Source organism: Muntiacus reevesi, chromosome 21, assembly GCF_963930625.1.
Source record: "Muntiacus reevesi chromosome 21, mMunRee1.1, whole genome shotgun sequence".
Taxonomy (NCBI): Eukaryota; Metazoa; Chordata; class Mammalia; order Artiodactyla; family Cervidae; genus Muntiacus; species Muntiacus reevesi.
The window spans coordinates 21,422,624-21,494,712 of NC_089269.1; positions in this window are offsets into that span (position 1 = coordinate 21,422,624).

Sequence of the window (72,089 nt, forward strand, 5' to 3'; positions counted from 1 at the left end):
CCCCCAACAAAATGTTTAGCCCTTAAGCATATCTTTCACCTAAATATTTTTCTTTTATTTATCTATGCAATTAATCTGATACTACTCCACAGATCACTAAAGTTCCATGTTTTCCACTGAGATTAAAACAATCTATAGTCGATGAATTAGGATGACTGGGAGGGAGGAGAGAGGGCAGTCTAGACTTGATGACTGCTAAATGAGAATATGGACAAAAATGGTAATTACATTTTTCTACTAGAAAAAAGTCAATGCTTTTCTTAATACCTGTCTTATAATTCCATTTCTGCTAAAAAAATAGTTTCACATGGATACATTTCCCAAAAATTCATGCTCTACTTATTTAATGTTGAAATAATTTGGAAAAACTCCTCCTGAAATTAACCTTTGATCAAATTATAACCCTCAAATGACAAAAAACGTATAAAATTGGGGAAGATAAATTTAGTCTGAAATTACTGAAAGCCTTCATTAAGCCTTAATATATGCTGTCAGCTTTAAACTAAATAATAGATGAGATTTTAACATAATCAGAAGAAAACTGCTGCTACCTGCTTCTGTTACTGTCACAATGAAATTGACAAGATAATTTTGAAAATAAGGCCTTCTCCAAGTCACTTCATGGATCTGACAAGCACACAGTATTTAAAATTATATCTATTCATACAGAAAAAGTATATGCAGGGATATAAGATCAGTGAATTGAAGATCAAATATACTCTTCTGTAGAAAATGTGGTGTCACTTGCTTTGACAAACACAAGTATTTCATATGTTAGCAATCCCCTGCTTTCAGAATAGATTTCATTTTCTGGACCTTCTGTAATGGTCTTTAAGTAACTTTTTGCAGTTAGATAGCCTTCACATAATCAACGAAGGCTTGGCCTATATATATTATGCTGAGTTACTGTATTCACTTGATCTCTTAGGCTTTTCTATAAATTATTCATGTGAATGTAAAAGTGAAAGTGAAGTCGCTCAGTCATGTCCCACTCTTTGCGACCCCATGGACTGTAACCTACCAGGCTCCTCCACCCATGGGATTTTCCAGGCAAGAATACAGAAATGGGTTGCCATTTCCGTCTCCAGGAGATCTTCCCAACCCAGGGATTGAACCTGTGTCTCCCGCATTGTAGGCAGACATTTTATGTCTGAGCCACCAGGAAGTCTATATGTATAGTCTGGTAATTGTGACTACTAATAGGAAGCTGTTGACTAGTTCTCTCATTATAGGGAAAGGGTATAAAATAACAAAGAAAAGTCATATATGTCTTTAATTTTCAAAGGTATGTATTAGTACAAAGCTACAATTTAAGCGTAAAAATATTCTTGTTTTTCTTTTCAACTCTGTAAGAGATAAAATTTCCAAATGATTTATCTTTTAATACAGGTGAATATAATTCAATGAAAGTAGTGACATGTTTTTAAACTTGGTATACATAAAGTTGGATTTGGTGAAGAGGTGTTATGAACTAAAGTCACTTAGTTTTATATATATATATATGTATATGTATATGTATGTATATATATGCACACTTATAAAATATATATATGACGTGTTATTTGGCATTTTCATTGCTCATAAGTTATATTTTGATCATAAACATTTACGTCTCAATTTCACTATATGCCCAGATGCTGAATGGTGGTGCATCTGTTAAGGACTATAGTATTTGAAACCAGATATCCCTAGCTCTTTGAAACAATATTTAAGTAAAAAGTGTGTTCTATCTTTTATATGACTGTGCAGTTATGCTTGCTAATATTGCCTTATGAATACACACAAAAACATATTATATCTTAAAACCAGTGGATCATTCATTGGTGATGGAGCACAGGTGAATAAAAGAAACAGAATTTTGCTGTAAGACATTTAATCAAACAAACTAAAGTTTTCCACTTTAGAACTGAAAAACCTTTTCCACATTAAAACTCTAATATAACTTTATATTTCCTTTAGTTATAGAGCTGTAAACTTGTATTATTCAGATATTGTACTTTGTTTTTCAAATGGTAAAACTAACAGCATTCTCAAATAACTATGCTTTTTTAAAACACAGAGAAAAATCACTCTATTATTCTCCTGTCTGCCTGATATGGGACAGGAAAGGGACACAGCAGGAAGAAACTCATGAACTCACCTGAAAGTTAAATACAATAGACAGGTCACATTTTTGAATTGCCAACTTTGATGTGCCTTTACTTCTACATTACAAATCATGTCATATTCAGAAAGTTTAAACGTTGAGGGATCTATTGAGTTCTGTCCCTGATCTTCAAGAAACCTGAATTTCCAAAGAGACATACAGATGGGATTTTTTTTGTGTGTGTGTCCTTTTCATTAAATGTCTCCAAGCAAAAAGTTCAAGATGCAGAGGGAAAAAAGAAAGTTCTAGGAGCTTGATCTAAAGTGACCATTTTTGTATCAGAATAGCAAAGGGAAAAAAAAAATCAGCTTGAAAAAGAGGACATATAATCACACTTCAAATCTGTCTAAATGTTATACACATGTGGAAAGATATAGATTTTTAGCATGTCACAGTCATTCATAAATACCTAAAAAGCTTTAGTAACTAGGTTTCATTACTCACCAAGATTCTTTTCAGAACTTCATATCCAGATATGCTCATTATGAGGGGAAAGGAAAATCATATGCTTCAATGCTCATACCTCATCTTGGAGAATTACATATTGATCACCAAAGTAGAAAAAGGAATAGGTGGTGTATCAAAGTTAGAGTAAAATTTACATTTGTATCAGATATTGTACTTCAATGACATTAAGCCTATGGAAATAATTTATTTAAAAGTTAGAGGTAAGAGTAGATGTGAAAGCTATTGCAATTTTTGAGCCTTCACTTTTCCTTGGCAGGAATATAAAGAATATAGTAGCATAAAGGTTTTGAACAACTAAAGAAAAACTGAAAATGATAATACAATATTGAACTTTAAAAAAAAATCTACTTCTGAAATCTCCTGTAAAATCATTCCCTAACAATTTTTAAAGCAAATTTCAGGCAAATGACACATCTACACATTCAAGAGGCAGGAGTGGAGGTTGAAATGTAGAGCAGATATTTTTATCTCACTCATCTGTAGGTATTTATTGATTACATTTTGAAAATCTGTAAACCACTATAATCTTTTCCTAATAAAAAGACAATAGGACATTATAACAGCAGGAATCTACTGGTGCTGAAAAGAGTGAATCTCCAAGTTTGCTCTGACTCTGAATCAATCAAGAATTCTTGACTTAGAGTCTGTGAAATATTGGAAAGTCATTCACTGAGAAAGAGATTGATCAGAGAATGATCTCTGTTCGTTTCCAAGGCAAACCATTCAATATTACAGTAATCCAGGTATATGCCCTGACCAGTAATGCTGAAGTTGAACAATTCTATGAAGACCTACAAGACCTTCTAGAACATGCAAAAAAGATGTCCTCTTCATTATAGGGGACTGGAATGAAAAAGTAGGAAGTCAAGAAATACCTGTAGTAACAAAGAAATTTGGCCTTGGAGTACAGAATGAGGCAGGGAAAAGGCTAACAGAGTTTTGCCAAGAGAATGTACAGGTCATAACAAACACCCTCTTCCAGCAACACAAGAGAAGACACTACACATGGACATCACCAGATGGTCAATACCGAAATCAGGTTGATTATATTCTTTGCAGCCAAAGATGGAGAAGCTCTAGGCAGTCAGCAAAGTGGAGCTGGTTGTGCAGGAGCTGACTGTGGCTCAGATCATGAACTCCTTTATTGCCAATTTCAGACTTAAGTTGAAGAAAATAGTGAAAACCACTAGACCATTCAGGTATGATCTAAATCAAATCCCTTACAATTATACAGTGGAAGTTAGAAATAGTTCCAAGGGATTAGATCTGATTGAGTGCCTGAAGAACTATGAGTGGAGGTTCATGACATTGTACAGGGGGCAGGGATCAAGAACATCCCCGAGAAAGATAAATGAAAAAAGGCAAAATGGTTGTTAGAGGAGGCCTTGCAAATAGCTGTGAAAAGAAGAGATGTGAAAGGCAAAGGAGAAAAGGAAAGATATACCCATTTGAATGCAGAGTTCCAAAGAATAACAAGGAGAGATAAGAAAGGCTTCCTCAGCAATCAATGCAAAGAAATAGAGGAAAACAATAGAGTGGGAAAGACTAGAGACCTCTTCAAGAAAATTAGAGATAGCAAGGGAACTTTTCATGCAAAGATGAGCACAATAAAGGCCAGAAATGATATGGACCTAACAGAAGCAGAAGATATTAAGAAGAGGTGCCACGAATACACAGAACTATATTTAAAAAAAAAAAAAAAAACTTCCCAACCCAGATAAACATGATGGTATGATCCCTCACCTAGAACCAGACTTCCTGGAATGGGAAGTCAAGTGGGCCTTAGGAAGCATCACTATGAACAAAGTTAGTTTAGGTAATGGAATTCCAGTTGAGCTATTTTAAATCCTAAAAGATGATGCTATGAAAGTGCTACACTCAATATGCCAGCAAATTTGGAAAACTCAGCAGTGGCACAGGACTGGAAAAGTTCAGTTTTTACTCCAATCCCAAAGAAAAGCAATGCAAAGAATGTTCAAACTACCGCACAATTGCACACATCTCACATTACTCTAAGCTATCAAATTAATGCTCAAAACTCTCCAACCCAGGCTTCAACAGTATGTGAACTGTGAACTTCCAGATGTCCAAGCTGGATTTAGAAAAGGCAGAGGAACCAGAGATCAACTTGCCAACATCTGTTTGGATCACTGAAAAAGCAAGAGAGTTCCAGAAAAACATCTACTTCTGTTTTATTGACAGTGCCAAAGCCTTTGACTGTGTGGATCACAACAAAACACGGAAAATTCTTAAAGAAATGGGAATACCAGACAACCTGACTTGCCTCCTGAGAAGTCTGTAACAGGACAGGAAGCAACATTTAGAACTGGACACAGAACAACAGACTGGCTCCAAATAGGAAAAGGAGTATGTCAAGGCTGTATATTGTCACCCTGCTTATTTAACTTATATGTAGAGTACATTAAGAGACATGCTGGTCTGGATGAAGCACAGGCTAGAATCAAGATTGCTGGGAGAAATATCAAAACCCTCAGATATGCAGATGACACCACTCTTATGGCAGAAAGTGAAGAAGAACTAAAGAGCCTCTTGATGAAAGTGAAAGAGGAGAGTGAAAAAGTTGGCTTAAAGCTCAACATTAAGAAAACTAAGATCATGGCATCCAGTCCCAATACTTCATGGCAAATAGATGGGGAAACAGTGGAAACAGTGGCAGACTTTCTATTTTGGGGCTCCAAAATCACTGCAGATGGTGACTGCAGCCATGAAATTAAAAGATGCTTACTCCTTGAAAGAAAAGTCATGACCCACCTAGACAGCATATTAAAAAGCTTTGCAATCCAAGTTCTGTCTAGTCAAAGCTATGTTTTTTCCAGTAGACATGTATGGATGTGAGAGTTGGATTAAAGAACTCTGAGCACCGAAGAATTGATGCTTTTGAAATGTGGTGTTGGAGAAGATTCTTGAGAGTCCCTTGGACTGCAAGGAGATCCAACCAGTCCATCCTAAAGGAAATAAATCTTGAATATTCATTGGAAGGACTGATGCTGAAGCTGAAACTCCAATACTTTGGCCACTTGATGGGAAGAGCTGACTCATTGGAACAGATCCTGATGCTGGGAAAGATTGAAGGTAGGAGAAGGGGACAACAGAGGATGAGATGGTTGGATGGTGTCATCAACACAATGGACATGAGTTTGAGCATACTCTGGTTATGGTGATGGACACAGAATCCTGGCCTGCTGTATTCCGTGGGGTCACAGATAGTCAGACACGACTGAGTGACTGAACTGGCTGGGTGACTGACTGAGGAAAGATTTGTTCAGACCAACCAAATCAAACCAGATAAAGTTATACTCCCTCTTACCTTACAATGACAACATGTAAGCAGATCCATTTTGAGAGAATCTGTTTTTTAAAATCTGTTAGAGTAATGGGGAAATATTCTAGCATGCTTTAACCTCAGGAAATTTTTTTTACATTCAGAAGACCCCTGAAATGGGCAAAACTCTAGAGGTTTCGGCAAAGTTATAAAGAAGTGAAGGAAAAATCTCTGACTTCCAGATCTTCTGCAATAGCCAGCATTTGAGAATACATTAAAAAAAAAAAAAAAAAAACTAAATTTGCTCTGTGTAATGTTATAAGCACTCTATATGTGTTGAATAACTTAATCCTCCCAACAGTGTATTATACTCTCCCAACAGATGGGGAAACTGAGGAATCCCATGGCAGGATAATTATCCTTTGTCAGAAATGAAACTCTGACCAAGTTCTCTAACACAAATATCTCTTAAACTACATCTGCTAAGTTAACACTGAGAGTTTTATAGAAATGAGGTCATATTACTGTCACAATACAAAAGGTTTACATGATATGAATCTAGCTAATGGGAGTATGCATAGCACACCAAAGACCTTAGAGTTCAGTGTTAATGCATTGGAAGTTTTTATTTTCTATAATTGCACATATAATTTTAGACTAAGAGTAACAGAGAACTTTATTCTTACATAGGGATTTACTGATGGGATATTTCTGGAGTATTATTCCCAAAGGTATTGACGTATACTATTAGTATTTTTGTATCTTTAGTGTCCAGATGTTGGGATGATTAAAACTAACCTAGACAAATTTTTGCAGCAGGATAAATAATTTTGCTGAAGTCAGCATGAAATAATGCCTAACATAGATTCCAAAAAACACCATCACAGAATTAATTAAGCAGAAGCTTAAGAAAAAAGTGTGTCAAACTGACTTAATTTCTTAATAACTTAATTTTTTAATCTGTGGGTTACTTAGGCTACTTTTTTTCAGGATGTGCCTCAAGAAATATAGTTTAATGGAATTGCCATGTCTTGGTGTAGAATTAGAAATGTGGATTTGTCAAATTGCTACAGGTGTTCTGGTCTTAGGAGAGCAAGTCACTAGAGATAAAGTCACATGAGGCCAATTCATAAATTGGATACCAATGTTTTAAATTATGTTGGAGAGAGATTCTGGCGCTTGACAACTGGGACAAGTCATCTGCAAGGGCATACCCTCTTGGGTAGGTAAATTCTCTGAGGAGATGAAATTATAGATTTGATGCTTCTCTTGAGAGCACAGAATTAGAACAAAGGGAATTGAGAGAAGTTAAGGGATCATTTTATCAGGAAGTAGTAACCTGATTAATTGCCCTTCCTGCCTGTTCTACTGATGTTTCTATCTAAATAACTGGGCCAAGGTACTGTGGAATCAGAGCACCTTTCTGCAGCTTATTTCTACAGAACCAGTAGAGACTCCAGACCCCTCAATAGTCATTATTTTCTTCTACACCATGCTGTTAGATATGCTATATATTTATTAAATGAATTTTATCTGACATAGGCCTATCTTCCTGTCCTCTATTTCTGTCTAATCAATATCAAATTTTATGTCCAGAAATAGAGGACAGGAAGATAGGCAAGAAAAGTTTTATTCTTTTTGTCTTTCTTTCAAAGTAGATAATTGGCTGTGTAAAATTCATGATTTGGGAATATTCATTGATGGTATTAAATAGAATGGATCAAAACAGGTCAAGATTGAAAAATAAAAGATTGTTGTAAAACCCAGCCCAAAGGCATGGAGAACTTGACATGGGATTTTGTGGTAATTAGAGATGGAAGTAAAAGAACAGGAGCAAGACACATTTTGAGAATAGAAAGTTACACTTATTTTCTGTTGAGCTATAATATGGCTGAGTGCTCAGAGCCATAGACTCATTGCAGCTAAACTTCTTTTTTTTCCTAAGCAAAGTAAAATATCAGTAAAAAATTCAGTTCAAGCCTCTATAAAAGTGTATGCTCTAAGAAGTTGTAGGAAAGAAAGTAACAGTGTAAAGGGTAATAAATTCAAATTATTTTAAGATATTCTTTTCTACCTTTCCTCTTCATATGATCTCTGCTTGTCTTTGCTAAACTTGCTGACTTGTGTCTGAAATCTCACAGAGATTATCTGAGAAAGTGTAATATTACCATTTGTTGGGTTGACTGGGTGAGAGAGCAAGCCTTTCTATGTGTAAAACTGCTGTGCTTAATCTCTTCTTTAAAGTGTGGACTTCTCATATCAAAATAAGAGCAAGTGCTTCTTTGATAAAAACTGAAAATAAATGAGGCTAGGGAGTATACAGGAATCCTATACCTAAAACTGCTTTAAAAATAAAGTTTACCAATTAACAAATAAAACAAGATAAATTGAGAATGAAATCACAAGAAAAAATAATACAACCTTTCTCCTCTCTATTCCCAGATCTTTGTTTTTCTCAGTCGAGGACAGAGCTCATATTCATTGCAACAAGGAACAATCTATTTCTTTTTCTGCTTTAGTACTTTTCTCTAGAGGGGTGCTTCAGTGCTTTACCGCTCCAAAAACTACTTCACAGTTTTGTCCTTACTTCCCACACATCTGAGCTCCCCTCTGTCCTCTATCAACTTTCCAGTGTTGTGAAGAAAATTCCTTATAGGATGGTCACATTTTTCTTGAAGATAACATATAACACAGATGCGAATAAAGTACACCAAAAACATTATAACTATTTTATAGCATACGTTTTCCTTATCTCCCTTTCAAGGGAATGGGGATGGTAGTGGGATGGTGATTTTATATATTCATATACTACATTACAGCAATTCAAAATGCAGTAGTTAAATTTGATGTTTAATTTCACCAGACTTCCCATGTACTATTACTAAGAAGATTTTCATGTGAAAAATATCATAATGATAAAGCAAAATACCAAATCTCACAAAAGAAATTTAAAGATATCTATATAAAAACATGAATTAGAGTATATGTTTGCATCTTTTCAAGTCTCCTTCAAAAACTAAAGATTTCCCTGCATTCTAAAACTTCAGCTACATTTTGAAATGCAAGACAGCTTAAAAATAGCTTTTGGAGGTCTTTTAATTATAGATCAATAAGTGTGTCTGAGTGCAAAATCAATTATTAATTTATGTAAGCTGAAAAATTGGCATATTTTATAAAGTTGAGTTTTATCTTCAGAGTGGTCCTTGCATTTTGGAAACAAATTAAATGGATAATGCAGTCTTTCTGAACCTCTAATGTTTAGCTATTTTAAGAAGTATTTACCACTGAGTTCATTAGAAATTCTGAACTTTGACACGTGTAAAATATAGTATGAACACTAAATGGAAACATATAAATGCTAAGTTCTCAGACTGTAATTCTACAAGCTGGTTTACTATAGTTTAAAATGTTACTATATGGTAGAAAGAGATGAAAATATTTTCCATAGCATCTAATGCTTCCTCACATAAAGTCTAAAAATGATTTATCTTTTGGTTAAGTAAATCTCTTTAAACTATGTAAATCTTTTTTTCCTCTGGTAGATATAAAATAGAAATGAAGAGATGAAATAATGCAATAACAAAGGACCATGCTTGGTGGACATAAAAACAAGCATCAAAGAAGGGAAAAATACAAGCACATCTTGATTCATACTATAGATAAATGGCACCAATGATCAAAAATGCATGCAGAGTTCAAACAGACTTATTTTTAATCTTTCTTCAAAAGGCAAAGTAGTAAATGAATATGAATAAACTGAAAATGAATCAGCAATAAAACAAGTGAAATACCATTAACCACTTGCAATATTAATATTGCAAGAAAAGGAAATCATAAATTAAAATGCAGTTTTATTCAAAGTAACTTCTTTAAATATAGTTTATTTTAGCATCTAGCTAGGGCACATTAATTTAATCTAGATAGGAATCTGGCTTTTTTTGTTTTCTTTTTAAACATTCCTCCTCGGTGTTATTTCTCCATTACTATTTAGTGCAAAGCAGTCATTTCTCTGTCTTCTCTTTCCTAACAGGATTCACCACATTTGATAGAAGCTGAAAAGCTAACATGCTCACTACAATTTCAAGTCTCTCTTGTTAATAAAAGTGTGGCCATCAACCCGTATCTGAGGAAGGTGGGCTGACAGCTTCTGGGATATTTTTGTTCCCTGTCGAAAGGAAACAGATATGAAGAAAATATATTTTCCCTCTTGGATTTTTGACAAAATCTTGAGTGGTCAAGATGCTTGGGGCCAACTTGCTCCCAAAAGAGGAAGATGCAGAGAATCTCAGAAAAGATGGGCTATTGAACCAACCAGGATATTCTTGTGCCAGAGAACAACTGAGTGTTGGTTTATCTTTTTATTACTAAAGAAATTCAACCGTGCATATATCCTAAATTATTTGGCCTCCAGGAACACTATACATCATATAGTATGTATGTTAGTCATTCAGTCATGCCCGACTCTTTGCAACCCCACAGACTGCAGCCCACCAGTCTCCTCTGTCCCTGGGATTTTCCAGGCAAGAATACTAGAATGGGTTGCCATTTCCTTCTCCAGGGGATCTTCCTGACCCAGAAATCGAACTGGGGTCTCCTGCCCTGCAGGTAGATTCTTTACTGACTGAGCTATACCTTATATAATTGTGCCCGATTTTCAATAACTTAAAAGATACAATTTTCTTTAAATTGTAACATTGCAAAAAAGTTCCATTTTGAATACTGGCAGTGATTAATCACAAAATCAATGCAATAAAATAAAGCAGTATAATTCACATATCTGAGATTGCCTTCTTTCTTAGTACTGTTTCTTTCCACTTTGGTTTTCAGCTGCATTTTTTTTTTTCCTTTTTTCTTTCCCCCCAGAATGCTAATAGTAAAACAAGAAAGAATGTCCTGGTTAAGGAGGAAGAAGGTAGAGTCACAGAGCTTACTCCTCCGTTTGGCTCTCAATTCTTTTTCCTTTCAATAACTCTTAAGTGGAATTGCGGAACACACATTTAAAATCACTTTTTTAGTCTCAGAGTGGAAGCAAAAAGGCATTGAGAGGAGAAATCAAATTGATCTTTTACCTATGGGGTTTGCCACAAAGTTCAATCAGGTTTTTCTGTATGATGTCATGAAAAACCTGAACAAATATTTTAACCAGCCCCATACATTCTGGAGAAGAACGGCAAAATGCAGGTCAATATGACCTTTTCTAATTCTCTACCTTCCAACTCGGGTAGTATACAGATAACCACAGGGGATCAATACATATTTGTTGAATGAATGAATAAAGCTTTTAGACCACTGAGTTGCAGATTGAGCCCAGACTTGTTGTTTTTGAAGCAGGGCTTGTGCCTGTTATGTGCAGGGCATCAAGCTAGGCATTTCCAGGGCAAAATGAGTAGCTAAGATTCGGTCCATCAAGAAAGAATGTTTTTTAGTAGGAGAGACAGGATACAAAGTGAGCAACCACAAGATACATGCAGAAAATAAACGACACCAGATAAGTTGAAAGCATTTTTTAAGAACAAGTGTTTGTATCATGTAAGGAGGATCATACATGAAGAGACCATAGAGATTGACCTTGAAGGAGGGATTGAATTTCAGAAGGAGAAATGTGAAAGAAAGACTTTTTGATGGAAGAGATGATAAAGTTATTCTGAGTAAAATAGTAGCCCACTTTCCCTTAAACTTCAAAAACATAAAGAGAACCAAAGGAAATGAAAGTGCAAAAGTACTTGAAGGTTGTATTTTGGGAATCTTTGAATGCCACAAAGAATTCTGATCTGGAGATCCCCTCAAAACATATCCAAAATCAATTCAAATTATTTAGCCTAAATGAAAAATTTGAAATACTTTCCATAAAATAGAAATACATTTAAAACAAATCTTTTGATATTATTATGCGTGTAGCCCGACAGGCTCCTCTGTTCATGGGATTTCCCAGGAATACTGGAGTGGGTTGTCATGCTCTCCTCTAGGGGATCTCTTCCCCACCCAGGGACTGCAGCCACCCAGGGATCAAATCCACTGAACCACGTCCGCTGCAGCTCCCACATTGTAGGCGGATTCTCTCCGCTGAACCCCTGGGGAATCCCCTGCAATACAATGGTGTTTTAGTCACTAAGTGGGTGTCTGACTCTTGCGACCCCATGGACTGCAGCCTGCCAGGCTCCTCTTTTCAAGAGATTCTCCAGGCAAGAACACTGGAGTGGGCTGCCGTTTCCTTCTCCAGAGGATCCTCCAACCCAGGAATCAAACCCAGGTCTCCTGCATTGCGGGCTGATTGTTTACCTACTGAGCTACGCAGGAAGCCCCAGTAGTGTTCGCTAGTAAATAGAAAAGCTGTTTGCATTAGACTTCACTCTGTAATATTGGTAACTGAGTCCTCGGCTACCTTTTTTAAGAGTTTAAGAAATAAGATAATGGTTGATATGTTTATATATACTGTAAATTGTCTGTAAAAATCATGATCATTTGATGCTCATTTTTTTATTAATTTATTTTTATTGAAGGATAATTGCTTTACAAAATTTTGCTGTTTTTTTGTCAAACCTCAAACATGAATCAGTGATAGGTATACATATGTCTCCTCCCTTTTGAAACACCCTCCCATCTCCCTTCCCATCCCACCCCTCAATGTTGATACAGGGCCCTTGTGTGAGTTTCATGAGCCATACAGCAAATTCCCTTTGGCTGTCTCTTTTACATATGGTAATGAAATTTCCTTGTTACTCATTCCACACATCTCACCCTCTCCTTTCCTCTCCCCATGCCCATAAGTCTATTCTCTATGTCTGCTGAGACCTAATGTTAAACTAAAGAAAGTGAAACATAGAAACTAAGGCATACTAACTAATGTTTTAATTCTTCCTTTCACACTAATATTCAAATGCTAAAATATGAGATTTATGATAAATCTTTTCTTTTAAAGAATCTGATAACAGATTTGAGGAGGGCTATGAATAAGGTCCAAAAAAAAAAATTGATTTTCAGCAGTACATCTTAGTTGGCATATGTCTGAAAATAAAAAATTGCTCAAAGTTGTATAGAAATAAATTGCCCTAATTTGCCTCTACACTACAGTATCAGCTGTTTTAAAAGTGGAAAATCTATGTTTGTCATTAAACAGTTTGACAGTTTGAATCCTGCATTATAGAAAGGAAGCTCTGAAACCAATGCGATCTTGTGAGGAAAACTTGTAATTTTTCAGTAAATGATCTGGAAGTTTTGAATTTAAATTTGTATACTGTTTTGTGTATATCAACTTTGTGCTGGGTCTGAATAAGGCTAGCCTTTCAATTTGACTATTTCTTAGGTTTCATAGACAGTATCATGATGAAACTGATTTTGAAAATCAAACTAAATTTTATATTTGAGTGATGAGTTAAAATATTCTCATTAATAAAAATTCGAAAGAATTAGATAATAATTTTACCCTTTGAAAATGTACCTTGTATTAAAATAGCAAAGTAAAATAACAACACTGTAAAAACATTTATGTTGTTGCTAACTTTTGGAAAAAACATAATAAGATATATTCATTATTATTGATATTAGCCATGTGAATATATTTAAGTTTTTTATCAGTTTACTCATTTTTCATATATACCCTGTCAACTTTCAAAATGGATTTTCAGCTGTTCCTAATCAAGTCATTCAAACAATGAAAATATTAAAGTACAAGAAGCAGAGAGAAAATCTAGAAGGTTGAGCACAAAATTATATTGGTGCATCCTGGAAGTTCAGGAAAAAGGGAACACATAATTAGAAATGATTATCTTATAATTATTGTACAGTTATAATTAAATGGATACTCAGATAAGGAAAACAGATTGATATTTAGTGCTACATCTTAAATAGATGTACAAAAGACTCATGAATAATTTTTATACAGTTATCTCTACTCACATATGAAACCTAATAGCTAACTGTTACATAATACTGTCTATATGGCATTGTGTGGTCTAGAAATCTAATTTTATAGTGACTCAAGTAGGTATATGGTCAGAGCTCAGACAATGTCTAAGAATGGCTGCCAAATAGACTATCAATCTCAAGTATCATTTGTCTCAACCAGGTTTAGGCTGACTGTATAATGAATGGTTCAAGATGGTGTCTGCTGATGCTAAGCATTGCTGACCTTTTGTTATAAAATGCTTATAATCAGAAAATCAGCCAATATCAGCGGAGGTGTGTTTTGGATGCACTGACAGGCAGATCCAAAACACTCCTTTGAAAACAGCTTCTGATGTCTTTATGGAACAAAAATAGTTAGGTAAAGATGCAAATTTCTGCACCATGGGGCATGGAAAGAAGGTCATTTAATGTTGTTTTTAAATTTTTGTCTGTGGTAGTCATTACTTTTCATTTCACATACTTTTAAATGATATTGGTCTTGGCTGGGTTAGTTTGGATACTTTATCTACTCTGTCTTTGATATCATGAGACAAAATTTCCCTAGAGATTGACCAGTATCTTTTATTTTATTTCCATGTGGAAGCCAGTCATATAATTGTTTGAGGTCATGGGCTTTGTGTTTCTACTGGCTGCTGTCCATCACCGAAATAACTCAGTCATTAATAGAATACCCCTTCTACTGAGAAGACCTTTGTGAAGCTTCCAGTTGTCTCTACAAGATCCTATGATATTAAGTAAGAGTTCTAATGGACATACTAAAAATGAGCATTCATATGTCACTGACAGTAAGAATTGTGTTAAATTGGTTTCTGTTGCAAGGCTTTCTTTGAATAACTTTACCCAAGCTATCAAGTCCATCCAGGCCTCAGGCTTATGTTCTTTAAACTGAGAGATTTTTTTCTACTTAACAACTTACAAGTTCTTTACTGGTAAAACTGTGACAGCACTTTCTTTGAAGACATCAGTAGGGTGGATGTAACAGAATAGTGTTTGATCACAATATAAAACCTGTTTTTGTCACTTAATTACTCATGCTATGAAAGATGAAGGTAATAAATGTGACAAAATAATAATTAGTGTAATTAGCAACAGGTACTGAGTTACTTAAAATATTTCCCCAAATACCCCTTACTTTTGAATTCAAAGAGAATTTCAAATCTTATACATTTATGCTTTATTGTAGTTTAAATTTTTAAACTTTTAAACTAAATTAATGAGGTAGATTATCTTCATGGAAACTATATTGGGAAAAGCGTTTATTAAAATTCATTAACTTATTCAGAATACAATATAGACTACAGCCGTGCTGACAGCAGCAGGGAAGTGGTTTTGATTATGAATATGGACAAAGCAATCAGCAACGGCTTACCCCAACCAAGTCACCATCAAAAGCTATGGCAACTTTGAGACAATAAAACATCTTAGGAAGAAATAACCTATATTGCACCATTGTTTTTTTGCAGCATATATCATGATCTATGCTTATGTTTATATATGCTAATACTTGTTTAATAACTAATACTCCCTATTCAGCTGTAAGTCCCCTAAATGCAAGAACAATGATTATTGTACCCAATGTTTAAACACTTCAGATTGGTTCATAGCAGGTGTTTGACAAATGTTTGCTGAATTAGTGGGTAATCATTATTGGGTGAATTTTGGATAAGTAAATTGAATGTGAATCTTTATTTTGTGTAAAGTATTTTGACACTATCATTTTGATGTAGTGAATAATTTAACTCCAGTCTTTTGACACCAGTGGATACTTTGATTCATATCTGGTTTCCATTACAAACATTACTTTTTTTTTTCCCTTCAGACCTAAGAGCAGTAATGATTTTGCATTTTTTTCAGTCTTTTGATCATTAACTCCTTCATTCCCTCAGTAGCACTCTTTTAGTTTGATATCTATTTTCTTAGTGGGACTCTGACTACTAAAAGTGTTAATTATTTTTCCTGTATTTTGAAAAATTGCAACTGCAAGCTTGGTTTAGTTTGGATACTCATTTACATTTAATAAACTTTCCTTTTATTAAGGAATAATATTACCAACTACTTGGAACAGTTTTTACTATATGAAATATTGTCATTTTCAGTTTTAATGTTTATGGCTCTTTCTACCTGTAATACTATAGTGAAATGGATGAAAGATTAATAACCAAACTTTCAGAGTATTCAGTCTGTGGGGAAACTGTGACTATTTCCTTTCATATATTACAGTATTGTTCTATCATTTGAGATCAGTATATTTTAAATAAAATTCTTTCATACACCTCCTATAACTTTTAAAGTTGTACATGAAAGAAAATTTTAGGTAAGCAAAGACAAAAAAAATGAATATGTTTTACATTATTTTGATTCATATATAATCATTTTTCATACTATATATTTATAATCATTTAAAGTAGAATATAACAGCTAAAATCATACTAATTTAAGTACTTTTAATATACTAAAGGAAAGCAGACACAAAAATAATATTAATATATGAAATTAATGTTAAAGGATTTAAAAAGACTGTGGAATTATTTTTTTTTAATATTATTTTCATCACATGCATTTATTTCATCACTGCATATCAGGAGAAAAGTATACAAGAAAAAATTAAATGAAATAATTTATGTCTTTAATTACCTACTTATATATACTAATGAAGTCATTTTATAATAAATAAGTAAAGGTTAACTTTGTGTGCGTTTTTTCTTTTTTTTTTAATACTGACAGTTTTGCAACCTGTGAAACATATGGATTGGGTAGCCTTTTACTTCTCTCGGGGAGTTTTCCAACCCAGGGATCAAACCCAGCTCTCTCACATTGCAGGCAGTTTCTCTACCAGCTGAGCCACAAGGGAAGCCAAGAATAATGGAGTGGGTAGCCTGTCCCTTCTTCAGCAGATCTTCCTGACTCAGGAATTGAGCAGGAGTCTCATGAATTGCCAGCGTGTTCTTTACCAACTGAACTATCAGGGAAACCCAAAGAAATAAAGGTTAGCTGGGTGTTTTTGTTTGTTTGTTTGTAAATACTGACAGTTTTACAACCTGTGAAACACCAGACACTTTAAATTGTAAAATGCTATTTTGGTAAGGAAATTTATTTATTTACAAATGACTCTTCCAACCAAAATGTGTGTGTGTGTGTGTGTGTGTGTATTTAAGTCTGCATGTTTGTATGTGTATATAAGTGTGATTCTTCCTTTTCATAAAATTATACTCTCATAACTTTTAGGCAAATTTTTGATAAAAAATGTTATTACTTTCCCAAAATGGTCACTGTTTAAAAAATAGAAGAATGGGAAGCACATCACATCTTCTGCAACAAGACAATTTCTGAAACTGGAACTGCCCCTGACATTTCGTCTGTGGATTATTTCTTGGGATGAATCAGGGGAGAATTTCTACAGAGGCCTAAAGAAAGATAATTTTTTAAAAGATCTTTCAAAGAACAGACTGATAGCTTGGTACAACTATTTGTCTCCACTTTTTTTTTTTTTTAATTGCCTTAAACAACACTGGTACATGTTGAATACATTGGAAAATATGCAACAAATTAACAGCGAGATGAAAAGAAAAGCAAATGAACAAAAAAAGAGTAAAAAAGCAAGTGATGTTATAGATTTTGTGGATATCAGTAAGTTTTCTTTAACCCAAATTGTTCTCTTTCTACCTTATCTTTAAATATCCATTATTGCTGCTGTTGTTCTAGTAATGACATTTTTATATCATCTTCAAGGAAACACCATAGCAGGACAAAAAGCATTTGACAAGATATTAAGTCTTGCCTGTCAATTCTCACTCTGCCACTCACCTAGCAGATGAAAACTTGGGCAAAGAAGCTGAAATTCTTCGATATTTAATCTGCAAAATGGACCTAAAAAATCCTGTTAAACGATACTGGTGCTGTTCTAAGAATCAAACAAAATAATACTCTGAGAGCTTTTGAAACAACTACATGCTAGGAAAAGTGTTATTTGAGCCACAAAATCACATAAGAAAGTGTTGTGTAATGTAGATGATATTTCAAGTTAGAATGTAAGGAAGCATTGCTCTCTAATTTAAAGCCAAAGTCATCTAGATTTGCCGCAGAGTGAACTAGTGAAGCATTTAGCTTAGAAATTGAGTGCTTTGGACTGCACATAAGTACTTTAAAACTCTTTTAAATAAATGCTTCCATATCATCCATTTCACAGGATGGATCCCTGGTGAAATGACACTTCACATTAATAGCTAAATTATTGACCACTGTTAATGTGTTCCTAAACACAAAATGGATTTAAAGATTTTTAGAATAACATTGTTGGGTAGTAATTTAAATAAAATGTCATTTTAAAGACACCAGCATTGTGCACAGAATAGCAAACAGAAAACTGACAATTCATTCATTCGCTATCCAAAAAAATTATCAAGAGCAAGTGCTGTGAAAGTTGTTGTGCTAGGCACTCAGATTTTTCAAAAGGTAAAAGACAATGAGTTTTTGGACTGGAAGGGACTATATGATGGGTCTGGTATCCCTGTTTTACAAGGGAGTAGTTGAGGTATGCAGAAAATGTACAGAAAATGTGATGGGTCTTCAGAGATAGAACTCTGACCTCTGGATAGAATAAACAGGAATGTTTTCAATGGAGTTATAAAAATGCAAATTACAGAGGAGCCAAGATGCTGGAGGAGTAGGACGGGGAGACCACTTTCTCCCCTAGAAATTCATCAAAAGAATAACTGAACACAGAGCAAACTTCACAAAACTTCTGATCGCTAGCTGAGGTCACCAGGCGCCCAGAAAAGCAGCCCATTGTCTTCGAAAGGAGGTATGACAAAATATGAAAGATAAAAAGTGAGACAAAAAATTGCTAAGGACAGAGATCTGTCCCGGGAAGGGTCTTAATAGAGGACGTTCCCAGACACGGGGAAACCCTCGCACTAGCGGGCCTGGGGGAAGTGTTTGAATCTCAGAGGGCACCCTGACTGGGAGAGAAACAATAAATAAAACCCACAGATTAGGAGCCTAAAAGCAACTCCCAGCAGAAAAGTACCCCAGACGCCCGCATCTGCCACCAGCAAGTGGGGGCGGAACGGAGAGGAGCGGGCGGCATTACTTGGGGCAAGGTCCAGGCCTGAGTGCCCTGAGGACAATCGGAGGGAGCTTTTGTGAGTTCCCAGCTTGAACTGTGGGAGAGCAAGAGAGAGAAAATTAACCGGCCGGAACACACTGCCGGCCGTTCGCAGAACAAAGGGACCGAGATTCTGGATGGTCGACATCCGCCGGGAGGGTCGCGGCGAGACACGGGGCGCAGGCACCCGACCGGCGCGGGCGGGGACTGGGGCTGGGGACGCGGAGGGCAGAAGGCGCACGCACCGGACCGACGCCTGCGGAATCTGAGACTGGGACCGCGGAAGGGAGTGGGCGCGCGCACCCGGGGAGAGTGCGCCCGTCAAGCGTCAAGCCCCTGACTGCCTGGACCGCTCTGACAGGGAGGGCACAGGGAGCAGGCGCAGCTTTCCGTTCCGACCTTTGGTCGAACACCCGAGGGCTGGAACTGCGCGCAGCGCGGGCGCACTCCATATAGAGCAGCCGGAGCCTGAGCAGCGCAGGCCCCGCCCCGCAGCGCCAGCCCCACCCCGCAGCGCGACGGAACTAGCTACCTGAATAAGAGTCCACCTCTGCCCGCCTATGTCAGGGCGGAAATGAGGCCCTGAAGAGACCGGCAAACAGAAGCCAAATAAACAAAGGGAACCGCTTCAGAAGGAACTGGTGCAACAGATTCAAATCCCTGTAGGAAACACTGACCACACCGCAAGGGGCCTGTAGATATCGAGAAGTGCAAGCTGGAACGAGGAGCTATCTGAAACCGAGCCGAAACCACACTGACCGCAACAGCTCCAGAGAAATTCCTAGATATATTTTTACTTTTTTTTTTTTTTTAAAGTAAGAAAAAAAAAATTTTTATTTTTCTATTTTTTTTCTCTTTTATTTTCCTTTAAAATTCCCTATTACTCCCCATTACTCCTTAACTTTCATTTTCATAAATTCTTACGATTTTTTTAGTTAGGGAAAATTTTTTTTTCCTCCTCTTTTTTTTCTCTTCTTTTTTTTTTTTTTTTCTTTTTTTCCCCCTTCTCTTCTATTTTCTATTTTTCTTTTTCTCCTATTTCTTTTAAAGTTTTATAGTACTCCTCTACTACTCCTTAATTATTCATTTTCAATACACTATAACCTTACAAAGAGGAAAGGAAAAAAAAGAAGAGAAGCCGTATTTTTAAACTGAACCTCATATATATTTCTAAAATTTTTTGGGGGGTGTTTTTGTTTTTGTTTTTAATATAGTATTTTTAAGAGTCTAACCTCTACTCTAGATTTTTAATTTTTGTTCTTCAGTATATGATATAAACTGTGAACATTTAAGAATCCAATATCCCATTTCCATTTTTATTCAGGAGTGTGTTGATTATTCTCCCCCAATCTTGACTCTCTGTTTTCTACCTCAGAACACCTCTATTTCCTCCTTTCCCCTTCTCTTCCCAATCCAATTCTGTGAATCTTTGTAGGTGGCTGGGCTACGGAGAACACTCTAGGAACAGACGACTGCATAGATCTGTCTCTCTCCTCTTGAGTCCCCCTTTTTCTCCTCCTGCTCATCTCTATTTCTCTCCTCCCTGTCCTCTTCTTCATATAACTCTGTGAACATCTCTGGGAGTCCCTAATGGGGGAGAATCTTTTCGCCATTAACCTAGAAGTTTTATTATCAGTGCTGTATAGTTGGAGAAGTCCTGAGACTACAGGAAGAATAAAACTGAAATCCAGAGGCAGGAGATTTAAGCCCCAAACCTGAGAACACCAGAAAACTCCTGACTACATGGAACTTTAAGTAATAAGAGACCGTCCAAAAGCCTCCATACCTACACTGAAACCAACCACCACCCAAGAGCCAACAAGTTTTAGAGCAAGACGTACCACGCAAATTCCCCAGCAACGCAAGAACATGGCCCTGAAAGTCAACATACAGACTGCCCAAAGTCACACCTAACACATAGACTCATCTCAAGACTCATTACTGGGCACTTCATTGCTCTTCAAAGAGAAGAAATCAAGTTCCACGCTCCAGAACACTGACACAAGCTTCCCTAACCAGGAAACCTTGACAAGCCAACCGTCCAACCCCACCCACCGGGTAAAAACTGCACAATAAAAAGGAACCACAGACCTCCAGAATACAGAAAGCCCATTCCAGACACAGCAATCTAAACAAGATGAAAAGGCAGAGAAATACCCAACAGGTAAAGGAACATGACAAGTGCCCACCAAGTCAAACAAAAGAGGAGGAGATAGGGAATCTATCTGAAAAAGAATTTAGAATAATGATAATAAAAATGATCCAAAATCTTGAAAACAAAATGGAGTTACAGATAAATAGCCTGGAGACAAAGATTGAAAAGATGCAAGAAATGTTTAATAAAGACCTAGAAGAAATAAAAGAGAGTCAATTAAAAATGAATAATGCAATGAATGAGATCAAAAACACTTTGGAGGGAACCAAGAGTAGAATAACGGAGACAGAAGATAGGATAAGTGAGGTAGAAGATAGAATGGTGGAAACAAATGAAGCAGAGAGGAAAAAAGAAAAAAGGATCAAAAGAAATGAGGACAACCTCAGGGACCTCTGGGACAATGTGAAACGCCCCAATATTCGAATCATAGGAGTCCCAGAAGAAGAAGACAAAAAGAAAGGCCATGAGAAAATACTCGAGGAGATAATAGCTGAAAACTTCCCTAAAATGGGGAAGGAAATAGCCACCCAAGTTCAAGAAACCCAGAGTCCCAAATAGGATAAACCCAAGGCGAAACACTCCAAGACACATATTAATCAAATTAACAAAGATCAAACACAAAGAACAAATCCTAAAAGCAGCAAGGGAGAAACAACAAATAACACACACAGGGACTCCCATAAGGATAACAGCTGATCTATCAATAGAAACCCTCCAGGCCAGAAGGGAATGGCAGGACATACTGAAAGTAATGAAAGAATAATCTACAACCTAGATTACTGTACCCAGTAAGCATCTCATTCAGATATGAAGGAGAATTCAAAAGCTTTACAGACAAGCAAAAGCTGAGAGAATTCAGCACCACCAAACCAGCTCTTCAACAAATGCTAAAGGATCTTCTCTAGACAGGAAATGCAGAAAGGTTGTATAAACGTGAAACCAAAACAACAAAGTAAATGGCAACAGGACCACACCTATCAATAATTACCTTAAATGTAAATGGGTTGAATGCCCCAACCAAAAGACAAAGATTGGCTGAATGGATACAAAAACAAGACCCCTATATATGCTGTCTACAAGAGACCCACCTCAAAACCAGAGACACATACAGACTAAAAGTGAAGGGCTGGAAAAAAATATTTCATGCAAATAGAGACCAAAAGAAAGCAGGAGTCGCAATACTCATATCAGATAAAATAGACTTTCAAATAAAGGATGTGAAAAGAGACAAAGAAGGACACTACATAATGATCAAAGGATCAATCCAAGAAGAAGATATAACAATTATAAATATATATGCACCCAACATAGGAGCACCGCAATATGTACGGCAAATGCTAATGAGTATGAAAGAGGAAATCAATAGTAACACAATAATAGTGGGAGACTTTAATACCCCACTCACAACTATGGATAGATCAACTAAACAGAAAATCAACAAGGAAACACAAACCTTAAATGATACAATGGAACAGCTAGACCTAATTGATATCTATAGGACATTTCACCCCAAAACAATCAACTTCACCTTTTTCTCAAGTGCACATGGAACCTTCTCCAGAGTAGATCACATCCTGGGCCATAAATCTGGTCTGGGAAAATTCAGAAAAATTGAAATCATTCCAGTCATCTTTTCTGACCACAGTGCAGTAAGATTAGATCTCAATTACAGGAAAAAAATTGTTAAAAATTCAAACATATGGAGGCTAAATAACACGCTTCTGAATAACCAACAAATCATAGAAGAAATCAAAATATGTATAGAAATGAATGAAAATGAAAACACAACAACCCAAAACCTATGGGACACTGTAAAAGCAGTGCTAAGGGGAAGGTTCATAGCATTACAGGCACACATCAAGAAACAAGAAAAAAGCCAAATAAATAACCTAACTCTACACCTAAAGCAATTAGAGAAGGAAGAAATGAAGAACCCCAAGGTTAGCAGAAGAAAAGAAATCTTAAAAATTAGGGCAGAAATAAATGCAAAAGAAACTAAAGAGACCATAGCAAAAATCAACAAAGCTAAAAGCTGGTTTTTTGAAAAAATAAACAAAATTGACAAACCACTAGCAAGACTCATTAAGAAACAAAGAGAGAAGAACCAAATTAACAAAATAAGAAATGAAAAGGGTGAGATCACAACAGACAACACTGAAATCCAAAGGATCATAAGAGACTACTACCAGCAGCTCTATGCCAATAAAATGGACAATTTGGATGAAATGGACAAATTCTTAGAAAAGTATAACTTTCCAAAACTGAACCAGGAAGAAATAGAAGATCTTAACAGAACCATCACAAGCAAGGAAATCGAAACTGTAATCAAAAATCTTCCAGCAAACAAAAGCCCAGGACCAGATGGCTTCACAGCTGAATTCTACCAAAAATTTAGAGAAGAGCTAACACCTATCTTACTCAAACTCTTCCAGAAAATTGCAGAAGAAGGTAAACTTCCAAACTCATTCTATGAGGCCACCATCACCCTAATTCCAAAACCAGACAAAGATGCCACCAGAAAAGAAAACTATAGGCCAATATCACTGATGAACATAGATGCAAAAATCCTTAACAAAATTCTAGCAAACAGAATCCAACAACATATTAAAAAAATCATACACCATGACCAAGTGGGCTTTATCCCAGGAATGCAAGAATTCTTTAATATCCGCAAGTCAATCAATGTAATACACCACATTAACAAATTGAAAGATAAAAACCATATGATTATCTCAATAGATGCAGAGAAAGCCTTTGACAAAATTCAGCACTCATTAATGATTAAAACTCTCCAGAAAGCAGGAATAGAGGGAACATACCTCAACATAATAAAAGCTATATATGACAAACCCACAGCAAGCATCACCCTCAATGGTGAAAAATTGAAAGCATTTCCCCTGAAATCAGGAACAAGACAAGGGTGCCCACTCTCACCACTACTATTCAACATAGTCTTGGAAGTTTTGGCCACAGCAATCAGAGCAGAAAAAGACATAAAAGGAATCCAGATAGGAAAAGAAGAAGTGAAACTCTCGCTGTTTGCAGATGACATGATCCTCTACATAGAAAACCCTAAAGACTTTTCCAGAAAATTACTAGAGCTAATCAACGAATATAGTAAAGTTGCAGGATATAAAATTAACACACAGAAATCCCTTGCATTCCTATATACTAACAATGAAAAAACAGAAAGAGAAATTAAGGAAACAATACCATTCACCATTGCAACAAAAAGAATAAAATACTTAGGAGTATATCTACCTAAAGAAACAAAAGACCTGTACATAGAAAACTATAAAACACTGATGAAAGAAATCAAAGAGGACACAAACAGATGGAGAAACATACCGTGTTCATGGATTGGAAGAATCAATATTGTCAAAATGGCTATTCTACCCAAAGCAATCTATAGATTCAATGCAATCCCTATCAAGTTACCAACGATATTTTTCACAGAACTAGAACAAATAATTTCACAATTTGTATGGAAAAACAAAAAACCTCAAATAGCCAAAGTAATCTTGAGAAAGAAGAATGGAACTGGAGGAATCAACCTGCCTGACTTCAGACTCTACTACAAAGCCACAGTCATCAAGACAGTATGGTACTGGCACAAAGACAGAAATGTAGATCAATGGAACAGAATAGAAAGCCCAGAGATAAATCCACAAACCTATGGACACCTTATCTTTGACAAAGGAGGCAAGGATATACAATGGAAAAAAGACAACCTCTTTAACAAGTGGTGCTGGGAAAACTGGTCAACCACTTGTAAAAGAATGAAACTAGATCACTTTCTAACACCATACACAAAAATAAACTCAAAATGGATTAAAGATCTAAATGTAAGACCAGAAACTATAAAACTCCTAGAGGAGAACATAGGCAAAACACTCTCCGACATAAATCTCAGCAGGGTCCTCTATGACCCACCTCCCAGAATATTGGAAATAAAAGCAAAACTAAACAAATGGGACCTAATGAAACTTAAAAGCTTCTGCACTACAAAGGAAACTATAAGTAAGGTGAAAAGACAGCCCTCAGATTGGGAGAAAATAATAGCAAATGAAGCAACAGACAAAGGATTAATCTCAAAAATATACAAGCAACTCCTGAAGCTCAATTCCAGAAAAATAAATGACCCAATCAAAAAATGGGCCAAAGAACTAAACAGACATTTTTCCAAAGAAGACATACAGATGGCTAACAAACACATGAAAAGATGCTCAACATCACTCATTATTAGAGAAATGCAAATCAAAACCACAATGAGGTACCATTACACGCCAGTCAGGATGGCTGCTATCCAAAAGTCTACAAGCAATAAATGCTGGAGAGGGTGTGGAGAAAAGGGAACCCTCTTACACTGTTGGTGGGAATGCAAACTAGTACAGCCACTATGGAAAACAGTGTGGAGATTTCTTAAAAAACTGGAAATAGAACTGCCATATGACCCAGCAATCCCACTTCTGGGCATACACACCGAGGAAACCAGATCTGAAAGAGACATGTGCACCCCAATGTTCATCGCAGCACTGTTTATAATAGCCAGGACATGGAAGCAGTCTAGATGCCCATCAGCAGATGAATGGATAAGGAAGCTGTGGTACATATACACCATGGAATATTACTCAGCCATTAAAAAGAATTCATTTGAATCAGTTCTAATGAGATGGACGAAACTGGAGCCCATTATACAGAGTGAAGTAAGCCAGAAAGATAAAGAACATTACAGCATACTAACACATATATATGGAATTTAGAAAGATGGTAATGATAACCCTATATGCAAAACAGAAAAAGAGACACAGAAGTACAGAACAGACTTTTGAACTCTGTGGGAGAAGGTGAGGGTGGGATGTTTCAAAAGAACAGCATGTATATTATCTATGGTGAAACAGATCACTAGCCCATGTGAGATGCATGAGACGAGTGCTCGGGCCTGGTGCACTGGGAGGACCCAGAGGAGTCGGGTGGAGAGGGAGGTGGGAGGGGGGATCGGGATGGGGAATACGTGTAACTCTATGGCTGATTCGTGTCAATGTATGACAAAACCCATTGAAATGTTGTGAAGTAATTGGCCTCCAACTAATAAAATAAAATTTTTAAAAAATGCAAATTACAGATGATTATTAAACATTTTTTAAATATGTTCCTTTTCCTGAGATAAGTATTGGTGCAATCATAAGTAATTTGAGTATTGTGTTATTTCATTTTGCCCATTGGATCTCCATAAATCGTGCTATTTTTAAAATTTCTTAAAATATAGAAGCAGTCACAATTCTCCCCAACTGAAACAGCATAAACTTTTTAATGGTCTCATTTTTAAGTGTTCATTTTATGTTGAATACATTATACAAGGAAAATGTAAATTAAAGGACCACAATCTGTTTTCTTTAGCTGTATAGTTAGTGAAATCACTCGGTTATGTCCTACTATTTGTGACTTCATGAACAGCAGCCCTCCAGGCTCCTCTGTCCATGGAAATCTCCAAGTAAGAATACTGGAGTGGATTGCCATTCCCTTCTCCAGGGGATTTTCCTGACCCAGGGATTGAACCCAGGTCTCTTGCATTGCAGGCAGATTCTTTACCACCTGAGACACCAGGGAAGCCCCACATTAAATGTACAAAAATGTGCAAATATTTACTATTAAGAACTTTTTATAGAATGCTAGATGTCAATATTCAATTGAATATTTAATTATCTACTTGTCTTTATAAGGTAAGATTCATAGCCAAAGTGTTGAAAGAATCTAGAGTTTATTTAAAAAAAACTAAATTAGCCTATCTGTTTATCTGTCATCTAATTTTCAAAACTATTCCGGTTAATGATATTTAAGCAGAAATTAAGAAGATTAGGAAATTTGTTTAACAAATATATCTGAATTCTAATCCAGCTGTATATGAATTTGGAATTCATGTTCTTTCCACTTTTTTCCAGACATGGTGTTTCAATTAATTATTTACTATTGCACAGCACTCTAAAAAAACCCCTAAACTGCAATTAACAAATTGAACACATTTAGATACAATTATGATTTGCTTACATAAAGTTACCAATGTAACTATAGTCTGAGGTTTTATGCTTTTGTGAAATCATAAAATTTCAGAGCACCTAAATATCAAGTGTACTTTCAAATGATATAATAAAGTTAGTCATTCATCCTATATTTTATTTATTATAGCATTATTCTATATTCTTTTATTATTTATTTTGCATTTTCAGTTTATGTTCTAAATTGTTAGCCTGAGCAGCAGTCCTAAATCTATTTCTCAACATAAATTTCTATAATTTAATTTGAGATTAAAACTCATGTGTGTGTACTTGTGTGTATTTATATGCAAGGTTATAACAGATAAAATCAAATAAAATAATTGTTCCTGAGTTCCAGCAAGTAGGCATGGTGATGTATTTACTTCATTTATTGAATTGTATTTCTGAGACAAGTAAATTATGTTGTGACTATACATGATATTAAAAAATTTTACTCTAGATGCTTTTAACAGTCCCCTACATGATGCAGTCCAAATACACCAAGAGATAACATTTCTTTGGTTGATAGGTTTTTCTTTATTTGACGTTTTTGGTTTCATTGGAATAGAAAGGTTAATCCTTTAGATCTCACAGGAACCAGGCGTGCAGCTCATTTATTCTGATGGGAAAAAACTTTTCAGTCTTGTTCTGTTTACCTATTTCCTAACCTTATTCTGACATCCCAAGCCTTTTACTTGCCATCCGTAAGGCAAGTACTCATTTAAAATTAAACCACTGGAACCAATTTGCATTGAAAGTGAAGCACTGTGGTATGCTAGAAAGATCATTGAACTGGGACAAAAACGTCTAGTATCAACTGCACTACCATCTCGCTGAGAGACCATGGAAATCTACTTCTCTCCATTTCCCTTCATCTTCTCACTATCTGGAAAATGAAATATCTGTATTAATGTCTAAATTTTCTTAGGCCCATAATATTCTCATGGACATATTAAAATTTAAGAACTGAGAGTCTGTTTTACACATTCACTTTAACATAAATTAATAGAATTAGTTTCAGGATAAAACAACCATATTTGTAAAATTGCATTGTATCTGATAAAGACTTTTTACAATCAAGTTTTAGGGTCATGTTTCCAAATATTCTCCAGCTTTATTCTGTAACTTAAAGCTATTTAACACATAAGGAAACCTCAATCAAAGTAATTATTCCCAAACTTGTGTGAATAGCCATGATGCCTCTCTTGACATTGATAATTCATGCAAGTGCACTTTGGCATAATAAAAGAAGCACTTTATAAACCTCTATGAACTATTTAACTGTGATGAGCTAGTTTTTCAGTAAAGAAATATTCATCTAGACACTTATAAGCCAATTTTATCTTTCATGGAACATTTTGAATACTTAAAAGGTCTTCATTTAATAGCCTTTGTGAAACACTATAAAATGAAATGCTGAAGACTAGTTTATCCCTAAAAACAAACAAACAAAAAAAGAACCCATAAGAATCAACATAAACTGGTAGAATAAGGCAATTATAGAATTTATGATTTATTAAAAAGTTATAGTCAGTTTCTAACCCTTCTGCTTGATGAATAAGACAACTAATGCCTATGTAGATTAAATGGCTAAGTGACTTGGACGATGTCATGAATCTGTTTAAAGGAAAAATCAACATGTAGCACTATATGTGTACACACACATAAACACACAAATGCCAAGCACAACAACTACTTTAAAGGGAAAATCACTAGCTTTGACTGTGTTATACACAAACTGGCACTCTGTCATGTAAGACTGAATTTTTCAATTATTTGTTTAGAATCATGAAGATATATACTCAAGAGAAATAATAGACAATAAAAATTTAAATAGTTTTATAAAAAGCAGAACACCAGTTGTAAGTCAAAATACAGTTAGCTACATTTGCTAAGATTATGTACAATTAAATAGTCATCTTTCATTTTGTTTTATATTCTTTCATATAATGCCTGGCACAGAGGCACCTAGGATAACAAATGAAGTTTTTGACTTGCCTTAATTAAAAACAAATAAGAACTTCTGCCTTATAATATATGTTGTCCAATATAAAATTACTAACTAGACTTTAATGTTGAACAGAATCTCATAGACATGATGAAAAGGATACATTCAACCCACACCTTTAAATACAAACAAATATATAAAAGCCTTGGAACCCCTGAATCAGCAATGTTTTTGATTCAGCACAACAGACTATGATGTATTACTGAATGTCATTTGCTTAGTCACAGCACTGGGGCATGTAGGTAAGAAAAATTCTGTGAGAAGCTTTGCAAAATATAAATGTTTGAGCAATTCTTTTTAGCCACCACTTGTGGTGTAGCTTGACTGCAATCTTGAATAAACAAGATGAATGAAGTGAAGGGTAACCACTGCTTTATCATTCTTTATGTAGGGTTCAGAAGCACAGAATCCATTGCATATGTCTAGGGGGCAAAACTATATGATTCTGAACAATGGGACCATATTTTAAAGTCACATTAAAAGCAAATTAATTCTTAAGCTTAGTAGAATGGAAATATTGAATGGAATCTAAAAATCAAGTAATTTACCATAGAACTAACATTATAATGAGGTTGCCGCTGTATGCGTGCTCACTCATGTGAGACTGCGGCCTGTGAACTACAGCCCACCACTCTCCTCTGTCCATGGGATTTCCTAGGCAAGAATACTGAGTGCGTTGCATCTCCTCCCCCAGGATATCTTCCCAACCTAGGGATCAAACACGTCTCCTCTGTCTCTTGCATTAACATGCAGATTCTTTACCACTGGGAAACCTGGGAAGCCCGTATGGTACCGTTATCTCAAACTATAATATTGAAAATGCAAGTTGCTAACATGGATTATCTAAAATGTTCTCTTACATGTCATATTCCACTTCTCCATATACAGGTTTCCCAAATAGTTTCTCCCAGGATTTAACACTTACTCCTTGAACTGTAGATCTTCTCCTCTCTGGACAATATGGCAACATAAAAATATCAATTCAACCCATGCCATACTTTCAAGTTTTATTACTGTATGTACTATAAGTACAAAATTGAAAAAATGTATTAATCCTGTTATTTAAATATTTAGCTGACAGAAGTGATATATAAACATATTACTAAAGAGGCACTGAAAATCTTTCATAAAATATTCTAATAATCTTTTTATCCTTATCTTTAAACACTAACTCTTTTTCAAATAAGGAAAGCTGAAAAGCAGAGCAAATGTTTAACTTTCTGTCAGTCCGTGGTTAAATGATGTTACAAAAAAAGATTTTCTGAAATCAGAGGAATTCATTTAGAAAGATCCAACTGACCATGGTCTTACTGTGGCATAAATAATACTTTAAAAATACAATTATGTGACATTTTTATACCTCCTTATGGGCCTTGCTGAATACATAACTCTTCTGTAAATTTTAATTAAATTAATGCCCCAAACCCTGATTATACCTTTATTTTTATCACTGAATAACAAAGTTCATTTCATTAATTTATTAGTTCACTAATTTTTTACTTCCATCTTTAAAACACTCTGATAAATATAGTGGAGATAGAGAAAAGAAAAAAAGAAACAGATATCTGTCCTCAACAAACTTATAGTCTATTGGAGAAAGTAGGAAGTATCATACAACTATATCACAGAGTAAAATGTAGTAGATGTTCATGCGAGGTAAAATAGTATGGTGACTAACTAGGATGCCTATATCCCATTTGCAATTATAAAAATCAGAGAAACATTTGCAGAAGTTCAGCTTCTGGTCTGCACTTCTGAGGATGAGCATATTTTCAACAGAGTCTCATATTTTACAAATATTATATATTTATGTGACAAATAGTTTCATATTATTTCAAAAAAGAGTTTTTCCCTTTCGTCTACTTAGTTTTTGCTTTTTTAATTTTTTTTAATGCTCAACTCATGGTCACCCTTTCTGAGAAGGCAATCTATTATCTCATTGCATTCTGTTCATATCTTAATCATAGCCTGTATCAAAATGCAATGTAATCATCTCTTCTTTTCAATCCCTTTCATTTCTGTCCCTCCCCTGAGATGGGAACTCTTCAATGTTGTCCTCCTGCTTCCAAAATTTAGAATGCAACTGATGTATTGCAGGTATTCAATAAATACTTGCAAAGGGAATAAATAGTACATAAACAATCTGAGTTCCTCAATAAACCACATTCCTATCATATTTTAATTCATATTTAATATTAATTGAATCAAATTGCCCTTGAGACTTACAAATGAGACTGACATATTTTTATCCAATTTTTATCTGTCTAAATATAATTACAGACAGCCTACTAGTATTCCATTTGACAGGGCATATTTTAAGAATTTTGCTGGATTAAATTTCACTTTCAGGGTACAACTTTTACAGTTTTACAGTAGAATATTTTTTTTCTACAGACTAATACAAATTCAGACTCTGCACTGAGTATACAAAGTATACGGTATTTTATTAGTATATTAAGCAATTTTTGAAGCAAAACAATGGAAATCAAGTATAGTTTAATGAAAAAGTGCAAGTGCTAGAGGCAGGAAGATCTAAATTTTCATATTAACTTTGCATCAGACTAGATGTTTCCTTCAGCAAATTATTAAAATTCCTAGAATGATAATACCCAAAACTGCTTTCTTTCAGGGTTACTGTGATACAGAAAATGTACTCATTTAATATGTACTCATATTTAATAATAGTTATGATAATGATTATGATGATATTACTGATAGTGAATAGTAATAATGATAACAAAAAAAAATAAAAATAAATAAATAAATAAATATTTATATCTACCATCTAAGGTTCAATGGGGACATGTCAAGAATGTCTTCCTTGTTAGACAGCAACCCCTGCTGGACATGGACAGATGGTGCTTGTATGTTCTTTAATGATTTGTATTAACTAATTCATCTAACAAATAAAATCTGTCATAGATATACTCAGGACAGGATTAGTCTGGAAAAAAAAGAGCCCAGTACTCATAGGGCTTAGTTACTATTTTGGAGATAGGCAATATGGGAACGAAATAAGGAAATTATATAGTGTTATATGATGATAGATGCAGCAAATTAAAATAGAAATTGTGGAAGTAAGAACTGAGGCTTGCGGTGTTAAATGACACAAGATTGGATGCTTTCTGAAGGGAAATGACCTACCCTTGCTTATGTGTCTGCAGGATCACCCTGGTTGCTGTGAGGCAAGTTGTTTTAGGGGAGCAAAATGAGAGTAGAAGTCAGAAGATGGCTATGTGGCTTTCGCAGTAACCCCAAGGAAGACATAGTGGTACTTTGGATCAATTCTACAGTATCAGTTCTGTAGATGTTAACATATAATTTTTAAAGCCTGAAATATTTTCATGTAAAACCAGTAAGATTTTCAACGGGTAGTGTGTGGGGTACGAAAGAGAGGATTTTGGGACACAAGCAAGTTGGAGTGGCTAATGCAGTTGCTTAGTTGCTCAGTCATGTCTGACTCTTTTGTCATCCCATGCACAGTAACCACTAGACTCCTCTGTCCATGGGATTTCCCAGGCAAGAATACTGGAGTGGGTTGTCATTTCCTTCTCCAGGGGATCTTCCCGATACAGAGATTGAACCTGGGTCTCCTGTATTTGCAGGCAGATTTTTACCCCTGAGCTACCTAGGAAGATCCCCACTAGGTGGAAATTGGTTGTGAGGATGTGAATTAGGAGAAAATTTTAGGATTGATTAAGATTGAGGTATCCGATAGATATCTACATGGACATGCTAAGTAGGCAAGAAAAGAAAGATCTGAGCCAGAGATGTAAATGAACTTAAAGCTATGAGACTTGAAGAGATAATCAAGAAATTGCAAGGATAAAGGTGTTCATGGGCAGATATTGGATGCTTCAGCGTCGTCAATCAGTAAGAAGAGAAGGAATAAAGTGCCTGTTGGGCTTTCCAGGTGGCACTAGTTATAAAGAATCCATCTGCCACTGCAGAAGACACAAAAGCTGCAGGAGCCATGGGCTTGATCCCTGGGTTGAAAAGATCACCGAGAGTAAGAAATAGCACCTCACTCTAGTATTCTTGCTGGAAAATACTGTGGACAGAAGAGTCTGGCAGGCTACAGTCCATGGGGCTGCAAAGAGTTGGACACAATTGAGTGTCCAATTTCACCTAGGCTGAAACAGAGTCAATCAAGGTTGAATTATCATGGAGGGTCAGAGTAATCAACTAGGTCCTAACTGCCAATCAGTCAAGTAATATGAAAAATAGAAAAGTGGGTTTCACAGTGTAGAAGGCATTGCTGATCTTAACAAAAACAGAATTCGTAAAGGAGTGGGAATAAAAGTCTGAAGAGAATTAGCTTGACAAAGAAAGAGAAGAAGCACTAAAATGATCTCTTTTGAGGAGCTTGACTGTAAATGTGTGCAGAGAAATGAGGTGGGGCTGGAGAATACACTGAGGTCCAGAGCAGCCCTTCAAAAGGTTAGTTAGTTTCACTGAAACAGGAGTTTTATGAATACTATTTTCCTATAATTTGTTCCATAGCACCAGTTCAGTAAAATATGTTTTCATATAACTTATGGGTAAAATTATAGTAGATTTGTGATACATGTAATTTAAATTTACTTAATAATTCATAATTCAATTAAAAGAAAAAAAACATGAAGTAATTGTATAACATGCAGCATTTACACCCTGCTTGAAGTATATAAGAAATCAAACTTGCTTTGAATTCAGCCCAATGTTATTAATTATAATATAGCTTGTTAAACAATTGAGTATATTGGTTTTCTTTACAGAATTGTATGGTGATTATTTATAGAATAGGTTTAAACAATTTATTGTTGTTTTTCAGTTTCTCAGTCATGTCCAACTCTTTGAGACCCATGGGCTGCAGCACACCAGGCTTCCCTGTCCTTCCCATCTGAAGAGTTTGCTCAAACTCATATGCACTGAGTCAGTGATGCCATCCAAACATCTCATCCTGTCTTCTCATTCTCCTCCTGCCTCAGTCTTTCCCAGAATTAGGATTTCTTTCAATGAGTCAGCTCTTCGCATCAGGTGGCCAAAGTACTGGAGTTTCAGCATCAGTCCTTCCAATGAATATTCAGGACTGATTTCCTTTAGGATGGATTGGTTTGATCTTGCAGTCCAAGGGACTCTCAAGAGTCATCTCCAACACCACAGTTTGAAAGCATCAATTCTTTGGTGCTCAGCTTTCTTTGTGATCCAACTCTCACAAGTCATCCATATATAGCTACTGAAAAAAAATAGTTTTGACTAGATAAACTTTTGTCATCAAAGTATTGTCTCTGTTTTTAATAATCTGTCTAGATTTGTCATAACTTTCCTTCCAAGAAGCAAGCATCTTTTATTTCATGGCTGCAATCACTCTCACCAGTGATTTTGGAGCCCAAGAAAATAAACTCTCTTACTGCTTCCATTGTTACCCAAACTATTCGGCACAAAATGATGGGACCAGATGCCATGATCTTAGTTTTTTGACTGTTGATTGTTAAGCCAGCTTTTTCACTCTCCTCTTTTACTCTCATCAAGAGGCTCTTTAGTTTCTCTTCACTTCCTGCCAAAAGGGTGGTTCCATCTGCATATCTGAAGTTATTGGTATTTCTCCTGGCAATCTTTACTCCAGCTTGTGCTTCATCCAGGCTGGCATTTTGCATGATGAACTCTGCATATAAGTTAAATAAGCAAGGTGACAAGATACAACCTTGATGTATTCCTTTCCAAGTTTGGAACCAGCCCATTGTTTGATGTCAGTTTCTACCTGTTGCTTCTTGCCACGCATACAGGTTTCGCAAGAGGCAGGAAAGATGATCTGATAGTCCCATCTCTTGAATAATTTTCCACAGTTTGTTGTCAAAGGTTTTAGCATAATCAATGGAGTAGAAGTATTTTTTTTTAAATTATTTTGCTTTTTCTATGATCCAATTAGTTCAGTTCAGTTGCTCAGTCATGTCCGACTCCTTGTGACCCCATGAACTGCAGCATGCCAGGCCTCCCTGTCCATCACCAACTCCTGGAGTCCACCCAAATCCATGTCCATCAAGTCAGTGGATGACATCCAACCATCTCATCGTCTGTTGTCCCCTTCTCCTCCTGCCCTCAATCTTTCCCAGCATTGGGGTCTTTTCAAATGAGTCAGCTCTTCTCATCAGGTGGCAAAGTATTGGAGTTTCAGTTTCAACATCAGTCCTTCCAATGAACACCTGGGACTGATCTTTAGGGTGGACTGGTTGGATCTCCTTGCAGTCCAAGGGACTCTCAAGAGTCTTTTCCAATACCACAATTCAAAAGCATCAATTTTTCAGTGCTCAGCCTTCTTTATAGTCCAACTCTCACATCCATACATGACTACTGGAAAAACCATAGCCTTGACTAGACGGACTTTTGTTGGTAAAATAATGTCTCTGCTTTTTAATATGCTGTCTAGGTTAGTCATAATTTTCCTCCCACGTGTAAGCATCTTTTAATTTCAGGGCTGAAATCACCATCTGCAGTGATTTTGGAGTCCAGAAAAATAAAGTCAGCCACTGTTTCCACTGTTTCCCCATCTATTTGCCATGAAATGATGGGACCGGATGCCATGATCTTAAGGATGTTGCCAATTTGTTCTCTGGTTCCTTTGCCTTTTCTAAATCTAGCTCGTATATCTGGAAGTTCTCAGTTTACATACTGTTGAAGTCTAGCTTGAGGACTTTTGAGCATTACCTTGCTAATATGTGAAATGTTAACAATGCCAATGGAGGAGATGTAAGAGACACAGTTTCCACCCCTGGGTTGGGAAGATTCCCCTGGAGCAGGAAATGGCAACCCACTTCAGTATTCTTGCCTGGAGAATCCCAAGGACAGAGGAACCTGTTGGGCTACAGTTCATGGGGTCGCAAAGAGTCTGACACAACTGAAGTGATTTAACAGCCCCCACCACCATTCAACAACTAAAATCTATTTTGCATAAATGAACATATATTTGGAAAACAATACTTTTAATAAAATTGGGGCTTTGATTTCACATTGTTAATATTCTTAACCATTCTATTTCCTCTCACTCTGCTTTGGAGCAAAAGAGAATTTTTTATTGTCTTTTCCTTCTTAATTTAGGTATATGCATTTGGGCCTCCTTGGTAGCTCAGATGGTAAAGAATCCACCTGCAATGCTGGAGACCTGAGTTTGATCCCTGGGTTGGTAAGATCCCCTAGAGAAGGGAATGGCTACCCACTCCAGTATTCTTGCCTGGAGAATTCCATGGATAGAGGAGCCTGGCAGGCTACAGTCCATGGGGTCGCAAAGAGTCTGACACGACTGAGCGACTTTCACTTTGCTTTGAGGGCTCCCCTGGTAACTTGGCTGGTAAAGAATCCACCTGCAATGCTGGAAAACCCGGTTCGATTCCTGGCTCATAAAGATCCCCTGGAGAAGGCACAGGCTTCCCACTCCAGTATTCTGGCCTGGAAAATTCCGTGGAGAGAGGGGCCTGGTAGGCTACAGTCCATGGGGTCCCAAAGAGTCGGCCGCAACTTTTGCTTTCACTATGCACTTTTTAATGTACAAATCAATGTCTTTGACATCTTGGCAGACTTAAATATTCTGTAGCCATTTGCTCTGCTATATTCAGTCAAATGGCATGTAGCATAGATTACTGTGAATTATTTGAAAGCTCACTGGAGGAAAGTTGGGGGTGGTTTTCTCAGTACAGAGGAACAAAATAAGAGGAACTAGGGGTAAGGTATTTGTGTGCTTAATTACTCAGTAGTGTCCAACTCCTTGCAGCCACCATGGGCCTCCCATCAGGCTCCTCCATCTACAGGATTCTCCAGCAAGAATACTAAAGTGGGTATTCATTCCCTTCTTTGGGGGATGTTTCCAATGCAGGGATTGAACCCAGGGCTCCTGTATGGCAAGCAGACTCTTTCCCATCTGAGTCACCAGGGAAGTCCAGGTATTTACCAGCCACCAACAAGTAGAAAACATTGTCAGACTAGGGAGAGGGCAAGGAAGATATAACTTGAGATGACCAAAATAGTTCCTTTTTAAAGAGGTACATGAAAAATTTCCCGGAGCATCTGCATCACGTTATGCGAATAAAATTAGGCTGATGGCAGATTTTGTCCATTTTCAATATGCTTTCCCTGGCTTTGTCTACATAAATTAATATTTATAGGCAGCAAACTTGAAACACAAAATATAACATTAGAATTAGAGTAGGTCTCTGCCTAAGCTTACATAGATTTTTCTCTTATTGTTCTTTTTTTTATTCTCTGTATGCTTACAATGTGGCCTCTTCTCTGTGTTCCTCACTTCCTTATCTTTTATTATTTCTTCTACACAATTCTATTAATTCTGCAATGTTTAAAGTTCTTTATGAACTCTGTGTTGCTCTTTATATAATTTTGTTATCTCCTCTGTCATAACCTCCTGCCTTATTCCAGTCAGTTAGCTCCATTTCTTTCAGCATGTAATTTTCTTCTTGCCACCATTGTGGCTAGTCTCTCTACATGAGATACTTGCTTATAAAAATATTTTTAGAAAAGTGTGTTTCCATGCTTTTTCTTGGTGCTTAGGCAATTTTGCCATATTGGGAGGAGGGCAGATTTTGTACCAATTTATAAATCCAGAATGTTAATAGAGAGGAAATTAAAATCAAATTCATTTTTATCTTTGTGAGCAGTGTTAGTTAAAACAAGGAAAATCAATCTGCATAGACTGTATTAAAATATAACTACACCTAATAGGATAGTCAATCAAAAAAATGCAAAACATTTTGTTAATGCTAATTCACTTATTTCTAGCATCAATCCAAAAACTGAATTCATAAATATTATTTTTATTTGTACTTATAATACTGGTAATAATATTAATTATAAATGAGTATAAAACTTTGAATAGTATTGTGAAAAAAATATCAATTTATGAATCTTAATGATCATGTTAAGTGGCATTGTTAAAGACAAGGAAGTTTATCTATACACACACACACACACACACACACACACACATTTATATATATATAAGTTCAGTTCAGAAGCTCAGTCATGTCTGACTCTTTGTGACCCCATGGGCTGTAGCATGCCAGGCTTCCTTTTCCATCACCAACTCCCAGAGCTTGCTCAAACTCATGTCCATCAAGTCGGTGATGCCATCCAATGATCTCATCCTCTGTCATCCCCTTCTCCTGTCTTAAATCTTTCCCAGCATCAGGGTCTTTTTCAATGACTCAGTTATTTGCATCAGGTGGCCAAAGTATTAGAGCTTTAGCTTCAGTATCAGTCCTTCCAATGAATATTCAGGACTGATTTTCAGTCCTGATTGGATTTCCATGCAGTCAAGGAACTCTCCAGAGTCTTCTCCAACATCACAGTTCAAAAGCATCAATTCTTTGGAGCTCAGCTTTCTTTATGGTCCAACTCTCACATCCATACATGACTACTGGAAAAACCATAGCTTTGACTACACAGACGTTTGTCAGCAATGTCTCTGCTTTTTAATATGCTGTCTAGGTTGGTCATAGCTTTTCTTCCAAGGAGCAAGCATCTTTTAATTTCACGGCTGCAGTCACCATCTGCAGTGGTTATGGAGCACAAGAAATTTAAGTCTGTCACTATTTCCACTGTTTCCCCATCTATTTGCCATTAAGTGATGGGATCAGATGTCATGATCTTAGTTTTTTGAATGTTGAGTTTTAAGCCAATTTTTTCATTCTCATGTTTCACTCTCATCAAGAGGCTCTTAAGTTTCTCTTTGCTTTCTGCCATAAGGGTTGTTCCATCTGCATATCTGAGGTTATTAGGTAATTGATATTTCTCCTGGCAATCTTGATTTGAGCTTGTGCTTCATCCAGCCTGGCACGGTGTACTCTACATATAAGTTCAATAAACAGGGTGACAATATAAATTCTTGACATACTCATTTTCCGATTTGGAACCAGCCCATTGTTCCATGTCTGGTTCTAACTGTTGCTTCACGACCTGGATACAGATTTCTCAGGAGGCATGCAAAGTGGTCTGGTATTCCCATCTCTTGAAGAATTTCCTACAATTTCTTGTGATCTACACAGTCACAAGCTATGGCGTAGTCAATAAAGCAGAAGTAGATGTTTCTGGAACTCTCTTGCTTTTTTGATGATCCAACAGATGTTGGCAACAGATGTTTGATCTCTGGTTCCTCTGCCTTTTCTAAATTCAGCTTGAACATCTAGAAGTTCTCAGTTCATGTAGTGTTGAACCCTTGTTTGGAGAATTTTGAGCACTACTTTGCTAGCATGGGAGAGGAGTGCAATTTTGTGGTAGTTTGTACATTCTTTGGCATTGCCTTTCTTGGGGATTGGAATGAAAACTGACCTTTTCCAGTCCTGTGGCCACTGCTGAGTTTCCAAATTTGCTAGCATATTGAGTGCAGCACTTTCACAGCATCATCTTTTAGCACTTGAAATAGCTCAGCTGGAATTCCATCACCTCCACTAGCTTTGTTTGTAGTGGTGCTTCCTAAGGTCCACTTGACTTCAGACTGCAGAATGTCTGGCTCTAGGTGAATGATCATACCATTGTGGTTGTGTATGTGTGTGTATGTGTGTGTGCGTTCGTGCGTGCATGCACACAGTGTCAGTTGTGTCTGACTCTTTGCAACCTCATGGTGTATGTATATGAGTTTACATATATATGGTTGAATCACTTTGCTATACACTAGAAACTAACACAACTTTGTAAATCAACTATACTTCAATAAAAACAAAATCCAAAGAGGAAAACATTGAAGGTAAACAAAATATACACAATATTTTAACTTCCTGTTGCATTAATTTTGCATGTCATAAACATGAAAATATAATAATATCTAATATTTAAAAACACTATCAAAAAACAAATTAATAAAATGTGATGGAACAGAATTCACATAGCTCCATTTTTCAGCTAAGAAAATCAAAGTACCTATGCTATCATCATCAATGTGAGGCAGACAATAAATCTCAGAGATCATGAGACTGAAATTTAAAGGTGACCACACTGAGACATGAGCTTCCCTGGTGGCTCAGCTGGTAAAGAATCCACCTGCAATTCAGGAGACCCTGGTTCAATTCCTAGATTGGGAAGATCCCCTGGAGAAGGGAAAGACTACCTACTCCAGTGTTCTGGCCTGGAGAATTCCTTGGATTGTACAGTCCATGGGGTCAAAGGAGTCTGGCATGGCTGAACGACTTTCACTTTCACACCAAAACCTAAGGTCACATGATTTTTCAGCAGCAGAGCAAGACAAAGACTAAGTTGGTGGTGGTACATGTTGCCCCAGCTGCCTCTTCATTTAAGTTTTTACACTCAGTGTTTTTGTAAAGTAGATTAATAGATTTTTAGACTTAGAAGAATTCCTATAAAAGGCTATTAATTTTACAGACAGAAGCCTAAGACCAGGAGGAGCTAAGGCTCAAACGCTCTGGAGGAGGATGAGAAGCTGAATAATGAAGTGGGGCACATTTCATCTCTAGGTTTTTCCAACCTTAAGTATCAACCAAGTTTCCTAATTATGAGTAGAATGAAAATGACAACGTTTTTGGACCTGGAGACAGGTCAAGTTTTATAACTTCTCCAATATCAGACGCAAGTTCATGCATCTGTGCCATCTTTCCTACCCTGGTAACACATGAATTTAGAAGTGTATCTCCGAAAGTCACAGAATACTTTAAGGTACCCTGACTTATAATTGCAATGCATTAGTCTCACCTTTTAATCTTAAAATATATTGCATGTAAGTAGTTCTCCTAATGGAATTACATTAGATTGAATTCCTCCAAAAGTAATGTCATAAAATGAAATAATTACTCTGATTTATAAGAATGTTTTACATGAAATAAAACCACCTTGATTTTATATCTTAACAGGTAAGAAGACTGAATTTGAATTTAAATTGCTTTAACCTTTTACTTTATGTTCCTGATAACGGAATATTTTGATTAGAAAATTCCTAATATGCAAATACCATCACTACATTGCTCTTTCAAATACATATTCTTTGTTTGTCTTAGTAGATTGTCTGTGAAATTTCAGGGGCAGTGAAGTGGACCAAAATGCTTGGCATACTGGAGGATAGAAGGACGGATTGAGTTAATTGACTGAAATTACTTTGGCTAGAGAAATTAAAGTGATTAAATATGCTGATTTTCTGCTAGATTGTTGAATAGTTTCAATATTACAGAGAAAAAATTATATGACAAAAGGAGAACTTGTTTGCAACTCATAGAGAAGGTAATAAATTAATTTACATTCAATCAGAATTTCACACTAACTAAAATCAACTCATCAGTAAGTCATATGTAAACTTCCCTTCTATTTTCCATCAAAATATATTTTCCAAATCTCATTTCAAATTATTGCTATATATGAATTATCTATTGAACTTTGTCTTTGTGAGCAGCAGGTGTTAAAATGGAACCATAATCACTGAGCAAGAAAATGAATTATCTATCAATCTGTCTTTCATGACTATTTTTGTATACATAGGACAGATAATTAAAATTTAAAAATGTTTCATTATATGCTACATAGCCCTTAACTATCATTCCTTTGTCTTATAAGTAGGAGAATACTGGTTACCTATAACCGCTTCTAAGAGGAAATTATTAACCATAATTCTTATGAGGTTGATTGCCAAAAGATGTGCACACTAATCATTCTTTACTTAAGTTCATAGAAAATTATTAAACGTGGTTGTTTTCAAACACTAGGAGTTGAAAACCCAACATACCTAAGGTGCAGATAATCATTTGCACTTAAAGGTGCTCTCTATTAAATTATATATTCTATAAAAATGAAGTATTAGAAGCTAACTGAATGCCCTCAGGGGATGATTAAATAAGTTTTGTTTAAAATAACTGTAGGAAATTTTTGGTAATTAAATTACAGCATTGATAAATTTTAGTGGTTAGAAATATACTCAAAACTAATACTAAGCAAAAAATAAGAACAAAAGAAGAATTCAAAGTCATTATTTGCCTTGATTCCAATTTCAAATTATTATTACTATTATTAATATTAGCTCCTATTAAGAAAATACTGAAAGAAAACATACTGAGATGTATTGAAGCACTGACATGTTTTTGAGTACAATGATTGTAGGGGATCAAGATTATTGCTAATATTTTGCACAATGAAGTGATTAGTGATTTTTCTTTCACATAGTATATTTTTTCATAAAAATAATACTTTTTTTTATATTCAGAAAGTAATAAAATTTTGTTTAAAAAGTCTATGTGTTATTAATAATAAAATGGCTGTTTAAACAAACATGTTTAGTTAATAAGGAAAAATTCCTATTGTTTCTGTTGCAGTTTCATATAAGAGAAAAGACTTGGAAGAGTATGATGGAAAAGTAAACATAGCAGTTCTGATATATGGAGTTATGAATGTCATTTAGGTAAAAGGGATGCCCACTTTCAATGAAACTATTTATTCAAGGGAAAAGATTTGGTTTTCTAGAATGTTTACCTATATTTTCAAATTCCTTCCCATTTGTTTATTCTTTCACACAAGTATTTTTAAGAGAAATTTTGCTGTAATGTACATTCTGAAGTGAGGTTTAGTTGCATTTTTAGCTTTAGCAAAAATAAAATCACATGGTATCTACCCATGGTTGCCACACTATACTTTTTATAATACTGGTAGGTTGCTGATAGTTATTAGGCTTCCCAGGTGGTGATAGCTATAAAGAACCCACCTGCCAATACAGGTAGACATAAGGGACAGATATTCAATCACTGGGTCAGGAAGATCCCATGGAAGGCTTGGCAAGCCACTCCATATTCTTACCTTTGAAATCCCTAGGACAGAGGAGCCTGGCAGCCCGTAGTCCAGAGGGTCACAGAGAGTCGGGCACAACTGAAATGACTTAGCACGCACACTGATAGCTGTTAGATGCATGTATAATGTTTTTTCCTATTATATTTTTACTGGAAACATGCTCAAATAAAAATAGAAAAATAAAAATCACCTCCACTGTACTAAAACCCTATTGGAAGCTGAATTTAAAGGCTATGTGCCAAGTGTTTAAAGCCTCTCAGCTACTCTAACAAAGAAAACACGTTTCAAAATTCTTAATTAGTGCTACAAGAAAACACAAGATTTATTTGGTTTACTAAATAAGTTCTATTGTTAATTTGTATCTTTTTATTTATCTATTGTTTTTTGTTAACCATTGTGTTCTATAGTTATTTCCATCTCCCTGGACTTCAGAATCCGGGCTAAGGTGGTTAAAAAAAAGAAAAAATGAGTGCGGCACTTACATGCTAAGTTGCTTCAGTCATGTCCAACTCCTTGAGACGCTATGGACCATAGCCCATCAGACCCCTGTGTATGGGATTCTCCAGGCAAGAATACTGGAGTGGATCGCCATGCCCTCCTCCAGGGGATCTTCCCAACCCAGGGGTCAAACCTTAAGTTTCTCTTAAGTCTATCTGAATTGGCAGATGGGTTCTTTACCACGAGTGCCACTTGAGCATTTCAGCTCTTTGATATGGCAAAAAAAAAAAAAAAAAAAATGTGGAAAATTAGAAATCATAGGCAAGAATGTCATGTGAATTAAAATATGAAATAATTTATGTGACTAGTAATTATGCTGAATTGTCATCTATTATTTGAATAGCTGAAAAAAGAGCCCGAAAAATAAAACTTTCAAATCTAGATTTGTGCATAATCCCTAAATGTATGTTATTGGCTAGTTAGAAACAGTCATTATATTCTAGCAAATCTTGCTTGGAGAAGGGAATCGCAACCCACTCCTGTATTCTTGTCTAGAAAATTCCATGGACAGAGCAACCTGGAGGGCTTCAGTCTATGGAGTCCTAAAGAGTTGGACTGGAGGAGGAAATGGCATCCCACTCCAGTATTCTTGCCTGGAAAATGCCATGGACAGAGGAGCCTGGCAGGCTACAGGCTATGGAGTCAGAAGAGTCAGACACGACTGAGCAACTAGGCCCAGCACACGTATCTTGCTATCTCCACTGAACAATACCCTACCCTGCAGTGGACAGAAGATACCAGAGACAGACAATGAGACAGTAAGACAGAGAGACAGTTGGAGCCCATTTAGCTTTAAAATGGCTCACTGTAACACGAGCAAGTAATTTAGGCATTCAGGGATCATGACCAGGTAATTTTATTTTTGTTCTTAGATAATACTAAATTAAGTAGAATGGCTAGAATTTCAGAGGATAATAACGAAATTTGTTTAAAAATATCCATTAACTTTAGCTATTGTAAGACATATATGAAACATTGTACAAAGCCAAAGCGGAATCCATTCAGTCCAGCTCAGTCACTCCGTGTTGACAATATATAATTTGAGTAGCCAACAATCCTTATAGGAATGTAGAATTCAAAGTGCAGTTAACAATATGAATAAAGCAATAATTTATTTTTTCATAGCTGCTACATCCTGGGAGTTCATTGGAAGGACTGATGCTGAAGCTGAAACTCTAATACTTTGGCCACCTCATGTGAAGAGCTGACTCACTGGAAAAGACCCTGATGCTGGGAGAGATTGGGGGCAGGAGGAGAAGGGGACGGCAGAGGATGAGATGGCTGGATGGCATCACCGACTGGATGGGCATGAATTTGAGTAAACTCCGGGAGTTGATAATGGACGGGGAGGCCTGGCGTACTGTGATTCATGAGGTCACAAAGAATCGGACACGACTGAGCAACTGAACTGAACTGAGTATTCCAAATGTGTAGAATAGTCTCTAAAACATAATGAGCCCTTATTTGTTGAACTCTTAACTATTACAGTACTTTAAAAATAGTTTTTGGTTTCTAGTACTATATATTTTGTTTGGAGGTTTAACTTCCCATGCCCAAAATTAAAAAGTTAAGCCAGGTTAAGAGACAGGTAAGATATACTATAAAACTAAGACATTGATATCTAAGTAAAAAATAAATTATACATTGATTTTAGTTGATAAAATATAAAGTTAGTAATTATAAAAATAATTATAGAAATTTATTTCTTTTTTACTGAAAAAATAGGAAATTTTCTTAAATTGAAGAAGAGATTAGGAAAACTTCATATCTTTAATCCTGCTAAAATTTAGCAAACAATAAAATTTGGCAAAATTAAAAAAAAAAATGATACATATCGTCATTTATGAAAAAAATGTTTACTGATTGTCTCCAGATATCAGAAAGTATAAAAGTCACTAGAAATATAAAGAAAGCTTAGAGATGTAACCTTGTCCCAGATTTTCAAAAGAATGATTCTGAACCCAGCCAGAAAATGAATTAGATACTCTTCAAATTGTAATCTCCGAATGCTGTGATGTCTGTGTGCTGGTGTGATTCTAAGCATCAAGCATCATTTCCTGTAGAAGTTCTCTTTTGATTCATTCAAAATAACACAATTCACAGATAAATAGTTAAACTTGTAGCTCTAAAGCACTATTCAAAGGAAAAAAAAAACTGATTGTTAGTCTAGCCATATTTCTATATAACCTATAATTGGAGAAAACAATTCCATTCTCTGTCTATGGGGCAATATGCAAATCAAAATTCATCTGCACAATGGAGTTTTGTGATTTCTCGCAGCGTAACCTATCTTTATTTTCTAGCTCCTTACATGACAGAGGGTTCAATAACCCCCACTTCTCCAGCGCTCTGGCAAAGGAGCAAGAGATTGCTTTCCAGGCGGGTAGTCACAAGTAAGCAATTTCAGGAATCCTCTAATGAGGCAATCCATAATGGTTTTCTTCACTGAGTCCGTTCACCAACCACAGGCAAAAAAAAAAAAAGTAATTCTAGCAGCCTGTTTTAAGGAGGAAAACACACATACACACTTTCCTTTTGTTAAAAAAAAAAAAAAAAGAAATGCATAGATGAAATGATCACTATATAGGGTTGTCTCCGACAACAATTTATGCAGGTCTCTATCTCTAGGCTCTGGATAAATTTGGACTTAAAAAAGTAGATCGTTGTTTTATTATATTTTGTATTTAATATTTTATTAGCTTAAAATCCTCCTTTTCAGAAAGAAAAAGACCCAGAATTAAATGTATATCTTTATTTTAAATTGAGATCTTAATGCCCATTTGATCAATATCTATTTATTACTTATAGGTCAAGAAATGAAATGCATTCACTTCAAGTGTTAATTGTAGTTACTCAGAATTTTCCTGTTTTCTGCTCTCAAAGGACTAATGAATATTATGCTCAGAACACAGTGATTTGTGTGTGTGTATAGTAGTATCAGAAAACTGTTAAGTAATATGAGATTAATATGACCTTGGAAATACAGCTAGATATAATAGGGCAATGTTAGAGATTTTAGGATTTAGTTTATGTGTTATAGATATATGTATAAAGCTTATTAATTGCTATGAGGAAGGCTTTTTTCTAACAATATAAAATGCTATGGCCCTTTCAAAGGCACCTGAACCAGTAAGTGTAAGATTGGGACCTGAAATTTGTATTTTGAGTACTCTTTTGGCAATGTTTTATGTACACTAATATACTGATATAATTACACTAAATACGTCTCATCTCTTCCTCCAATGCATAAAATAAAACCCTCTATTTCAATTATTATTAGTATAAATAACCACAGAATCCTAGAATTGAAAATGACCACAGAATTCAACCATTCAAATCCTTCCCACAATTTGTAGAGAGGGAACTCAGCCCAATTTTCTATTTATAAGCTTGAAGTTAGTCATTTCTACAAAAATCCTTGACTATGCTCCAAAATGCAAGCCCCTCAGTCAACAATTTTCAGGTAACTTTTCCTCTGCCACTATTCTGTGGCCTCTGCTGACGCTACACTCAGCCTCCACTGTTCACTGAAGAAGCTGATATTTTCTTCCCATAGCTATACCTAGAATGTATCACAAGTCATAATGGATCTGACACTTTCAGTGGTAACTTTGGTGTCAATCTTGAGCTTCCCAATTTGCACTTCTGGTAAAGAACCCACCTACCAATGAAGGAAACATAAGAGACAGGTTCGATCCCTGGGTCAGGAAGGTTGTCTGGAGAAGGGCATGGCAACCCACTGCAGTATCCTTGCCTGGAGAATCCTTTGGACAGAGGAGCCTGGTGGGCTACAGTCCATAGGGTCGCAAAAGGTTGGAAATGATTTAAGTGACTTAACACATAACACCCACCAGTTCTTGGCCCAAGTCTTTTTAGGTCACTTCTTCCTTCATCACCAATCCCCAAGTTCTTCAAATTCACAGAAATTTCCAAATCCTTCAACCTTCTATTCTCTCCCAATTTTAAGAAAACCACTTCTGGCACTGTAATATTCATAATAAACATACTATGTCATATCACAGGCTTCCCTGAGAGCTCAGTTGGTAAAGAATCTGCCTGTAATGCAGGAGACCTGGGTTTGATCCCTGGGTTGGGAAGATCTGCTGGAGAAGGGATGGGCTACCCAATACAGTATTCTTGGGCTTTCACTGTGGCTCAGCTGGTAAAGAATCTTCCAGCAATGCAGAAGAAGTGGGTTCAATCCCCGGGTTGGGAAGATCCACTGAAGAAGGGAAAGGTACCCACTCCAGTATTCTGGCCTGGGGAGTTCCATGGATGGGGGTCACAAAGAGTCAGACGTGACTGAGTGACTTTCACTTTCATGTCATATCACAAATGAACCTATCTACCAAACAGAAACAGACTCACAGACACTTCACAGTGTGATTAGCAATTAAGGCCTATGAGGGAGGGAAGGATTGGGAGTTTGGAATTAGTAGATGCAAACTATTATATACAGAATGGATAAACAACAAGGTCCTGCTATATATTACAGGGAATTATAATCAATATCTCATGATAAACCATAATGGAAAAAAAAAATATATATATGTATATATATATATATATATATATATGGGCTTCCCTGGTAGCTCAGATGATAAGGAATCTGCCTACAATGTGGGAGACCTGGGCTCGACCCCCGGATTGGGAAGATTCCCTTGGAGAAGGGAACGGCTACCCACTCTAGTATTCCTGCCCGGAGATTGCCATGGACAGAAGCGCCCGGCAGGCTAAATCATGGGGTCACAAAGAGTCAGACACAATTGAGTGACTTTCATCAGGTTTTATAAATATATGGTTGAATCACTTCGCTATACAGCAGAAATTAATGCAACACTGTATATCAAGTATACTTCATAAAATTTTTTAAGAAAGATACTATGTCATCTTATATGTCAGCAATGCCCTCAACTTTACCAAAGATTCTACTTCATCTTATCCTCCTTTCTAGTTTGTTCCCTGAAAACTTACCCCTTCATTTATTGATGTAGACTAAGGAGAGAGAATAGATGAAGAAAGCTATGCAATTAACCATAAGTCAATGGTTTTAAACTCAGCTGGTCCTTCAGTTACTCAAAAATGCTTTTATTTCTTATTTCTCCATTCCATAGCCACTCTAAAATTTCATGCCCATTCTTAAACTTGCTGCCAACATCCTGTGCAAATTATCAGCAAATGTAACTTATTGCACTGACAGATTATCACCAACAGTAATCATTTTCTTTCTTCTATTCATGCTGTTTAGGCTTCAAATTAACCTTTTTATCTCCTGAGGGTTGCCTCCATATCAACCAACCACTCTATCACATGTTTGTAGTTTCTCCATGTCTTAACAGTAGCTACAGACTGGTTCCAAATAGGGAAAGGAGTACATTAAGGCTGTATATTGTCACCCTGCTTATTTAACTTCTATGCAGAGTACATCATGGGAAACGCTTGGCTGGATGAAGCACAAGGTGAAATCAAGATTGCAGGGAGAAATATTAATAACCTCAGATATGCAGATGACACCACCCTTATGGAAGAAAGCGAAGAAGAACTAAAAACTCTCTTGATGAAAGTGAATGAGGGGAATGAAAAAGTTAGCTTAAAGCTCAACATTCAGAAAACTAAGATCATGGCATCTGGTCCCATTGTTCATGGCAAATAGAAGGGGAAATAATGGAAACAGTGACAAACTATTTTTTTTTTTGGCTCCAAAATCACTGCAGATTGTGACTGCAGCCTTGAAATTAAAAGACGCTTGCTCCTTGGAAGAAAAGTTATGACTAACCTAGACAGAATATTAAAAAGTAGAGACATTGCTTTGCCAACAAAGCTCTGTCCAGTCAAAGCTATGGTTTCTCCAGTAGCCATGTATGGATGTGAGAGTTGGACCATAAAGAAAGCTGAGTGCAGAAGAATTGATGCCTTTGAACTCTGGGGTTGGTTAAGACTCTTGAAAGTTTCTTGGTCTGCAAGGAGATCCAACCAATCAATCCTAAAGGAAATTAGTCCTGAATATTTGTTGGAAGGACTGATACTGAAGCTGAAATTCCAATACTTTGGCCACCTGATGTGAAGAAATGACTGATTGGAAAAGACCCTGATGCTGGGAAAGATTGAAGGTGGGGGTAGAAGGGGATGACAGAAGATGAGATGGTTGGATGGCATCACCGGCCCAATGGACATGAGTTTGAGAAAACTCTGGGAGTTGGTGACGAACAGGGAAGTCTGGTGTGCTGCAGTCCATGAGGTCACAAAGAGTTGGACATGACTAAGTGACTGAACAGACTGACTGATAGACTCTTTCCTCTTAGCAGATACGTAATGTAAATGATGTACAGTGGTTTGGTAGAGAGAGTGTATGTGTGTGTGTATGATTCATTGTGGAGAAAGGCAGAGAGAAAATTCAAGAATAAAAATAAGCATCAGTACTTGAAGAACTCTCACTGACCACAGACCTTGTGATATAAGTTCTTTACAAATATCTCCCTGAAAAATTCTAGAGATGAATGCTATCCTAATTTTACAGAGCAGAAATCTGGGATTGAGGTTTTGAAACTTGTCCAATTGTGTAGTAATAGACAATATTAATTTAGTTCTTACTACTTACTGGGCATAGTTGAAACCATTTTATTCAATAACATAGTCCTCTTGATAAGCTTATTAAGTAAATAGCCATACAATCTCCATTTATAGTAGAGGAAAAATCACCCAATCCTACCTTAATAGACCAAATTCTGAAAGCATTATCTATCTTCAGTATTTGTCCTTCATTTCACATGGACTCTTGTCAGCTCTTTCCCATCAATCTCCTTTTGCTCTCACAAATGTGCACCACGGAAGCATTCTTGGTGTTCTATTGTTTCTCTCTCTCTCTCCTTCTGGTCTCTCTGTTTCTCTGCTTATTCACAAATTGCAGAGTATACTGAGAGTCTGTTACCAATACATTTACTGTCATCTGAGTATTCCTTCTAAAACTAAAACATGATCATAATCGGTTTGTCCTTTTTTTGTCCGCTATTGGATTCCACTAACTTTAGGATAAAATTTTCCTGGCATGACATAAAAGACTTGAATTTAAGTCTTCCTGAACTAATTGAATTTTCTGAACTTGTTCTCACCTCCCATATACTTGAAGACTCTCTCTGCTTTTCTTCCCAAACTATCACACACACACACACACACACACACACGCACAGAGTCACACTCCTGTCTATTTAACTGTAGATATTATCCAGATTACAGAATCCATTACATACTCATGTAGAATTTTCCTAACTTCCTTTACAAAGCACCTGTTCTTCCTTCATTCACTTCTGTTGACATTGTGGATCAAGTCAACAAACTCTCCTGCAAGGGCCAGATTATAGGCTTTATGGGTCTACAGGAAAAAATTAGCAACTATTTTCCCAGAAAGGCTAATAGTCTGTTTAAATTTTACACTTTATACTTAAAAATGTAAAAAATCATTTTGACCTCTCAAGCCATACAAAAGCAAACAGTGGGTCTGATTTGATTCATAGGGCATAATTTGCCAATATTTTTCCTAGATCATGATAATTTTATAATTAAAGTGTTTCCCATTTTGCAGTCAGAATGTACAGAGTGTATCTTTTATCTTTTTTTTTAAAAAATTTTTAGTGATTATCTCAGTATTTGGTGCACATTGCACATTTAATAGATATTGATTAATATAAAGCAAATAAGTGATATTTAATCCTGAGTCCATGCCAAAAATGCAGGTAATCATTTCAATTTATAAATAAAGAACTTATATAGAGAAAAATGTTAAAATAGCTTACTGAGTTTATAGTAATTATAAATATACACTTAACAATATATGGTCAGTGCAATATAACATAGTTATAGTGCATATTTCTTACTTATTGAGACAGAAGGTTGTATATTATTCCTTTGTTTACTGTAAGTTCAGCAGTAAGAAACATAATTTATAATCATGGAACTGTTTTCCTAATGTAATACATAAAATGCTTTCAAATATATCATATATTATTGCATCATAAAAGAATTCTATGAAGAAGATACTATTATCCTTATACTATAAATGATAAATCTGACTATAAAGAGATTGTGTGACTTATTTAATAAAACATAGTTGGAACATAGCAGAATTAGGACACAAACCCAGTGTTCTGATCTATATATCTAGGACTTCTTCACTATAAATGAGTTGTTTCCACACCAAAAAAAGAAACATTTGTTGAACTCTCTAATGAAGCTCTTTCAAAATTCAAATAATATTTTATTGCCAAAATGACAGTCAATTAAACTGGGACCTTAAAACTTTTTCAGTCAAAGGGATAATTTTCTCCCTGAATCTGCAGTGTTTATCAGAGAAGTTTGCTATTAATGCCCAAAAATGTTTTTTCCTTTCAGGAAACAGGAGCTCTGCCATGATTAAGCTTTTAAGATAGCCCCTAATATTATCAATAACTTAAGTAACCTAAAGAGGTAAAATAATGTGAGGAAAAACTACATTGGGTCACCAGACTATGGAAGTGGATGATGCCTGCAGATTGTGACAAAAAAGCCTCTCAATTAAGTTTTGTATAATGCACATTCCTTTACTCACTGATAAATACATTTCTTTTCAATTTTTGCATCCTTAGTGAGAAAATTGTTTGGCCATTAAGAGTGCTCACTTTTTTTATGAATTTGTTTACCAGGCACCTTTTAATTTTTTTAATCTAGATATAAATTATACACACATTCATCATCAATGTAAATTTTATAATATGAGAGAGCATTCAACCGTTAATAGTGAAATCACCAGCATTCCCTCAATAATGGTACATTTTGTACAAAGTGACTTGGAAAGCGTCAATGGAGAAGCACTACAGACATAACAAGTGTGAGGACCCAGCCACAGTGGAAATAATACAAAAGCTATCTCTGAGTTAACTAGAATGGAAACAACTTGCTTCATGGCTTCAAATGACATATCACAAATTGTGCAATTCCATTGGAGTTATAGAAGCACAAAACAAGGGTTTCCATGTTCATCTGTAAGAACTGAAAAATGACTATTTCCTCAATGTTAGAATTAACCAAGCAAAATGTAATTACTTACTAGTAGGAACTTGTTTTCAATAGTCTTTACATAGAGATTTAAACATATTACAAATTATAACAGAAGTTTTGCATGAAATTAATTATTGGTTGGAGACAATGCTGGCACTAATGTGACTTTCAAAAACTGCTGGAAGATAACAGCAGTTTCCAAGGACAAATTGAGCTCTTCCATTCAGAATGAAGGATTTCAGAGACAAACAATACCTGCTGTGTTATTTCCTAGTATTTTACTATGAATTCAAAAAGTAATGACTCTTAAACCTGAATGCTTCATTAAAAGGAATTATGACATACAGTGTTGGTTCTTAGACTATTAGTGGATTGACTGGTTGGTTCTTATATACTCTTAGGAGGCATGCTCTCAAAAATCTAGAATCTAGTAAATGAGTTTCAGGAAAGAGTGGTGGACAGTTTCTGTTCTACTATTTTTTCTGCTAATCAAACAATGTTGACTCAAAAATTATATTCAGCTTTAACATTTCACCCACAGATGAACCTGGATAAAATGAGCTACTATGTTTTGCTTGCAAGTATTATTCTATTTAACTGGTGAAAGTGTTAATTGCTCAGTTGTGTCTGACTCTGTGATCCCATGAACTACAGCCCACCAGACTCCTCTGTCCATGGAATTCTCTGGGCAAGAATACTGGAGTGGGTTGCCATTCTCTTCTCCAGGGGATCTTCTCGACCCCAGGAATGAACTTGGGTGTCCTGAATTGCAGGCAAATTCTTTACCATCTGAGCTACTTGTCCAACTGTTTAGTCAGCTGTAATTTCTTTACTTGGTATTTCTCCAAATGCATTCAACAATTTCCTGCCAAATTATTGTAACTACAAATTTATTATATAGATCTAAAACAGAAGTGAATAGTGTTACAACTTAATAAATTATTCCTGGTTTTAGGGGTCACTAAAGTGATTCTGGAGATTAAATATTGTTTAAATATATAAATAATAATAAGCATGGAAACAGTTTCATAGATCATTCTCCTCTTAGATATAATGTGGTAAACAAGTTGAAGTATTATGATTTTAAAATATCGTGCCCATTAAATTTTAAAGACTCAATTTCAGAAAAAATCATGAAGAAAATCACAGATTAAAAGTACGACATCAATTTCTTCTCTTCATAATCCTAAAGTGCTCATTCATTTCTTTCTAAAAGCTGTGTTCATATTTCAGGTCAAGCAGGAAGTTCTGGATTTTTTCCAAGACACTTTCTGCTTTGCAGAAACTTGTTTAGAAATCCTAACACAGAAAGGGTTCTTAAAAGACAGACTGATATCAAGATATCTCTGTTGCACTATGCCTGTGCATAGTGATTCAAGGGAAAAAAAGGGAGAAAATAGGACATGAGGAAAATATAAAAACACCGTACGTCTTCAACTAACTAGCCATTACTGTCCCCAAGAGAGAATCATTAAGTGTGGAAATTTATATCTGAACATTTTTATATCACTTTATCTATTTAAAATTAAATTAAGTATGTATGATGGAGAAGGTGGGGAAAAGGGCAAGCATACTGATTAGAAATGTACCAACTTATTATTTGAGTAAATAGTACATTTGTGACCTCTTATATGTATATCCTAATAAGACATGAATTGATACATATGCCAGACTTTATTTTCTTGGGCTCCAAACTCACTGTGGATGGTGACTGCAGCCATGAAGTTAAAAGATGCTTGCTCCTTGGAAGAAAAGTTATGACAAACCTAGGAAATATATTAAAATCAGAGACATTACTTTGTCTACAAAGGTTCATATAGTCAATGCTATGCTTTTTCTGGTAGTCATGTACGGACATGAGAGCTGCACAATAAAAAAGGCTGAGCACCCAAGAACTGATGCCTTTGAACTTTGGTGCTGGAGAAGACTCTTGGGAGTCTCTTGGACAGCAAGGAGATCAAGCCAGCCATCTAAAGGAAATCATTACTGAATATTCATTGGAAGGACAGATGCTGAAGCTGAAGCTCCAATAATTTGGCCAGCTGATGCAAAGAGCCAATCTTTGATAAAAAAACAACGTGATGCGGGGAAAGACTGAAGGCAGAAGGACAGGGGATGACAGAGGATGAGATAATTGGATGACATCACCAACTCAATGGACATGAGTTTAAGCAAGCTCCAGCAGATGGTGGAGGACCAGGAAGCCTGGTGTGCTGCAGTCCATGGTGTCACAAAGAATCAGACATGACTGAGTGACTGAACAAGGAAACATGTGCTTCCCTATTTGGAGGAATACCAAATGAATTTCTTTTTTATATTTTTCTATTTTAGCCCTCTTAGCACTGCTATCCTTAAATCTTGTGGCTTTTAATAAACAGAATCTTAGTCAATATTTATCAAATTTTACAAAATATTAATATATGAAGGTTAACATATGATGGGAAATATGCTTTTCAATTAATTGTATTTTCAAAAGTTTATGGAAATATTTTATATAGGTTAGTATGTTTTACTTTAGTCACAAAAGTGATGATTTAAACATTAGAAATCATATAAAATCAAAGAAATTTTTAAATAGACATAAGGAAAACAACTGACCAATAATACATGAGAAGTTATAATCTCTTGAAGTGCAGAACCAACTTAAAAACTATTTAAACTCCTAGAGGAGAAAATAGGCAAAACACTCCCCGACATAAATCTCAGCAGGGTCCTCTATGACCCACCTCCCAGAATATCGGAAATAAAAGCAAAAATAAACAAATGGGACCTAATGAAACTTAAAAGCTTCTGCACTACAAAGGAAACTATAAGTAAGGTGAAAAGACAGCCCTCAGATTGGGAGAAAATAATAACAAATGAAGAAACAGACAAAGGATTAATCTCAAAAATATACAAACAACTCCTGAAGCTCAATTCCAGAAAAATAAATGACCCAGTCAAAAAATGGGCCAAAGAACTAAACAGACATTTTTCCAAAGAAGACATACAGATGGCTAACAAACACATGAAAAGATGCTCAACATCACTCATTATTAGAGAAATGCAAATCAAAACCACAATGAGGTACCATTACACGCCAGTCAGGATGGCTGCTATCCAAAAGTCTACAAGCAATAAATGCTGGAGAGGGTGTGGAGAAAAGGGAACCCTCTTACACTGTTGGTGGGAATGCAAACTAGTACAGCCACTATGGAAAACAGTGTGGAGATTTCTTAAAAAACTGGAAATAGAACTGCCACATGACCCAGCAATCCCACTTCTGGGCATACACAGCAAGGAAACCAGATCTGAAAGAGACACGTGCACCCCAATGTTCATCGCAGCACTGTTTATAATAGCCAGGACATGGAAGCAGCCTAGATGCCCATCAGCAGACGAATGGATAAGGAAGCTGTGGTACATATACACCATGGAATATTACTCAGCCATTAAAAAGAATTCATTTGAATCAGTTCTAATGAGATGGATGAAACTGGAGCCCATTATACAGGGTGAAGTAAGCCAGAAAGATAAAGAGCATTACAGCATACTAACACATATATATGGAATTTAGAAAGATGGTAATGATAACCCTATATGCAAAACAGAAAAAGAGACACAGAAGTACAGAACAGACTTTTGAACTCTGTGGGAGAAAGTGAGGGTGGGATATTTCAAAAGGACAGCATGTATATTATCTATAGTAAAACAGATCACCAGCCCAGGTGGGATGCATGAGTCAAGTGCTCGGGCCTGGTGCACTGGGAGGACCCAGAGGAGTCGGGTGGAGAGGGAGGTGGGAGGGGGGATCGGGATGGGGAATACGTATAACTCTATGGCTGATTCGTGTCAATGTATGACAAAACCCACTGAAATGTTGTGAAGTAATTGGCCTCCAACTAATAAAATAAAAAAAAAAAAAAAAACACCTATTTAAGAGGCCAGAAAGCCAGACCTAGACCCACCAGATAGGACAATGTTTGGAATACATTTTAGGAGATCCAGAACCCTTTATTTCAGCTTTCTGTTGTACTTGTCAATTAAGACAAATGTGTGTGTGTGTGTGTGTGTGTGTTTATTCTCTGTTTCTATGGAGAACCTTGAGATAATATGACAAAGTCTCATCTTTAGCATGTCATACTGTTGGTAATCTGGGGTCATACATGGTTTCACTGACATACTTACTCAGCTTTTGTCCACTAGGAGTGCCTGACCTTCTGATTTTTCTCTGCAGTGTTTGAATCTCTTCAGATATGAATTAATACCTCTTTTATCCAAAAGTGCACTTAATATGTTAATAAATGTCAAACTTACATACTCTCAACTTGTCTTATATTGCGGAGCATTTGAATAATTGTATAATCCCTCTGTATAGAATTGAGCCACTTAAAAAATATTTTTTCTTACTTACTTGTCAGGGTATTAGGAAGTTTAAAATTTGGTAAGAAGATGAAATAAAATGATTTTTCAAGTTCTTACCAAGTAGAATTTGTGTTTATTAGAGTCTACTATATCTACATGCTTTCAAATATAATACAAAATATTCTTGTAATCTCAAATTAGTTGAATTACAAGAGCTACATTGAGACTCTGATGAGTAGTTTTTAAAAGTCTGAGCCTAATTTACATCAAAATTTCTCTAAATAAAATATACTTCTCACAAAAATATCCTAGTGTTGTGTTAACTTATTGGCAGAAATCTACATGTTGCAATATAATAATAATAATTTTTCATATATTTTTAAAATATAATGTACTGGCAGGCAGATTTTACTCCTACAAAAAACTGGGTGACAAAGGACAAGGCAGGGAAAGCTTAAAAGAGGTCTCTGGCAGATATCACATGCTCGTGTAAGTAAAAGACAGGAGTTAAATCTGATAGGGAGGACCAAGTATAAATTTTCAGAAAAGAATTTAGTGTCTGAGACCTGGCAAATCTGCTGATGTGGAGACCAGCAAATTATTATAGCATAATTAGATTCATATGCAAAATCTAAAATTCAGTAAATGAAACTAGGAGCGAGAGAATACAAAGCAATGAGAGGTACATGCTATTGAAATTTTAAGAGGACACATAAGACTCAGGTCACCGGAAATTACAAAGACTAGAAAAATTCTAGTGAAAAAGCAAACAGTTGCTAATTAAGACAAACATTCAACAGCCACACCCCAAATTCTGCTTCCTGGCAACAAATACAAGCTTTTGTACTAATGCCATTTGCTTTAGGAAAGTTAAGTCCTTCTACAGTCTCAGAGGTGAAATTAGATTATTCTAGGTTGGCCTCCTTCACTAGCTGGCAGATCCTTTACCACTGAGCCACCTGGGAAGCTTGGACAGCAATGAGATCAAACCAGTCAATCTTAAGGGAAATCAACCCTGAATATTCATTTGAAGGATGAATGAAGCTGAAGCTCCAGTATTTTGGTCATCTGATGGGAACAGCCAACTCATTGGAAAAGTCACTGATGCTGGGAAAGATTGAAGAGGGCATCACAGGATGAGATGGCTGGATAGCATCTCTGATTCAATGGACATGAACTTGGGGAAAATTTGGGAGATGGTGAAGGACAAAGAGGTCTGGGGTTCTGCAGTCCATGGTGTTGCAAAGAATCAGACCCAACTGTGTGACTGAAAAACAGGTTGGCCTACAATGGTACTTTATTCCCCTTTCCTTTCTCTGGTTTGCAAAGAGACATGAGTTAATATTCATAAATTAGTCATACACTTCTGAAGTATATACCAATACACAAAAATCTTTATATATGAATAGTCCTATTAAACATTAATATAAGTAGGAGTGAAAGGAAGCTATAATACAGAAGTATTTTAGAAGACTGAGATGTTATTTTAATTGCAAATGATTAATTTTGCTCCTGGCATTCAGGAATAATAATGATTTTTGTTTTTTAAAGAGATTTTTAAGCAAATTACAAAACTTTAAAAATATCACAAGTTGTTATTACAATCCTCTGTGGTTCATGTATATTTATAGACATTCTAAAAGTTTCACATGTGCAGATTATAATACATAATTAATTAACACTTTTAATTAAAATGTAAGAGTGAAATATGTATGTACACATAAAAACTTGCATTGAACTCCAATGTCAGTCCCTTAGGGAAAGAACAAATACACAAACTGAAGTTATCAGCGACAAATAAGGACCAAAAAAACTTTCAATTTTTTTCTTTCCCAACTTTTCTATAAACAATAGCAACAGAAAATGTCAAGAAATAGATTAAATTAGTTTTTGTTTTGATACTTAATGCCACCATACTGATTAAACAAAAAGGGAATTATATGCCATATTTACTGGCATAATTACTGCCCTTTCTCTCTTGTCTTGTAAACCACTCAATACAAATTAACCTATACAAAAGTATGCAGACAACAATTACTATGGTGACCAATACGTGAGTAAATATGGCAAATGAACCAAAACGCTGCACACATCACCAAAGCACAAATAGTAGGCTGAATTTCAAAAAAAGAAAATATCTTAACTGGAAAGGAAAAGGAAAAGGTGCAAGAGCATAATAATATAGGTAATCAGACTGCCTATATGTTCGTAGGATACATGGCAAACTTACCACAAAAGAATAATTCTTACTAATCAATGTGCAGCTTGAGAAGAAACATATGAGAGTAAATGTTTCTTATCCTTCTTGACTTTGAAGACATGATTTTTTCTTCATGAATTAATTTCTACAAGCTAAATAATTAATTTAAAGAAATGACAACCATAATTTAAGTTAGCTCCTAAATACTGTCTAGATTCATAAAATCAGAAACACTTGTATACAGAAATATTTTAAAACAACAAGAAATAGTTGATGATTACTTTTAATGAGAATTTCTCCATCTTTAACAATAAGAATGTATGTAAGGAGAGTATAATAATATAGGATGAACTGAAAATAGATCTCCATGATGTAAAAAGCACCAAAATTTCCCGATATTCCTTAGCTCTGCCTGTCTAGTTGCCTACGATTCTTTGACATGAATATACCTTTCCTTAAAGTCACATTGTAGCATCTTTCTTCACCTTAAGTCTGATCTTTTAATCACTGAGTCTAAACATACTGACAGGCATTCATACTGTGCTTTGGGTAAAGAATATATCAATTTTGATTCTTCTTCTAATTAAATAACAAAAATTACACATATTTTGCTAATGCTATGGCAACTGAGATTCTGTGAAACAAAAGCTGTTAGGAGGTCTGTGGTTCACAAACGTACCCCAAAATATTTACCTTGTCTTTCACACATTCCCTGATGTTCACTGCAGCATTCTTTATGATAGAAAAGACAAGGAAGCAACCCTGATGTCTACTGACAGATCAACGGATAAAGAAGTTGTGGTATACATATACAGTCATTCAGCCATAGAAAGAAACAAACTGAGGTCAGTTCTAGTGAAGTGCATGAACCTAGAGCCTGTTATACAGAGTGAAGTAAATCATAAAGAGAATAACAAATATAATATATTAACACATATACATAAAATCTAGAAAAATGGTACTGATGAACTTATTTGTAGGGAGCAACAGAGATACACACATAGAAAACAGGCTTGTGGGCATAGCGGGAAAGGATGCAGTGGGGCAAATTGAAAGAGTAGCACTGAAATATGTAAGTCGCCACACATAAAATACATAGTCAAAGCTATGGTTTTTTCCAGTAGTCATGTGCGGATATGAGAGCTGGACCATAAAGAAGGCTGAGCCCCAAAGAACTGATCCTTTCAAAGTGGTGTTGGAGAAGACTTTTGAGAGTCCCTTGGGCTGAAGGGAAATCAACCAGTCAATCATAAAGAAAATCAACCCTAAATATTCATTGGAAAGACTGATTCTGAAGCTCCAATACTTTGGTCACCTGATAAGAAGAGCCAACTCATTGGAAAAATCCCTGATGCTGGGAAAGACTGAAGCCAGGAGGAGAGGGGACGACAGAGGATGAGATCGTTGGACATCACGGACTCAATGGACATGAGTTTAAACAAACTCTGGGAGATAGTGAAGGACAGGGAAGCCTGGCATGCCAGTCAATAGGGTCCCAAAGAGTCGAATATGACTGAGCAACTGAACAACAACAAAAAATAGAAAGCCAATGAGAATTTTCTGCATGACTCAGGGAGTTCAACTGAGTGTTCTGTTACAACCTAGTGGGGAGGGAAGGGGTGGGGGGTGGGAGCTGGGAGGAAGGTTCAAGAGGGAGGGAACACATGTATGGCAGAAACCAGCCAACACTGTAAAACAATTATCTTTCTATTAAAAATTAAATATAAATATATTTATATGTATATAAATATACATATATATAAATGTAAATATAAATATATAAATATAAATATACATATATGTATATATATTTACCTCATCTTTAAAAATCTGAAAGCCAAAAATAACACAACATCAGCCAACAGAGGTAAAATAAGCATTAACTCTTACAAGTTAAAAAAAAAAAATGAAGCCGAAGAAAACTTGTTTGTTTCATTCACTGTCTTCCTTTTCTTTGAAATGCTGTTTAGCTTTATTTTCCTTTTGGTTTGAAGAAATGTGATTAACAGAAATATTTTATGTCTCCCTTTACCAATCTGCAAAACCTTTCTATATCAGGTTGTCAATATTTTGTCTCAGTTATCACCTGTTCCTGACAATTTCCAACCTAAAAAGAAATTAAAAAAAAAAAAAAAAGTCTTGTTTCTTTGAAGAGAAGTTCTTTGGGCTATACTTTTCTTTCCAAGGACATACAAATAGAAACCCTGAAAATTTCATCATCATTTTACCACTTATTCACTGTGGAAATTAAAGTAAGTCCTTTATGTCCTATCTTTCAATTTTATGGATTCTTTTCCAATATGAAATGTAGAACTAAATTTGAAATATATTTTAGAGATTAAGGATTGGAAGAAATATATCAGAAAATGATTCTATATTAGACATGAGTAAGTAGATATGTTCATAAGATCAAAATAGCATGTATTAGGGGTTATTTCTAATTTTAGTCCATTAAAATTATGAAAAAATCTTGAGTACCAATGTAGACATGCCAAATAACAAGTAGCTCTTTCTTACACAACTTTCCTTTAAAACTATTTTGGAAAGAAAACTTGACAAATGCCTAACTGTCATAACTGGACATTTTTCCATTATGAAAACTTCTTAACATTTTAAAGTTTAAGCATGATTTGTTATCAATGATTTGATTTAGTATAGAGATTCTCAAGCCATGGTCCAGAGGTCAAAACACTGGCACATTTTCCATGAACTTTCTAGAAATGCACATCATAGATCCTACCCTGATCTATGGAATCAGAATCACTGTTTTAGTAGATGCCAAGCTTAATGATAAAAAGTGGTTTATTATTATGTTATTATCATTTGTCGTTGCTGCAGTAGTAGTCATATTTCTATAATGGGTTGTAAGATATTATATTTTTTGCAATTATTCACAGCACATGAAAAATAAACCAGGAATGCTAATTGACTTCTGTTGTAATATGATAGAGGATATTCGTTCATGCATAAAAAAAGAAAAGTGAGTCTTCATTTCATCCAGCTTATGCTTATGTTGTTCAATATTCAAGACTCAAAGTAGCCTTTGAAACTTGGTATTCTAGGACCCAAGAACAGCAGTTCATGGCAGTAAGTGACACGTATCTTTAGCCATATTTTATTTACAACAAATGGTCAGTATTGTGACAATTAGATGGTCTACATAAGTGAGGCCAGTTTTGACAGGGTGGAAATATGAGTATCCAGGTAATGTGCGCATGCTCAGTCACTAAGTTGAGTCTGCTCTTTGACACCCAATGGACGTAGCCTGCCAGACTCCTCAGTCCATGGGATTTTCCAGTCAAGATTACTAGAATAGGTTGCCATTTCCTCCTCCAAGCGATCTTCCAGACCCAGGTATTGAACCCAGTCTCTTGCATCTCCTACTTTGGAAGGTGGATTCCTTACCACTGGGCCACCAGGAAGCCATCTATTTAATAGGTCAATCTGAAATATGGGCAAAGAAATTACTGATTGTACTTATCTGAAATCTTTTAATTCTTGGTTTTATAATCTTTCTCATTCTGTCAGTGAGCAAGTAAGATTTTAAAAAATTAGAATGATAAGTTAAACATAGTCTTAATAGTGATAAAAAAAAAGCGTAGACAGAGAATCTGTATGTTCCTATTGTTAAATAGTCACTATTGTTAAACAGTAACATAAGTAACACTTGCCTAGGTGAATTTCTATAATTAATAGAATTTTTAAAAAATACTTTCAAGTTTGCAAAAAACTGAAAAGACAGAGGATTCCCCTATACCACTCATTCCCTTTGATACTTTATTATAGGGTTCTTTTCTGTTGTGCATCTATGGATTTTGACAAATGTATAACATGAATCTACCAGTATTGTGGCATCTGGTCCCATCACTTCATTGCAAATAGATGGGGAAACAATGGAAACAGTGCCAGACTTTATTTTTGGGGGTTCCAAAATCACTGTGGATGGTGGCTGCAGCCGTGAAACTAAAAGACACTTGCTCCTTGGAAGAAAAGCTATAACTAAACTAGACTGAATATTAACAAGCAGAGACATCACTTTGCTGACAAAGGTCTGTATAGTCAAAACTACGGTTTTTCCAGTTTAATGTATGGATGTGAGAGTTGGACCATGAAGACGGCTGAGCACCAAAGAATTGATGCTTTCAAACTACAGTGTTGAAGGAGACTCGAGAGTCCCTCAGACTGCAAGGAGACCAAATTAATCAATCCTAAAGGAAATCAGCCTTGACTATTAATTGGAAGGACCGATGCTGAAGCTCCAATACTTTGGCCACCTGATGTGAAGAACTGACTCATTGGAAAAGACACTGATGCTTGGAAAGATTGAAGGTAGGAGGAAAAAGGGATGATAGGGGATGAGATGGTTGGATGGCATCACCGACTCAGTAGACATGAGTTTGAGCAAGCTCTGGAAGATGGTGGACAGGTAAGCCTGGCATGCTGCAGTTCTTGGGCTTGCAAAGAGATGGACAAGATTGAGCAAGTGAACAGCAATGACCACTATTATACAGAATAGTTTCACTGCCCTAAAAATCCTCTCATCAGACACTTTTAAATTTTTCTATATTATTAAAACAGTTTAAAATCAATTGAAATAGGTATAGGAGATATTTAATACTTGTTCTTTACTGAAATACAAAGAATGCTTCCAGGAAATCTTATATTTATACGAAAACATATGGTTCAGACTTGGTAACAGTTTGCTACTTGCCTTGGTCTGCTCTGCTAAAACAATTCCTTTAGACTGATTGACTAAACATCAATTATTTATTTCTCACATTTCTGGGGGCTGGAAATTCACAGAACAAATCTACTTTGCCAACGCCTTGAATTTGGACTTTCCAGCCTCTAGAACTGTGAGAAATCAAAGTGTAGTGTAAATGAACAAGAATGAAATAAAGAGCAGGATTTGCAAACAGGTTTGACAAATGAATTTAGTTTCCATGTTGATTTGGGCTATATACACTATGTAATATGCAATAACTAGTAAAGAATGCATGAATACAAAATACAAATTTTTATGACTAATTAAAACTCAAAACTTTCCTGTTTTCTTACTACTTTTGATGAACTTTGCATAAACTCTTCAATTATCTACACAATTGAATATTTTTCTATATGTTAACATTTAATCATCTTATGCAGAATCTTACATTGCAAAATTGGAAATGCACATCATAGATTTTTACAACTAGAGCCTTTATTTGAGCAAACCCAGAACTTAAAAGTAATGCTGAGATACTCAAAAGTTAAGACTCAACCTACTTTTCACGATCCTTTTAACTTCACTTAAGATTAACTTAGCACAGTCAGCATATTGAGACTGCCTGGGTCTAAATACAGGACATTTTCATAATAATGCATATCACACAATTTGTTAGTGAATAATAGATTTCAATTTATTTATTTTGTGCATATCTATATACATCAATATTAATCACCACCATCAACAACAAATATATATATTTCTATTTACTTAGAAAAAATAAATTATGCAGGCAGTTTTTGTGAAACTTATCCACATTTAAAACTCGTCCCTGATCCCAACACGAAAGTTCTTAACTTCTATAAGCAGCACTCAATTTTTTTTTTTTCATTGCAAAGCAGAGTCCTGAAGAACAGTGGCAATTTAAGACCACTTTTAAAATGCATGGGGCCCTGTTCCATAACCTTTCTCTATTGTATACCTACTTGTATGTGATTTTTTTCTGTTTTCTAGTATCTGAAGGATACATGCTGAAATCTTTATTTTGGAGGGTGTAAGGTCTTCTCCGTCCAGCAGTATTTTAACTTCTGAGATGGAAATATTGCAAGTTAATAAATTTAATTTATGTTTAGTCCTACTGGTGAAAAAAAGGACAGCTTAACTGAAAATGCATCATTAAAAACATAAAAATAGTTAAATAATAAAAATACTTCTAAATATTATATTTAGTTCTTGCTACAAGTATATGAGTTTCCTATTAAATAGAAAATCTTGGAAATACAGTTTTGTAGGGTATCTATTTTTTAAAATCAATTTTAGATAGCTGGATTTTGTTCCAAATATTTCTTTCATTGCAAAATAACAATACTTTGTATCACAACATGTGGTTCATCTAACTATTTTATAAAGAAATACCGATTGGAAAAGTTAAATTTTTGACAAAGAAACCTTTTAGAATAAAACAACAAGATTTCTGGTGAATTTCTGTCCTTTGGGTAGTTCTATTTTAATTCTTTAGCTTCTAAATGGCTTTGGCATTACTATGATGTTGCTTAATCTAGCATGAAATGTCACAATAAATAATATATTATACACTGCTCCCCCCACAAATTTGCAATAATTAAATATTCTTGTTGCTTTATCCCTAAGAGAAACTCTAATATATTTATGTATGATGCTGACAACACAACTCTCTCTTACAGGCTTTGATCCTACCGCGGATGAGTCTTAAATCCCTTATTTGTATACAAATCATAACCTTAAAATCAAGGCATTAGGCTAAAATTTTGTTTGAAGTACACAGCTTGTCTCAGAAATGCAATTAATAACTTTCATGAACTCATGTTGTAAAATGTGCAGCATTAGTTATATTTTGTAAAGTGTGTTTTTTAAAGTAAGCTATCGCTAATATCATCTGATAAACAGAGGGAAAATACCTGAAGGAGCTGTCTAAATAAGTTATTTTTTATCAGCTACTATATCTTGTCAAACCATTTGTAGAAAAAAAGGAAGAGTCAGGGGAACAGTTTGATAAGATTTTTTTCTTCATTGAATTGACTGTTTCCTAAGCCAGGTTTTGCAAAGCCTGGCCATTTGCCAGCTTGCAAGTCTTCTTGAATTGGAATTCCTGGGTTGGGGTACTCTGGAAACACGTTTCAACAAACACTTCAGGTGATTTTTAAACTCACTATACTTGAGAACCATGGCCTTAGACTATATATGTAAATGTGTTCAAATATTTAGTGTCAAGTAACTTTACATTTCCTGAAGATGGAAAGTATAAACAAACTGACACCAGTTTCCTTGAATAACTCTCTTTGTAGATATAATGATAAGAAATATGTATACACAGTTAAACACAGGTTTCATAGAGGAAGTAACACTACATATAGGCTTTCCAGGTGGCTCAGTGGTAAAGAATCCACAGGCCAATGAAGGAGACCCGGGTTCCATCCCTGATCCCAGAAGATCCCCTGGAGAAGGAAATGACAACCCATCCAGTATCTTGCCTGGGAAATCTTATGGACAAAGGAACCTGGCAGACTACAGTCCATGGGGTCACAAAGAGCTAAACATGACTGAGCAACTAAACTTCAACGCTACATAGAGCAAATTCAAGAGGTTCAGAATGAGGTTCTTTCAAATTACTATCACACCAAAACTGCCTGGTTAGCTGGTGAAGGCATTTGCACTTTATAAGCTGCTTTCAGTTTTGCACAATTTACTTTTTCAAAACTAAACAACACAAATTCTTCAGGCTAATAATAAGAATTTTGGCTAACAAGTCAAAACAACTCAATAGAGTTCTCAGGAAAATGTATGCCTCTAATATAGAAACCAAATACTTTGTGCTTAGAGAAGAAATAGCATTTCAGCTCCACTCTTTTCCCCAAAAACACAGAGGCAGAAAGAGGAGAGTTTCAGAAACATATGAGAAATAACAGGCAATGTAAAATACAGTTTGAATAGAAAATGTGAAAAGCTTGAAATAGTTGCATAAATCCACAGGGGAATGAGTGAAATGCTTATTAGAATTATCAGCTTAAAAAAATTGCATGATAAGAATGTAAATCAAAAGTTGTCCCTGGATTGCTTAGCCAGCAGAAAGAACACAGACTAGAAGGTTGAGCATTACTCTTTAGCTAGAAAAAAGAAAAATTTAACATGTACAGATTGAAGAAAGAAAGAAAGTGGAAAAAAGAGAAGGAGAAGAGAGTGAGGAGAGAAGCAGAAAAGAAAACCTAAAATGCTTCAGACGGTGGGGGAGAATTACCCTCCAAATTCAGCTTTACTCACATAAGAGACATTTCACTCTACAGATGAAACTACATAGTTGTTCTGACCATTGAATGGCCGCAATTTATGTCTGTAAAGAGTTAATTTTTTTCCAATTTGCTTTGGTTTTACTTTATGAAGCATTTACCTAAGTAGAATTCGAAGACTGATTTTATTTGTTGACTCCTGTTGGAGTCTTTAATTTTACTGAAGATCATTCAACCATGGTGTTAATTAATCAATAAAGGTTTACTGTGAGAAGAAACTGCCTTAAAGCTCTGGCCCCCATACTTTTTGGCACCAGGGACCAATTCAGTGGAAGACAAATTTTCCACTTTATTTCTAATCTGATTCCACTGCTGATCTGATGGGAGAACATTGAAATATCTTGGGGCCAGAAGATTCAGTTATGAAGTTAATACAAACTGGCCATATGCCATTGAGATAATCCATTTTATGGTTTTGAATAGTGACCTTCTATCCCTAAGAACTCTGCCAGTTCTAAAATCCTAGGGTTTATCTATACTATATTAATGATTTTAATTTAAGAGACAACATTTTCAGTCAAATTATTCTGATTCTAAATTTCCCCCTGCTTTTTTTTTTTTTTTTAAAGAAAATCATGATATGATATCTTTCTTGAAATTGCACTTTTAATCTAAATTCTATGATGTTCTGGAGTTGGTTCCTACCAGATTTGTGAAAGCACATTGCATGCATCATTTCTCAAAACTCTGTCTTTAGTTTTATGCCAGCTTATCTTGAAATCATCTAAAGAATTTTAACCATGGAATTTGGTAAATGCTGTAAATCATGACTTTTTGCTCCCAGAGAGTGACTTGTTAGGCATTTACCAGCATACCACTTGGATTGGACCTAAACTATCTTTATTATGCCAACTTCCCTGTAGCTCAATGGCAAGGAAACTGTCTCCAATGCAGGAGACCCGAGTTTGGTGCCTGGGTTGGGAAGATCCTCTGGAGAAGAGAATGGCAGCCCACTCCAGTATTCTTGCTTGGAGAATCCCATGGACAGAAGAGCCTGGTGGGCTACAGTATGTGGGATCACAAAGAGTCCAACACAACTGAGCCACTTACATTATGTTATTTTTTAATCATAATACATGATATGGTAATTAGTTTATCTCAGAAATGAATAAACTCACTTATTTAAATAGGTAAGTTTTAAATCACAGAACCTAGTTTAACACACTGACATATGTAGAACTTTTATTGATGTTACGAGTACTATAAAGTTCTAAACTTTGAAGTTTCTATGAACATTTAACCCAGCAGGTGAAGCACACTTGGTTTGTTGGGATTTCAAGTCATGTTCATGAATCCTATTGCAGCTCAGCACAAATTCAACTTTCCCAAGTCTTGTGTTTGCTTCCTAAGCCTTTATATACTCTAATAAGACCCCTAGAGTAACCTCCTTTCTAAATCATATTGCTTTTTCACTCTATCAGCCACCATACAATAGATCAGTTTATAACAGCGTGTCTTCTTGCTACCCTGTCAAACTATATATAACCTCCAGTAACACATTTTCAAAGGCAAAATGCATTATTGTATTTCAGGGTGCCCTTGTCAAAGTATGGCTTGAGCAGTTATCCTTTGTATTGAAAAAGGACAGCTTTGCATCCTTTGCATGGAATATCTACTGATGAGGCTACTCTCTTAAATAATTTTGTCTTCCATTAGAAGCAAACTATATCAAACAACCCTCAGGTGGGTCACTAAATCTGTTGTTTGAGGCCATTTTTTCTTTGTGATTCTGCCTCTCTCCTAGTATATACTCTTCTTCTTCAAGATCATTATATTTACTCTGTATACTTGTTTCTTTTCTGTCATTACTACCAACTAAGAGCTTTAATTATGACATACTTCAGTATCTCTGAAACAATTTTACTCCTTCACTCTGATAATCTTTTTCATTGTATAACTTGACTGCTTCTCAAAGCAATTTGTTCTCAGTGGAATTAACTGTTTCTAACTAATTTGCAAAATGAGACAGCATATATAGTTTTACTGAAATTTTTGTAAAGCAAAATTCATTTAAAAAGTTATATGATTAAAATAGAAAATTATGGAGAGCAATCTGATAATAGGGCATATGAAAATTGCACAAAAATGACAAGAATGTTTGAAAGTGAGCTGTATTAGAAAACTCGGCATATAATGAAATTCAAAAAGTAAAAGAAGAGATACATATAAAAAAGAAATGAACCTGAAATCAGATATACGCTCAAGAGTACATTTGCCTAAAAGGTTCCCTAATGCTAGAGGCTAGATTAGCATAACTCTAGATTTAGCATAACTCTAGAATAAACATAAACATTCTTTATAAGTCATTTGGTAAGAAATAAGTTCACAAATCATGGGATATGATGGGCCTCAGGGGTGGTATGCATACAAATACACACTGCTAAGCACTTACTTGTTTTAACTGAGGTTTGAAATGAGAACGTAATCCGAGTAGCTCTATGTTACTACTTGTATTGCTGGATCACACTTGCTAACTAACATGTGTTCCTTCTTGTCCTTCTGCCTTTACATATCAAGTACTATGATTAAACCAGGAAAGATGCAAAGAGAAGTAATTAGCGGGCTGAAAGGAGAAAAAGAGTGACTACAGGAGTATAAAAGAGACATCACTGCTGCAGAATTTGCATGCAAATCTGCTCAGAAAGCAAAACAGAGTAGGGTTAATATCTTCACCTTTGCTACTCTCAAATCTACCATCAATTCTTGATTTATTTTCCTAAATAATCCAGATAATTTGGGGCCAACTAACTTCTGACATGTCAGTAACCTTCACATCTAGCCACGGGGTTTGCTCAGTTTAATTTTATGAATAGGTTTGCATTTAATGTTAGCTCTTCACAGTGGCCTTCATCACCTTTAACCCAATTTAAGGCAACAGTCTATTAATAGGTCTTCCTTCTCTATTCCCTTTCCTCTTGAATTATCTGCTGTGCTTTCCAAAGTAGTTCTGCAAAATTTACATCTGATCATATCATTCTTCCCTTTAACTTCCTTGATGAATCCTTACCTCTTGTAATGTCAAGTTGAAATTCCATGGTATAGCAGAAAGTTTCTTGGTAATGTGGCACCTGTCTACATTTCTATAATACCATTTCTCCCCTTAATAACCAAGCAAACTTCTCAACTCTCGAATTCATTAGGACTAAACTCTAGAATCACTTTCTTTGATCCCCAGGGCTTAATATGATACAGACAATAATTAAATTTCAGGAAAATTGACTTAAAGTCTGCACTTCCATAAGGAAAACATTACATCAGTTATACCTCCTTCTGGAAGATGAGAAAAATAAAATAAAAAACACTTGGGATCTTTACCATGGATAATGTGACATTTTTATAACTGAAAATGCCAAAAAGTATTTTTTCAGAACTTGCAAACATTAAAGTTTCCACAATGTGGGTCACTGGATTAAGCCAGAAATTGTGTGAAAGCCACAAGTTGGCTTTTAGCTAATATTTTGTGCTTGTTTATTTTTAAATTTTATGGAAAGACTATTAGTTGCATTTTTCTCTATCTCCAAATAAGGCTATGGTAGTATCTAATTGAAGCAAGATATCTCCTCAAGGGGTTTTCAAATATGCTTGCTCTTACAGATGTATAAAAAAGAAAAACAGATGCCCTGAAGAGACAGAAAATAGCCCCGGCCCCTGCTGAGAGAACATCACTTACTTCATCCACTGCTCGAACGAGAAGGATAACTCTATTACTCAGAGCCCTGTTACTTGGGTGCACCTCAGACTAGGGATTATGGGCAATCTAATTCTGGTTGGATGGCAGAAAACAAAAGTGATATCTCTGTAGTCTGTATAACAGAAATAATTTTTTTTTAAGTATTTCTCTACTTTATTTCATCTCTTCTAATTTATCAAAATTCAAAACATACCAGATTCAGAACTGAAGGAATAACTGGTCTATGAAAAAGATACATTAAATTTTAAAATAATTTTGTCATCTATTCTAGAGCTATATTAGAGTCACTTTCAACTATTATTTGCCTGGCTTTTACATTCAAACACTGATGCATTTTTTGTTCATCTAATTGAACATTTAGGGTTACTATTATCTTCTATGGGTAAGTCACTCTGGTTCTCCAAGCTACATTTAGTTCATGGAATGTCCACTCTCCTTATAAATGTGTCCTTATTATAGCCATCTGAAGGAAAATATTCCTGGACTTTATGATACACCATTGTTTTTTCCTCATAAATTTCTCCTCCCCCAAAAAACAAACTTTTTTTTTGCTATTTTCCCATATTTCTAATGCATAATTCAATTCTATTGTCTCATTTTTCTCATAAAATTATTACTCTTTAGTTCTTCACATCCTTATGTTTATGGAAGATAAACATACAGAATCCTTCCTTTTTTTCCAGAAACTCTCTAAACATCATGGCTCAATAGTTTTCTTTTTGACCCCAAAATCATCTAGGCATGATGAAAGAAGAAAGGACTGTTGTTAGAAAATGATGTTTTTTTCTTAATTTTGAAATACTATATGGAATTCACTGATAAGATATGAGGGGTGGGGCAAGGAGAGGTTATACTCTGAAGTGGTAAAAGAATGTGTAAAGGTTATGAGAGAAAAGGAATGTGTTATCTGTGAAAACCTGCAGTAAAGCCAAGGTCAACAATGTGTGAGTAACGATGTGGAAAGTCACACAAAATGGAGTTGGAATGGAAAGAAGGGGCCACACTATACAGACTTTACTATTTCTATTTGGATCTATACTTTGAATCAATAAGAATTCAATGAATGGCTTTAACAAATGGCATGGTGTCATCAGATTTCATTTGCAATTAAAAGAATGTCTTACGTATGGAGAAGAAGTGAAGTGAAGTGAAGTCACTCAGTCGTGTCTGATTTTTTGTGATCCCATGGACTGTAGCCTAGCAGGCTCCTCTGTCCATGGAATTCTCCAGGCAAGAATATTGGAGTGGCTTGCCATTTCCTTCTCCAGGGGATCTTCCTGACCCAGGCAGGGATTGAACCCAGGTTTCCTGCATTGCAGGCAGACGCTTTACCGCCTGAGCTACCAGAGAAAGTGAAGGATAAAAAGAAGTGGCATAGAAATACCAGAGTAAGACAAGTATAAGTCAGGTAAGAAATGACAGTTTTAGAAAGA